Source organism: Staurois parvus, unplaced genomic scaffold (genome assembly GCF_062004578.1).
Source record: "Staurois parvus isolate SC_StPar_1 unplaced genomic scaffold, SC_StPar_1.0 ptg000046l, whole genome shotgun sequence".
Lineage (NCBI taxonomy): Eukaryota > Metazoa > Chordata > Amphibia > Anura > Ranidae > Staurois > Staurois parvus.
The window spans coordinates 1,204,095-1,276,183 of NW_028317842.1; the positions used below are offsets into that span (position 1 = coordinate 1,204,095).

The 72,089-nt window shown below is 42.5% G+C and overlaps 2 pseudogenes; both read right to left on the reverse strand.

The window, feature by feature from the left end:
* Positions 1-31,095: 31,095 nt before the first annotated feature.
* On the reverse strand, positions 31,096-32,055 carry LOC149470425 (legumain pseudogene; annotated as a pseudogene).
* A 12,219-nt stretch (positions 32,056-44,274) lies between these two features.
* Positions 44,275-56,983, reverse strand: LOC149470426 (legumain pseudogene; annotated as a pseudogene).
* Between the last annotated feature and the right edge of the window lie 15,106 nt (positions 56,984-72,089).

The window sequence follows — 72,089 nt, forward strand, 5'->3', positions numbered from 1 at the left end:
TGATCTCGGTACAATCAAAATATTGGTTCACCTTTTTTTAAACTGTTCCAGGGCCAAGGGATTGACAGATGTTGGTGGTGCACTAGAACACTGACAAATGTTTATGGTCCACGAAGGACACCAGAATGTTTTTGGGCAGTGGTACACTGGTACAGATGGTGCTTGGTTCAATGGAGTGGGATAGCTGCACTGTGTGAGATTTTCTGTGTAGGTGCACAGTAAAGGCATCAGCTACACCTAGCTGATAGGCTGCAGCAACCCCCCCCTCACTGAGCTTAGGAAGAGAGCAGATAGGCACATGCTTCTGTTTACTTTGATGGCTGTCATTGGATTCAGCCATCACGTGCTAGGGAGGGCCAATCAGTGAGCCCGTGATCTGTGATATCAGAGAAAGCCATCACAGGATTGCATCGCCAGCCCTAGGTTCGGTCAATGTACGGGTACATCCAGTCACAATGCTGCTTGCCCTAATCCACTATTTATGTACAGTGGCCAGGTGGGAAACTGTTACATAATAAATGGCGCTGGAAAAGGTTTAGTGGACAAGCAGTCTTGGGGAGCACAAGCACAGGGAGGTATCGGTATTATACATTTTTAAACAGTAGAAAGACAATATACACTTAACTTTTGGAACTGAAGAAAGCTGCATAGTAGCTCAGCCCCTGGGTTCTCCAAAGGAAGGACCAGAGCCGCCTCCACTTTGAGGAGGCTGAGGTCTTATAAAACCTCTTCAGCATCATCCTGCAGATATTAAAGGTTTGTGGTGGGCAGTGCTGTCCTGTATGAGGTGGCACACCGGTGAAGCAGGCTTAGGGTGGCTGACGCCAACAGATTCAACAATCTCAAACCTAGAATATAAATTGTGTGCTGCCACTAATTTTGCAAATAAGCAAATTGAAGCTGCTGCAAACCACCAATTTGTGTTCACAAACTGTAAACAAAAGTAAAGTCTTGTGCTACTGTAAAAAACATACTAAATTGCCAAAATTAGAATCTCTATAGTGCTGAACAAAATCACAGAAAATCTCCTTCCATTTTAAAGCTTAAGTTCATAAATGAACCCACTTTCCTGGGGCTGTAAGCATTTATAAATGTGCATCACCACACTGGTGATATTAAAGATGGACCCTCACCTCTATTGGTTGACCCATGAATTATAATAAGCCAAACTGCATGTTTTCCCTCCTAGATGGTGAGTCCTCTCTCAGGTCTCGCTCCTCCTTGTAGCAATCACTCATAAGGGGTATCTTTCACGTTACCACCGTAGTGATTCTCTTGGTTTGACTCACACCACATAAGGCCACCATAGTGTAGTATGTTCAAATGAGAGATTTCATTTTATTAAAATAGCACTCACATTTTTACATGAAGTAGTATCGCATTGGTAAAAATTTTGGCTTGTTCTGGTGTGCACACAGCGTCCAGCTCCTCCCCACGCTTATTGCCACAAATCACGTGACTGAATCCATGCACTTCCTCTCCCCAACATTTTTGCTGCATTAAGACTTCTAAGGCTGGATTTGCACATGTGCAGATTGAAGTTTGGGTTTCACAGCTAGTTGAACTAATATTTCATTGGTTCAAATCGGGTTTACATGAGGTTCAGGACACCCCCAATGGCTGGTGGCTTTTAGTTAAAAAAAAAAAAAAAAAAAAATAGCAAGGGCACTGAGAGCTCTCCTAGTTAATTCTGAAGCCCTGCAGCTTTCAAACAGCCCACATGGAGGTACACGCACAAAGCTGCAGGGCTTGTCTGTAGGAGCCTGACATTGTGCCAATGTTCCACTGATCATGGGTGCAGTGCTTTCCAGGCTTTGTTGAAAAATGTTAAATGCGTTTTTATTTTTTATGAAACTGCACATGGACAGTTCTGAAGGGCTACCACTTAACAGAATAACTGAATATCCCACAGGAAATTATATATTCTTAAAAGGTCCATTGTAAGGTTGCAGACACTGACTATATAGGAGTTTAAGACCCAGATACAAAGTGATAGAGACCCACACTAACCAAAAAGTAACCAACTTTCACTGGTTTTGAGTGAAGCAGAGTAATAGATATCAAACTCAAGTTCCTAGAGGTTGCTGCACAAAACATTACAATTTGCTCTTGGCAATGCCATAACAACAAATACATTTTTCGACCATTTTTTTTAAATTTTTAATAGTAAAACGCTAAAAGCTTAATAGGAGTCTTACTGTTAACATTGTTAGCTAGAAGGCCTTTTGTATTACATTTCTGATTTGTAGTTTCACGTTATACTCAAGTATAAGGCCTGGCTCCACCATAGTGAGAGGAGCTAACGAGAGTTCTATCATTGGCTTACCTCCTGACTTAGATGAAATGTAAAGGGAAGGACATACAGCATACAGTATGCAAGCATAGAAAACACCCTCGCCATGCTTGCAATAGTTTAGAGATTGGATGAAAGGTTTTGTCACAATAGTTCTTCATAGTGAAATGGTATATATATATATATATATATATATTTTTTTTTTGAGATTAACGTCACAAGAGTAATAACTGAAATCGGTGGGACAGAGGGATTTAGTTCCCAAAATGAGGAAAACATGAGCTTTGTACTGGACAATGATGACATGCATTTAGTAGCATAATTAAAATCTGTAGCGGAAATGGTGCAAAGGGTAATGACTATACACTTACTGTTGGTGACATGACCCTAAAAAAAAAAAGTTGACTACAAAATACATCTGTAATCTTTTATTCCTTCAAGAAAATTTTACATTGAGAGTTGACAATGTTTTGCTCAGATGGATCATTACTAATTTTTGTTAATCCAATGTCTACTTCTGCATCAATAGGTAAAGAGGATTCATCATCAAACTTTGATTTGTCTGTTGTCCTGCTGTGGCTCTAGAGTCGGCTCAAACTGATACCTGGATGTGTCTGTTTAATATATGGGACTCAGAACTGAAATTACAGGATGGAAACCCGGCTCTGAGGTGTTCAGGTGGGAAGCCTCACATAAGGATTCATCAGACTGTACAGAACTGCTTTCTATTGATCCTCATTCTCGTGGCTGGATCTGGGAATCCTTTGCTGTTTTCACTCGTATTTAAGGACTTCTTTAGTTTGACTTTTTTTAGTATAGTCAATGATCAAGATTGCCAGTCAAAAATTATTTTTTTTTATATTCTTCCTCATCAGGAATGGTGTCCTGCCATGGAAACTGCCCTGTGAGTAGAATGTAGATGACTACACCAAACGCCCACACATCAAGGATGCTTTCTACAACCAGCCCATCAGACATTGTAATTTCACATGTTTCTGGAGCCATGTAGGAGTTAATGCCACACTTAAATCTAATCACTGTCCCTTTGCCCTCAGCAAGACCAATGGCACGCCTGGTCAAACACAATATTTTCTGGCTTTACATCCATATGTACTAGTCCTTTCTTCATGAATTTGAGGGAATTGTAGATCAAAGGATAAAAATTTTCCTGGAGCCATGGAGAAGATGGTGCCACACTTGGCTCTAATCACACTTTTTTTTTTTTTTTTTACCTTTTTTTAGCAAGACCAATGGCACGCCTGGTCAAACTCTATTGTTTGGCTTTACATCCATATGTACTAGTCCTTTCTCTGCTATGAATTTGAGGGCATTGGAGATTTAAGGATAAAAGCCTTATTTCTTTCATATTTACACACCATCTTATGTCACTCCAATTCTACCACACAGGTATGTCTGGCTGAAAACCCTTATTTAACTGATCAGCACACAGTGGTGGTTTTTATTGGTATACTTAAAAAAAACTCCTGATATGCATGCATTTATTTCCTGATCCTTCTCAGAATCCTGAGGTTACTACTATATTTTGTCCTGTAAATTTGAGCTATATTTTATAGCTTCTCATCTATCCCAGCCACTTCATGCACAGAATAGAAACTCTAGGGACTATGAACAGAACAGAATTTGATCCAAGCTTAAAGCAGAGCTCCAGTCTAACTGCTGACTTTCAAAAAACAGCCAGTCACCTGTCCCACCTTCCCGTGGCACATAGTGGGAGACATTGAGGAGCTTGCGGCTTCAGACCTGGGTGCCCATGCACAAGGAGTGCTCTGCCTTGCGAATGGTCCCATAGTCTTCTGGGATCTGTCGTGTGTCCCAGAACATTATGGTGGAGGGAAGGTGGGGTGGGGATGATAGCGAAACCCCCCCCCCCCCCGACACTTGAAATCTCCAACATTACCATGTTATAACACAATGCACAAGGACGGAGTTACGAATATTGACGCCTCCTGAATACTGAACATCCACATCCAATAGCGTAAACATAGGACAGCATGGCTAAGTGTTCCATTCAATGCCCCATTTTTGTCAATTTCTTAAAATTGTTAAAACTATATTACACATTATAAACATCTGCAGGATTATCAGAATGGTCATTAAATAATCAAGATCCATTCATTGGTTAGATGAAAGTGACCTTTGTATCTTAATGTGGTGGAGGATTCAGCTGTGATGAAGTTGGATTCATTTCTGAGTATTCAGTTCCTCTGCAGATCAACAATGTCCCCAAATCTCCAGCTGTGCTGTAGTAGATGAATATACTGGAATCTCTGGAAGTAGTCACTGATCAGAGGAGGGAGAGAGGACTTCTTTATACAAGGGAGATGGGTGGAGAAGGCTGAGAATGGAAGCTTTCCCTTGGCTGACATCTAATGAATATGCTGTGTAAGTAAACCTGGCTTCTTGCCGATTTGCTTTTTTTAAAGGTTTTCTAGTGAATAGGTGATAAATGATGGCATCCAAATACTTCAGAGGGTTTTAAAATTAAACCTTCCACCATAATTATCACGTACCTGGTGTTAGAGGCCAATAGAGAGGGCTTCCCTTGCGGCCAAGTTCCAGACTCCCTGAGAGTGACAGCAGGAGTCCGGCCCAAAATGGCACAGGTCGCCTGTAGGAGTGCTCATTGATGGTCCACCCAGGAGCACAGCTGATGCACTGAGATGGGATCTGCAGACAGGTGGTGCTTGAGTGAGGTATGCAAGCCTTTCGGGAAACAGAGGATCACAGTATAGCCAGTTCAAGCCAAGGTCAGGTACCAGGTGGAAATCAGAGCAGATGTAGTCAGATGGGATAGCCAAGGTCATACACAGAGGAGCAAGAGGGAATATCTGTTAGCCAAGCCGAGGACAGATCAGGGGTTAAGCAGAGAAGACAGGTCAAAGAGCAAGCCGAGTCGGCATCAGGAAATCACAGATCACAATAGAAAAGGGTACTGGGAAGCCAGAGATCAACTAGCACCTGAGTAGTGCAGGGCTTCCTTTTTTTTAAAAAAGGCTGTTTTTTTTTTGTTCCAAATTTTAGCCGATGTGAACTTCTGCAGCCATGCAAGGTACTGGCAGGTCTCCTAACACCTCTGCCAAGAACAGAGCCCTGACAATTAGAACATACAAAATTTTGTATATTTTTACTTTATTCCAAATTTGCTAAAAAGTACAACAGGGAATATGGGTCTGTATTGGTTGTGTGTATACACAGGAGTGGTCTGAAGGTTATTCCTGTCCTGAATGCAGAGAAGAGTTGAGGAGCGGCCTGCACTGCGGAGGAACACTGCGTAACATAGTGGAGAATTTCCTGTCTGCTCAGCCAGATCAGGAGTCCAGGGTCCTCGGTACTTACTGTATTCATACTCCTGTACTGGCTGTGAAATCCTGTCTGAATTGTGAAGCGTCTGTGTGAACATCACCTGAGTCCACAGCAAGTCGACAGAACATGTCTTATTTGACCCCACCACTTCCAAGGAAAACAAGAAATGCTCCCTCCATAAGGAACTACTGAAGTTTTGCTGCACTGAGGACGACTCCTTTATCTGTTGGTCCTGCAGGTTGGATGGAGAACATCAGGGACACCAGGTGAGGCATCTGAGATGAAGAAACTGAAGAATGTTCTGCAGAAACTAACAGAGGAGATGGAGAAGAGTCCAGAATGTGCAAGAACACAGGAGTAAAGTGCAAGGAAAAGCAGATGGTGAAACAGAGGGGAGTCACTGCCCTCTTCAGAGACCTCCAGGAGACGTCTGGAAGACCTGGGGAAAAGTCCTGAGGTAGATCTTGGGCAGGCAGAGCATGTCTCTATCACTTTCTGATATGATCCGGGATATGGAAATAGAGGAGCTGTCGAAGATGGGAGACATTGAGCTGTGTACCATGATGGATCCACTGACTCCTACAGGAATCACAAAGGTGACTTGTGTGATACTGATGGATATGACAGGGAGACACATGAGATCCTTCCAGATGGAGGGGATCTGGATGTGGTGGGGATCTCACACATTACACACAGGTTTATCTGATATCTTGTCTGGGGGAAATGTACAGGCACACATGTCAATCCACATTCCACTAAAAAAAGACAGTTCACATCAATGCAGAACTATCCAGGCGATGTCTCCCAACCCCCCCCCCCCCCAAAAAAAAAGCTTCTCGAATGGGGGACCAAATATTGGGGCTGTACAACAAACATCAAGGGTGTCAGACGTTAGACATATTGCTGGATGTGAGCACAGCTGGTAATGGTCTACATATATCAGATGACAGCAGAACTGTTTCCTCATCACATTGGAATTGCCTAAATACACCAGAGACATTTTGGTGTCAAATGTTAAGCAGTCCATTTGTCCTCAAGGAGACATTACTGGGAAGTGGGTGTTCTGGGGGGTCAGAATGCTGGATAGTCAATGTTACCCCAGTATAAGAGGTTAGTCCAGTGATTGCATATAAGTCCTGGAGTTTGGAGAGGTGGTTGTGGGATAGTCAGTACTTGGTGAGACGTGACAGGAAGAGGATCCTATTACCTGGCAATATATCCAGTAACAGTCAGGATTATGAGGCCGGGAGGATCTCCTCCTCATGAATTGTGACCCAATAGGACACTTTCACTGAGCCCCTCCCATGCTGGGTTAGGTGTGGGGATAGGTTGTGTAATATCTGGGGCAGGGGCGACTGATAACTCATGGGGCCCCCGGGCAATAGGGGATCATGGGGCCCTGTGTCCTTGCCCAAACTCAAATGCCTATGAAAAGGGTACAAGGGGCATCTCATGGGGCCCCCTACTGACCCCGGGCAGTGCCTGAGTTTCCAAATGGTCAGTCCGCCCCTGATCTGGGGGGAATCTGTGCAGAGACTGACCTCACAGTACGGAATGTTACAATACTCGGACAATAAGGAAGCCGACAACATTGCAAACTTTATTTATAAAGCTGTAGGCTCTGGGGCTGTCATCTTCATCCTAAACCTCACCTTCTTAACTTCGTGTGTCACTGACCACAAGCATGCAGGTGGTCAGATTATTTAGACTTCACTGACTTCATGCTTGTTCCAAGTCAGTGAAATATGAGGTTGTGTAGCAAGGTTTGGGATGATGGCTCTGGAGCCTGCACCATTACAGAGCATCTATAGAATTTTTAGTTTTTCTATTTAGTGGAGAAGAATTGAAGCTTGTTTTTTTGTTTTATAGCTAAAAAGGTCTCTAATTGGAGGGATTTCCAGTCCCATTCTGTCCTGACAAGGATTTCCAGACAGAATGTGAGTGGAGCTCTCCAACATTGACAAAATAAAATTTTATTTTCTTGAGTAATGCAGGCCATAGACTGCTCAAACTGGGCGTTTTTCCATCCGATAAACAAAACATTGGTCGTTCGTTAAACCAACGTAACCACCAATGATTACAAAAATCGGCTGACCGAGTCATAAAAATCATGACCTAACAGGAAATGTCGTGGTTTTTTTTTTTTTTTTTTACCTTTTTTCATACCCTCCCACACTATACAGAGCCTGACAGAACGAACATCACTATCGTTTTTTGTACGCACAAAAAAAATCTATCTTGTACGAAAATGCCCGACAACATCTCAAAGAAAAATTGCCATAATGGTGCTTGGCTTGCTAGCACTGGAGGAGCAAAAAAGGAAGAGCAGAGTATGGTCCAAAGACTGGCTTCTTCGGGCCATGTTTTCCCACATGAACCTGCTTTCAAATTTTTTTAAGAGAACCAATCCTGACTATTGCAAAAACTGAATGTCACAGCAGTCGTTTGAGCTCCTCCTAAACATGGTTGGACCACACATCAAGACACTCTTGCATGTACAAATCCATCAGCTCTGAGGAAAGACTCATAGCAACCTTCCGTTACCTAGCAACGGGAAGATCCTATGAAGACCAAGTTTTCAACGGGTATATCAGCTCAGTCCTTGGGTCGGATAATCCCAGAAACAGGAGCAGCAATATCCAATGTGCTGAAAGATGACCATTTGAAGGTATTTATTATGTATAGACTAAAATAGAACTTTTTTTTTTTCTTTTGGTACTTTTTTTTTTTTAACCAAACAGTTATCTCCCCTTTCAGCTCTGCACATTTATTTTGGCTCTGGTTATCTGAGTCATACAAACCAGTGTGCTTACAGTGAAAAACAAAGCATATAATGTGAAACAGTACACAGTTAACCGGTTGATCACCCCCTTTCCTGTCCATTTGCCATTAGTACATCAAAAATCTAAGTATTTATAGAACCAATCCCCACCTTCATAACCCCCCACAAAAAAAGTGATCACAAATTATCCAAAGTCACTCACATTTTAACTATTTACAAGTTTATTCAAAAAACATGAACAAAAGTAATTTCAAATCTTTTAAAGATCAGATATGTATAAACTGAACAATGTGTTCACAGATTAGTATAGCTTATATCCCATGAACTGTGTAGTTCTGGCATTTGCCAGTTTGGATTGCCTTGTGTGGCAGACATATGGGGTTGTGGGGCCCTAGCTAGAGTATGGGTGGGCCCTGTTCTGTGATACCTGGGGGCATATAGTTATATTGCTGTTCAGTACTCTGTGATGGATGGGGTTTATAGCCTACAATGTTTGTATCCTATGTATCCTGTTCCCTTTGGCCGATTTTTTTTGGTTAGTAAATGATAAATCAGGGGGTCAATGATTTTCCTTTGTTTGCTCATCCTGTGCAGTTTGTGGGTAATATGTTTTGCGAATACATCGCTCTCGTCCTCAGCCAGGGCAGCAGATGCTTGTCGCAAAACATTTTGCCTTGTCATATTCAGAAGCTCTTCTTCTTCTTTTCTTCCCTCCTGTTAAACTGTAATGCTGGGCTCCTCCGGTCTTTCTGGTGTAGCTTCAGTTTCCTACAACAAAGTAGTGAAAATATGTTCAGTGTTACAGAAACACACGTTAAGTAAAGGATTAGAACCCCTATATGATTTTTATTTGTCTGTTTTTTAGATTTTCCTTCATTTCCTGTCTGATAAAATTTCAAAAGTGAGGGGAATCCCTCTAAGGGAGCCCTGAATTGCAGTACAGGTTCTAATCCTTTCCAATAATAAAAGATATGGGAACATCCATCATAAAACAAACCAATTTACAGTTGACCGGAATTATCAAATTATTAATGTTAAGGGGAGGATTAAAAACCCCTAAATCACAGCTTACATGAAAAGATAAAAATGATAAAAATCCACAGCAAAAAAAAACACGTAGAACCAACAAAGTTAATATAAGTAACTAAAACACCATAATTTTCAAATAAAATGTAGAACCAGATAAAATAAAATAAATCAACGTACACATAAATAAAAGTGTGTATGTATAAGACGAATGCCCTTAAAACGGATAATCAGAACTGAATATAAAATATGCTATAAATCAACAAATATATAAATTAAAGAATGTAGCTGCATGCTATAATCTAATGCCTTTAAAATGTAATATATATTGATTGTAAGATAGGCGGGATAAAATATATAATAGGACAAAATGGTTTGTGTATAAAAGGGGGGTAAAACGAATTGAGAAGATGTATATGAAGACAGAAATTATAGCATAATAACTTGGTAAAAACTCAGTCTAGCTATTTAATAAAACAAAACCATTACGATCAATATCTATATTGTGTCCAACAGGGTGTACAGTACATATTTCAAAAATCCACTTAGTTTCAAGTTGTGAAACCACTCTCCTTTTTTATGCGTACCCCTCCAATGTGGTTGTACAATGTCAATTCTCACAAATTTAAGAGGAGAGGGGTTCTTACTGTGGAAATATTTGTAATGTTAAGATGAATGCTCCTTTAAAACCCATATGTTTTTGTACACGTCTTGAAGTCTCTTAGCCTTCTAGTTGTGCATCCTATATATTGCTTGTGGCAAGGACACTCAAGCATATATACTACATGGCAACTAGTACAGGAAGTAAATGTCAATATATGATCTCCCAGTGCTATGGGATGTGAAAGATTCTATTTTCTTTTTCCTGACATTGTTACATTGACAGAACACATTACATGTAGAGATGAGCGAATTATTCAAAAATTTGGTTCGGCTAATTCGCCGAATAAACTTGCTTCGAGCCGAATATATTTGCTGCGAATTTAACTTTTAAAAAGGGTGTTTCTAGGCTTCAGAGAGCCTTTATATTAGTGCAGAACACTGTACCTTTAATTTAAATGCCCTTGGAGTCTGCTGGGGAAGAGAACTAATACTGTCAGTCAGTATGACATGCAGATGAGTGCCGTCGATCTTAGAATCACCGCACACTTCACTCATTTGGGCAGTCACGGGGCCAAAACCAGAGTGTGGAGCCACAGTGTGGCGGTGGAGGCAGCAGCAATGGGAGGCCATACAGCACCCTATGACAAAATGGAACCCACCAGCAGTGTGAGGAGACCTGAAAGTGGCACATGGCAGAGTGTGGCGATGGAGACAGCAGCAATGGGAGGCCGTACAGGGACCCATGACACTCTCGACCTGGCAGCAGCATGAGGAGGCGGTACGGGGGCCCATGGCAGATTACGGGCCTGGCAGCAGCATGAGGAGGCGGTACAGGGGCCCATGGCAGAGTGGCGGAGCGTAAGCAGCTAAAATTGAAGGCCATACAGAGGCCTATGTTAAAAAGTCCCCCCAGCAGCAGCGTGGGGAGACGACTATCAAGAGTCCAATGGCAGAGTGGCGGAGCGGAAGCAGCTTCAATTGAAGGCCATACACAGGCCTAGGTTTAAAAGTCCCTCACAGTTAATTCCAATAACGAACTCTACTCCTCCGTGCAATCTACTTACGAGACCCTGGGCAGGTCTGGGTCCAATTTGTGGTAGAGACTGGTTTTGTTCAGCCATGCTTGAGCGAGTAATAACAGGTCTGTGCTGCCCTTTGGTGTCTGGCTTAATGCGCACAACACTGAATGTCCCAGCATTTGTCAACGATTTGCCGTTAAGTGATGCAAACCCACTGAACCACGTTCATGAGGAGCTGGTACAGGGGGCCATGAATCAGTATGGACCTGGCAGCAGCGTGAGCAGACGACAGAGGCACATGGCGCAGGGTGGCGGTGTAGGCAGCATTATTCTGAAGCCATACACAGGCCTAGGTTAAAAAGCGGAAGCCGTCAGCAGCGTGAGCAGACGACAGAGGCACATGGCGCAGGGTGGAGGCAGCAGCAATGGAAGGCCATACAGCACCCTATCACAAAATGGAACCCACCAACAGTGTAAGGAGACCTGAAAGCGGCACATGGCAGAGTGTGGCGATGGAGACAGCAGCAATGGGAGGCCGTACAGGGACCCATGACACACTCTCTGGACCTGGCAGCAGCAAGAGGAGGCGGTACAGGGGCCCATGGCAGAGTGGCGAAGCATAAGCAGCTTAAATTGAAGGCCATACAGAGGCCTAGGTTAAAAAGTCCCCCCAGCAGCAGTGTGGGGAGACGAATATCAAGAGTCCAATGGCTGAGTGGCGATCCGGGAAGTCAGCGTTGTGATTGCAGATGCAATGCAGAGATTCTATGAGGTGATGCCGTGGGTGCGAAGATCATATACCGTCGTACTTCCATCCATAAGACGGAACAACCTGCGAACCGGGAGCTTTATTGCCCTGACCCGCTGAGCAGCTTCTGGGATACCCAAGAGTTTGGCTTCTGTGGGGAATATGGTTGAAAACTGAAACTTAAAGGCATGTTGACGGAAGGGCACCAGTGTCAGTGCTCCGGAGGGAATATAGCTTCAAAGCTGACACTTAAAGGTATATCGACGGTCAGAGACCACAGGAAGTGGAGCTTGCGTCTTAAATCGACTGAATGTGGCAGACGTGAAACGTCTACGGGCCGTATATGAAACGGGTTGTTCCTCTTTCTGGAATAAGTGTTGGAAATGGCTACTCTTTTTGGTGTGGCGTTTTGTCTATTTAATTCCGATAACGGACTCTACTCCTCCGTGCAATCTAGTTACGAGACCCTGGGCAGGTCTGGGTTCAATTTGTGGTAGAGACTGGTTTTGTTCAGCCATGCTTGAGCGAGTAATAACAGGTCTGTGCTGCCCTTTGGTGTCTGGCTTAATGCGCACAACACTGAACGTCCCAGCATTTGTCAACGATTTGCCGTTAAGTGATGCAAACCCGCTGAACCACGTTCATGAGGAGCCGGTACAGGGGGCCATGAATCAGTATGGACCTGGCAGCAGTGTGAGGAGACCCGAAAGTGGCGCAGGGTGGCGGTGGAGGCAGCAGTATTCGGAAGCCATACACAGGCCTAGGTTAAAAAACGGAAGCCGTCAGCAGCGTGAGCAGACGACAAAGATGCACATGGCAGAGGATGGATCTGGCAGCAGTATGAGAAGGCGGTACAGGAGCCCGTGGCACAGTGTGGTGATGGGGGCTACAGCAACTGGATGCCAGAAAGTGGCCGATAGGGCTATATACTGCATGGAATTATAAAGTTGTAAAGACAGCGGCCTATAAGGCTATACACACTATAACAATCATGACTTGATTGACCATTGGCCTATAAGGCTATACACAGCATGAATATCATGACTTATTCTGAGAGTGGTTTGGAAGGCTATATACAAAAAGTAATTCATGAGCTGTCCGGACAGCGGACAATAAGTACATATATACAAATTCATCAGCTGTCCAGCCAGCGGCCTCAAAGGCGACACATATACAAAGCAATTCCCGAGGTGTTCAGTGAGTGGCCTGAACGGCTAGGTTATTACTAAATATATTTTTGTGGCCAAACATCGGCCTATAAATAGATGTCTACACAGTGACAAAAAAGTAGGTCGCCTTACAGCGGCGTATCCTACAAATTGACATTATAAGAAATGGTTTAGACCAAAAAAAAAAAAAAAAAACTTTGATGCGATGCTATACATTAGTAGATTGTGGAAAGTCGACAAGTCAAGCGTAACTGTGTACATTACAGAAAATCTTAACAAGACAACCAAACATGTGGCCAAACCGTGACCGATACAACAAGTTAACAATGTAAGAAACAGGAGGGGGCCAAACCGTGGCCAATAAACAGTCCACCTCATTGATGAGATGGACAACACGTGTCAAATATTTAAAAAAATTGCTATTCCATCAGTCTGGAACTGGTCGACTATAAATAATTAAAGTTTAAATTCATGTGACAGTCGTCCAGCGACGTATAAATAATTTAAAAACCCCAATTCATGAGGGGCCCGACCAGCAGAGTATAAGTCATTAATGTGCAAAACGTGAGTCGGCCGACCAGCAGCCTCTCAATAAAATATATATACAAATGTACAGATCAGGTGGAGGTCTTCCATTTGTCCCTAATAACATGTTTGGGGCATGATTCATGGCGGATTTAGTCGTGTCAGGAACTGGTGGTTTGAAATCCAGACTAATCCACGCCTGATTCATTTTCACAAACGTGAGTCTCTCCACACTTTGGGTGGACAGTCGTGTCCTCAGGAGTTACAATACCTCCTGCCGCACTAAACACGCGCTCCGATGCCACGCTACTGGCCGGGCATGACAGCCTTTCAAGGGCAAATTCAGATAGTTGGGGCCAAAGGTCAAGTTTCGTTGCCCAGTAGTCAAGGGGATTGTCTACCTCGGTTGGCAGGGTGCTGTCCAAGTAGGCCCAAGCCTGTTGTTTGAGGTCCTGCTCCAGGTCCACCTGATGCTGCTGCTGCGGCTGGTTAGTAGTTTCCTCACTGCGCTGGTGAAGAAAGCTACTCATCATCGACTGCAGACTGAGGCAGCCGCTGCTGGTGGAGCTGCCACTGCTCCTACCACCCCACCCCTCCCCTGCTGCCATGGCAGCGGAACGCGAGCGCACAGGGCCCACAGTGTCTGAGGATGGACGTTGGCGCAGAAAGGCAGAGACCAACTGACTACATTGGTGGTTTTTATAGTACTTTATTTTGGCCTCCCTCTCAGCAGGTGTGAAAGGCCACCATTTTTGAACGGTAGCGAGGGTCCAACAAGGTGGACAGCCAAAAGTCATCCCTCTGTCTGATGGTTATTATTCGGCTGTCGCTACGCAAGCAACCGAGCATGCTATGGGCCATTTGTGCCAAGGAATGCGAGGGACTCCCTGCCTCCATCTCCACAGCATACTGCCACGGTGCGTCTGGGTCCTCTGTCTCCTCCTCCTCCTCCTCTACCAGATGCTCCTGCTCCTCCACTCCTGTCCGCTGAGTGGAAAAACCACCCATTTCACTCAATTCCTGAGCACCAATGTCCTCCTCTACCTCCTCCTCTTCTTCCTGTCCTGCCCCCACAGGGGTCATGTGGCGTTGAGATCTGTGCGCCACGTCTACCGCACCCTGACCAGCCATTGTTAACAGCATTTGTTCCAGGACGTGCAACAGAGGAATGACGTCGTTCATCCCATAGTCCTGCCGACTCACGAATAGCGTGGCCTCCTCAAAGGGCCTGAGCAAGCGGCAGGTGTCACGCATGAGCTGCCAATGGCTGACATCTAAGTTACACAGGGGAGTACCTTTATCCGCTTGTAACATCAGGAAATCGGTGATGGCCTTTCGCTGTTCGTAAAGGCGGTCTAACATATGTAGGGTTGAATTTCACCTTGTTGCAACGTCGCAGATCAGGCGATGCTGTGGAATTCCGTTCTGCCGCTGCAGCTCAAGGAGGGTGTGCTTTGCGGTGTAGGAATGGCTGAAATGCATGCAAAGTTTATGTGACATTTTGAGGATGTCTTGCAGTGGGATGGTGGATTTTAGGAACCGCTTGACAACCAGATTGAACACGTGAGCCATGCATGGCACAACCTTCCTTGACGCAGAGCAGACACCATGTTCTTTCCGTTGTCGGCCAACATGGTTCCGATTTTCAGTTTGCGCAGAGACAGCCATCTGTCGATTTCTCTGTTCATTACACTCAGAAGTTCCTCCCCTGTGTGACTACGTTCGCCAAGGCATACCAGGTGCAGCACAGCGTAACACCGTTGTGCCCTGCACATGTGATATGCCGGTCGGGTAATGGGACTTGGCACGGGGGTGGCGGCTGAGGACACGAAGGAAGAAGAGGTGGTAGAGGCGGACATCTTTTGTGGACCAAGGACGTGCAAACGTGGAGGCAAAAGCGGCGTGACCTGTCCAAGTTGCTGGTGCGGCTGTGCCGGCACCACGTTCACCCAGTGGGCCGTAAATGACATGTACTGTCCCTGACCGTAGTTACAGCTCCACACGTCGGCACTGCCGTGCACTTTGGCAGAGACCGACATGCTCAAAGACTGGCCCACCATCTCTTCTACATGTGAATGCAGGGCTGGCACTGCCTTTTTGGCGAAGAAATGACGGCTTGGCACTCTCCGCCCCGGCGCGGCACAAGCCATCATTTCTCGGAAAGGTGCTGAGTCCACCACTTGGAAAGGGAGGGACTGCAGCACCAGCAACTTGGACAGGAGGACGTTCAGCTTTTACACCGTCGGGTGCGTGTTCGCAAACTGTTGTCTCTTGGAAACGGATTCCAAGAAAGACTGCTGACGGAATCCGTGAAGAGGAGTAGCAGGAGAAGGAGCATCTGAACGAGCGGAAGATGCCAACGAGCGACAACTCCCCTCAGCAGAGGTGTTGGAGCCTTGACTGGCTGATAGAGGGCGATTGACGTCGGGAGACGGAGCGGGTGATGGAGCGGGGGCTGGGGCAGGCAGAACCGCCGTATCTTTATCACGGCTTTCCCAGGCCACCAAATGGCGACTCTGCATATGCTGCCGCAACGCTGTAGTCCCAACATGGGCCCCCTGGCCACGCTTGACTTTCTGGCCACATAGTCGACATACTGCTACGTTTACTTCCTCGGGCGGCTTGACGAAAAATTGCCACACCGCCGAGTAGGAAACTTTGCCCCCGATACTCCTCACTGGCTGACTGCTACTTCCTCCGTGCACACCGGCACCACTACTGGCCGTGGTGGTAGGCTGCAGTGGAGCTGGTGCTCTACTCCGTGGCCGTTTGCCTCCACTGACACTGCTGCGACCCTGCTGCCTTCTGGGCAACCCACCGACTGTTTTGCTCGCTGCCAAGCTGCCACCCTCTTCTCCTGATGATGCGGAAGCAATAGCCTGATGATGACGAGGCTGCCAAGTGCGATCAGCCTCATCATCATCAATTAGGGTCTCCGCCTCACTACTAGCCCCCTCGGCTGCGTGTGGGTCAGGAGACAGACCTGTCTCTAGACCGGCTACCGAGCCACTCTCCTCGCCACTACTTCTTTGCCTGGCTGCTAAAGAGGCGGATGTCTCCCCCCGTTCCTGACCGCCCTCTGTTAGCTCTTCCTCACTGTACAGTGGGGCTGAGCCCACAGCAAGCGATACTTCGCTTGGTGAGGGAACACCAAAGGACAGGGGCAGGTCGAGGACATGTGATTTCAGTGGGCTTGCTCCCGGGCCATGCCAACTAACGGTTGTGTCTGACGTACCCACCGACCGTTGGCTGTAGGTGTCAGAGGTGACCTGGGAAGAGGAAGACGACCGAGCCAACCAATCGCTGACGGCAGGGTTGTCGGAGACACGACCGCTGGATGACACCGAGAGCAATGGCCTCTGGCTGCGACTAGTGCTGCCTCGACCCCTTCCTCTGCTGCCACATCTGCTCACTCCTAAAACATTGCCTCCTCTGCCACTCCTCTGCATGTTGTCTGACATACTCTTTAATTCAACGATTCTGTGTCCCTGAGTGACACTTCTGTGTCCCTGAGTGACACTTCTGTGTCCCTGAGTGACACTTCTGTGTCCCTGAGTGACACTTCTGTGTCCCTGAGTGACACTTCTGTGTCCCTGAGTGACACTTCTGTGTCTTTGAGTGACACTTCTGTGTCTTTGAGTGACACTTCTGTGTCTTTGAGTGACACTTCTGTGTCTTTGAGTGACACTTCTGTGTCTTTGAGTGACACTTCTGTGTCTTTGAGTGACACTTCTGTGTCTTTGAGTGACACTTCTGTGTCTTTGAGTGACACTTCTGTGTCTTTGAGTGACACTTCTGTGTCTTTGAGTGACACTTCTGTGTCTTTGAGTGACACTTCTGTGTCTTTGAGTGACACTTCTGTGTCTTTGAGTGACACTTCTGTGTCTTTGAGTGACACTTCTGTGTCTTTGAGTGACACTTCTGTGTCTTTGAGTGACACTTCTGTGTCTTTGAGTGACACTTCTGTGTCTTTGAGTGACACTTCTGTGTCTTTGAGTGACACTTCTGTGTCTTTGAGTGACACTTCTGTGTCTTTGAGTGACACTTCTGTGTCTTTGAGTGACACTTCTGTGTCTTTGAGTGACACTTCTGTGTCTTTGAGTGACACTTCTGTGTCTTTGAGTGACACTTCTGTGTCTTTGAGTGACACTTCTGTGTCTTTGAGTGACACTTCTGTGTCCCTGAGTGACACTTCTGTGTCCCTGAGTGACGTTTCTTTGGCCCTAACTCTCTCCCTCAATACAGACAGCTCTGCCTCTCTTGAATGACTGGAGGCAAATGGAGAATTCTAAAATGGCCGCCATTTATAGCTCGACCATTACACAGTGCTGGCTAGCTGCTGATTGGCTAATGCGATCACATGTCATGAATGAATGCATTATGGGTCAGCGCGCCTTGTCTGCGCGCCTTCCCAGACATCCCCGCTCCGTCGCCGCACATGTCGCCGCCATTTTAGGAAAAATTTTGATTCTAATATTTCGATTCTAATATTTTCCTAATATTCGAAACGAATTCCACTTCGCCAAGTTCGATTCGCTCATCTCTAGTTGGATCATTCGTTTTTCTCATTAGTGTGTCGGCAACGACATGCAATTTCCGGACCATAGCTGAAAGTGCCTTATCCTGCATGTTGGGAATGAGGACCGAATTTCGAACAGTTGATGGGGGATTCATATGAAAAAAACAGAATGAAAATGAACTGTGCATGAGCTAGGAGGGGAGGGGGCAAAAAACCACAAGAAGTTAATGTATAATAAGAAATCCTATATACTCACCAGCGGGGATCCTGGCTCCACACCTGATGGCGTTGGTCCTCCCCCAAATGTCCTAAAGCAGCCTCCGGGACACCTGTATGACTAGAAATGTAAGAACAAAGCAAGTGAGCCTTGACATGGGTGAAGAAGTGAGGGCTGGAGCTCACATTGGTGTAATGCATTTCACGAGCATGTGCACTGTAGGTCTCGTCACAGGCACGCTCTTTTCTCAAGCTGACGGAGGAGGAATATTTTCGGCTATTTACACAAGATGTGAAGTCAGTTGAAGGCTGCCATTCTTAAAGGGACAGGGACTATATGCAATATACTTCATAATAAAGGATTACAAGAGAGCAGTGCAAATAAACCATGATAAATTGTATAAATTGTGCAAATTACATAAATAAAAATGGGCTAAGCCATGGCAACCATCATAGAAGGTGTAAATTGTACAACCCAAAAATTAATGCAAATGCTGTGAGATAAGTTACGAGACTCTGAGCATATATAAAATCAGGACACTTCCTAAGCCTTAATAGAGGTGAGACAACTAATATAATATAAAAACATAAGATATATAATAAAACTGTATCCTGCTAATCCTAATATACTCACTGGTATGTCGAGGAAAAAGTCACTCCGATTGGACCAGCCACCCCCATATTTTCCAAGAAATTTCTAAAAATTCAATTTTCATGTAAACGAAAAAAAAGTGTATAGTAGGTTGAAATATATCAAACTACATGGTGGAAATTTCCAGTTCTTCATTCATATCCCTTGGGTGGAGAGTATTTAGGGAGTAAATGTTAAAAGGTTTCTCAGACACACAACCTATGGAATTGCTCAGCCTCTGGCAATGTTTTGGGGATGTGATCTAACACCCAGACTTTAAGTCCAATGGTTGATTTGTGGTGATATTCTGCAAAGTGTACGGGAACACTGTTTGTTTGTCTTGTTTTTCTCCTCTATTAGCCGTCGATGGTGTATAGTTCGGCCAACATAAAATTTAGCGCATGGGCAAGATAGGCAGTATACTAGATAAAATCAGAGGAGCAATTATAGAAATTGTCAAATTTGGCGGTCTTACCTTTTTTTTTTTTTTTTTTTTTTTTTTTTTTTTAATAGTAAATTCTTCTGTCCATGGGTGACAAAGGAACAGGTCTTGCACAGAGCCTTATGGTATTGATGCATGCCTGTAAGAGGGATAAGCAAGTAGACTGAGTTGGACACAGTGGGAGGAAGATTAGCGGGCTATGTTTTTGTTTTTAATGTTTGGATCCCTCCGGTAGGTGACTTTATTAGGGAGTGGGTCTTAAGGTGTAGATCTTCTAGTAGGATATTCCAATGTTTAGATAGTACCCTTTCCATTTGAACATGCTGATTGTGAAATGTGGTAATGGAAAACAAGTAGAATGGTCGCTGTTCTTGGTATTTTTCTTTTCAGGTTTACTGTTTAAATATCGGTTGTAGATTTTCTATTGGTTCAGTTGGCTAACCTTCAGCTGAACACTTGGTTTGTTTTTTAGGACTGCTGTGTTCAATGTAATCAATGTATAACCAACAAAATTGTCCATTTTTTTTTTTTCTTTTTTTTTTTAAAAGATGTTAACCCATTTGGGGAAATGGCAGCTGTCATAGTGTATATAGGAATTGCCCACTGTGGGCTTTGTAAAGTTTCTGGCCTGTATTACCCCACTATTGTTCCTAACTTCAAGATCTAGGAAGGCCAAACTTTTTTGGGGTCAGAAACATATGTGACGCAAAGATCATGAGGGTTGCTGTTGCAATGCTCCACAAATAGGTATATTAATGTAGCTGCACCATCCCAAATGACAAGAATGTCATCTATATATCTCCCCAAAAAAATTTGCAGCCAAGCTGTTTTTTCCATATATAGTTTTTCTTTCCAGAGGCCCATCGCCCAGTTTGCATACAAAGGAGCAAAATTTGTTCCCATAGCTGTGCCTTGGATTTGTATATAGAATTCACCATTATAACTAAAATAATTATGGATTAAGCAGACTTGTGCAACTTCTATGATGATGGTAGCTTGTTTGGGGTCTAATAATGGGAAATATTGTAATGCCTTTAAGGCCAAATTGGTGAGGGATAGACCAAGTGAATTCATGTCAAGTGAGACCCACTCTCACTGGTAAGTAAATCTGCATTTTACAATCCCTGAGTAGATAATTTTTGCAAATAACCTTTTTTAATTGGATAGCTGCCTTTTTTTAGCTCGCATTTTGGTTGTGTTAAACATAGTTGATCTGCATGAGAGAGAGAGAGAATATATATTGTGACATTATGAAAGGTGAGGTGATTGGATGCTGAGGCCCTGATTTATTAATGCATCTAGACAGCGCCTAGGTAGATTCCGTGGGCTAATGTCTACTTTTCATCAGAGTCAGTCTACTTTTAGACGGCAATGACATTTTACTAAAGAAAGCGTCTAACAAGTAGACGCAAAAGCGAATTTACGAACTAGGCACAATACAGGAATCCATCTAAGAGAGCAGACATCCTAGAAGCACGTCGAACAAACGAAAAATCACTGCAGAAGCATGTTCACATTGAAATTTGCTTTCACAAATATTTGGACTTTACTTTAAACAATATATTACATTTAAAAAAAAATTAAATGGGTAAAAAATATTTTTTAAATGAATACATGAGTCAAGAACTAGACGCTTCTCCAGCATGTATGCACGGATATAAATGTGCATGTGCAGGACACAAGTTAGCTGTCTGCCGTGGACGCTTCTTTTCAGACGCTGTTTTTTAATAGTAAATCTCTGTGTGGAGTCCTCTGCAAGTCGGCAATCGATCGCGTCTACTGTGTGTGACAACCAGCACTAAGTGTAGCTAGGCATATCTTTTATGTAAAACAATTACAGAAATAATCATAAGGGATAAACAAAAATAGAATCACTAGAATTAAAATCAAATTAATTGTTGGCCAGGAATTTCTTCTTTTAGGATGGCCATGGGCTCTGCTGGGCCAGGTATCAGGTCCATATTGTTTACCGGCTCCAGGGTTTTGCAAGAAGCCACTGATTTAGCGCTACCCTGGAACTGGCTCGCCTTCCTCCTTGAAATGGTCCAGTTCCAATACTGCATCACATGACTGGTATTAGTGTGTGCCTTGACCAGTAAAACTGTGTAGTCTTCCATCCAGGTGACACTGTAAAGATCACTGAGGTATCGGTCTTGCTTCTCATTGTAAGAGGACTCATGAGGGTTGGCGGCTATGGTAGCATAAACGTCAATGTTGGGTAGATGATTTTCATGGAGCCAGATTCACAGGTCTCAATGTATTGAACAATCTATTTTTGTACATCTTGTTATCGTACATATATTTAACTGGCTTGTTCTGTTCTTCGATGTGAAGGTCATCACTTGGAAAGGATAGCAGACCCGGAGCTCCATGATCAATGAGGCTGATCAAGAGAGTGGACCTAACGACCATATCTTTATCACTTTCCCAGATCCTTTTTTTTTTTTTTTCCCTTCACCGCCTCTGCATCGCCTCTCTTGTGTAGTCCTTAACCTCTTGCCGTCCGCCTGCTGTTTATAAATGGCAGGGCGGTGGCAGTCCAGGGGCGGGTTGCCGTCCCTAAATGACCCCCTCCTTTTCTAGTTCTACACGCTCCCTGGGAGCCGGTGCCCGCTGTGTCCTCCAGTGAAACACCGATTGTCGGACGGGACCTCGGTACGAGGTCACGATCATGTGATCACTGATTGGCCAATCAGTGATCACATGCAAAGAAGTAAGCAAGATGTCACTTGTGGCATCATTGCTTACTACGTGTGAAATCTGTGAATGATCAGAGGTCACATGGTACAAGGCTATTCACAACAGCCTTGTATCATGTGACAAGCTGTGACCAATCACAGTTCACTCAGTACTTCTCAATGACTGCAAGAATGCAGACAGAGAGAGAAATGATTGCTTTTACATCTTATATGGGTGTAAAAGCAATCAGTGTTTAAAAAAAAAAAAAAAAAAAAATTACCCCCCCACAAGTAGTACAGTGTCACCATGGTGACACTGTACTGCAAGGGTGACAGTATGTAAAAAAAAATATAAAAAAATTAAATTTTTAAATTATAATTTTTGGTTCTAAACTAATTTGGATTTTTTTTTTTTTACTAAAAAAATAACGGAATAAATTTTGGCCAAGATTTATGATGAAATATTTATTTGCAAAATTTTATTAAAAAAAACAGTTTTGCAAAATCTTTGGACTTTTTTTCATTTACATAGTAAAAAAAATAAAAATCCCAGCGGTGAATAAATGCCACCAAAATAAAACTTTCTGTCTCAAAAAAAAAGGTAAAAAATTCATATGGGTACAGTATTGCATGACCGCGCAATTGTCATTCAAAGTGTGATAGCGCTGAAAATTGCCTTGGACAGGAAGGGGGTAAAAGTGTCCGGACAGGAAGTGGTTAAGCACTCTCAAATACACATGTATACTGTTGGGCTCATTTTTAATGATTCCTTTGGTTGGATTCTCTTATCTGCAATATCATCATACATCATCACCATGATCTACTTGATGATTTGATAAGCTCGGCACTGATGTCTGTGTAGTTGTATCAGCCATTGGAGCAAGCCACCAGGACCACCCACTGCTTCTATCCAACCTCTGGGTCATCCATGGGCATAGATATGGCTAGGACAGTAAGGCTGAGGATTATTGTTACAGGAAGCATCTTACATTTAGTAACAGGACCCTGCTCCCCTGCAGCGGTCTGCACTCTGGGTGTTATCACAGCAATGACATCAGATTGTGACATCTCAACAAAATAAAATAAAAATGGAGGCCTGGATAGATATTGAGTATTAAAAATGAATTGGGTTGTGTTTTAATTGTGGTGCTTTGATGCAGGGAAGATGCACTTTAAGCAGGCCACAGATGAGGTGAAAAGCAAATTAACATTCATGTTGATAGTTGGATCATTCGTTTTTCGCATCATTAGTGTGTCGGCAACGACATGCATTTTTCGGACCATAGCTGAAAGTGTCTTATCCTGAATGTTGGGTATCGGCACGAAATTTCGAACAGTTGAGGATTCATATGAAAAAAACAGACTGAAAATGAACTGTGCATGAGCTAGGAGGGGAGGGGGTGAAAAACCACAAGTTAATGTATAATTAATCATATATACTCACCACCGGGGATCCTGGCTCCACACCTGATGGTGTTGGTCCTCCCCCAAATGTCCTAAACCAGCCACCGGGACACCAGTATGACTAGAAATGTAAGAACAAAGCAAGTGAGCCTTGACATGGGTGAAGGAGGATTGGTTGTTGGCCATAGCCGCCATATCTATGAAAAACACGTTATATTGGTTCTTTAACTGACCCCCTTCAGTGTAAGGACATTGAGTTCTCTAAAGTGATCAATATTATACTTGGAAATCATGCAGCTTCAACTACAATAAACCAAAGAGAGAGCGCATCTAAGTGTAGATGAAACAAACATTTATTGTACACAATTAAAAACCACTTGCAGGAAAGCAGGTGAAATATGGCATCTAGTCCATTGGGGATAAACCGCCTCAGTGTGGTGGTCCTGTCATCACAATGTGTAGTAACCAGATCCTCCCTATCACTATTCCAGGCTGATCCGGCAAGATGGTGGTGCCCGGAAGTGAGGGCTGGAGCTCACATTGGTGTAATGACATCAGAGCGTCATGCGTTTCACGAGCATGCGTACTGTAGGTCTCGTCACAGGCACGCTCTTTTCTCAAGCTGATGGAGGAGGAATATTTTCGGCTATTTACACAAGATGTGAAGTCAGTTGAAGGCTGCCATTCTTAAAGGGACAGGGACTATATGCAATATACTTCATAATAAAGGATTACAAGAGAGCAGTGCAATTGAACCATGATAAATTGTATAAATTGTGCAAATTACATAATACAAATGTGCTAAGCCATGGAAACCATCATAGAAGGTGTAAATTGTACAACCCAAAAATAAATGCATATGCTGTTAGATAAGTTACGAGACTCTGAGCATATATAAAATCAGGACACTTCCTAAGCCTTAATAGAGGGGAGACAACTAATATAATATAAAAACATAAGATAATAAAACTGTATCCTGCTAATCCTAATATACTCACTGGTATGCCGAGGAAAAAAAGTAGCCCCAGTTGGACCAGCCACCCCCATATTTTCCCAGAAATTTCTAAAAAATTCGATTTTCATGTAAATGGAAATATAAATTTGTGTATAATAGGTTGAAATATGTATCAAACTACATGATGGTGGAAATTTCCAATACTTCATTCAAACATCTTGGTGAGAGAGTATGCAGGGAGTAAATCCAAAAGGTTTCTCTGACACAACCTATGGAATTGCTCAGCTTCTGGCAGTGTTTTGGGGATGTGATCTAACACCCAGACTTGAAGTCCAATGGTTGATTTGTGATGATATTCTGCAAAGGGTACGGGAACACTGTTTGTCTTGTCTTTCCCCTCCTCTATTAGCCGTCCATGACGTATGCTTCGGCCCAGATAAAATTGAGTGCATGGGCAAGATAGGCAGTATACTAGATAAAATCAGAGGAGCAATTATAGAATTTGTCAAATTTGGCGGTCTTACCATTTTTATATAGTAAATTCTTCTGTCCATGGGTGACAAAGGAACAGGTCTTGCACAGAGCCTTACGGTATTGATACATGCCTGTAAGGGGGATAAGGCAAATGGACAGAGTTGGACACAGTGGGAGGAAGATTAGGGGGCTATTTTATTTAAGGTTTGGAGCCCTCCGGTAGGTGACTTTAGGTTTATTAGGGAGTAGTGTTGTAATTTGTGCAACTTCTAATATGATATTCCAATGTTTGGATAGTACCCTTTCCATCTGAACATGCTGATTGTGAAATGTGGTAATGAAACAAGTAGAATGGTCGCTGTTCTTGGAATTTTTTTCCTTTTCAGGTTTATGGTTTAAATATCGGTTGTAGACTTTTTCTATTGGTTCAGTTGGCTAACCCTCAGCTGAACACTTGGTTTTGTTTTTTAGGACTATGCTGTGTTCAATGTAATCAATGTGTAACCAACAAAATTGTCCTTTTTTTTTTTTTTTTTTTTTTTTTTTTTTTTTTTCTTTTTTTAAAGATGTTAATCCATTTGGGGAAATGGCAGCTGTCGTCATGTATATAGGAATGCCCACTGTGGGCTTTGTGAAGTTTCTGGCCTGTATTACCCCACTATTGTGACTAACTTCAAGATCTAGGAAGGCCAAATGTTTTTGGGGTCAGAAACATATGTGAAGCAAAGGTCATGAGGGTTGCTGTTGCAATGTTCCACAAATAGGTTTATTAATGTAGCTGCACCATCCCAGATGACAAGAATGTCATCTATATATCTCCCAAAAGAAATTTGTAGCCAATTTTTTTTCCATATAGTTTTTCTTTCCAGAGGCCCATCGCCCAGTTCGCATACAAGGGAGCAAAATTGGCTCCCATAGCTGTGCCTGGATTTGCATATAGAATTCACCATTATAACTAAAATAATTATGGATTAAGCAGACTTGTGTAACTTCTATGATGACGGTAGCTTGTTTGGGGTCTAATAATGGGAAATATTGTAATGCCTTAAGGCCAAATTTGGTGAGGGAAAGACAGTGAATTCATGTCAAGTGAGACCCACAAATAGTTGGGCTCTCACTGGTAAGTAAATCTGCATTTTACAATCCCTGAGTAGGTAATTTTTGCAAATAACCTTTTTTAATTGGAAAGCTGCCTTTTTTAGCTCGCATTTTGGTTGTGTTAAACATAGTTGATCTGCATGAGAGAGAGAGAGAATATATATTGTGACATTATGAAAGGTGAGGTGGTTGATGGATGCTGAGGCCCTGATTTACTAATGTATCTAGACAGTACCTAGGTACATTTCCGTGGGCTAATGTCTACTTTTCATTAATCTGTCTACTTTTAGACGGCAAAGACTTTTTACTAAAGAAAGCGTCTAACAAGTAGACGCAAAAGCGAATTTACGAACTAGGCACAATACAGGAATCCATCTAAGAGAGCAGACATCCTAGAAGCACATCTAACACAACGAAAAATCACTGCAGAAGCATGTTCACATTGAAATTTACTTTCACAAATATTGGGACTTCGCTTTAAACAATATTACATTTAAAAAAAAAATTAAATGGGTAAAAAATATTTTTTAAAGGAATACATGACAGTCAAGAACTAGACGCTTCTCCAGCATGTATGCACGGATATAAATGAGCATGTGCAGGACACAAGTTAGCTGTCTGCCGTGGGCGCATTCTTTTCAGACGCTGTTTTAATAGTAAATCTGTGTGGAGTCCTCTGCAAGTCGGCAATCGATCGCGTCTACTGTGTGTGACAACCAGCACTAAGTGTAGCTAGGCATATCTTTTATGTAAAACAATTACAGAAATAATTATAAGGGATAAGAAACAAAAATAGAATCGCTAGAATTAAAATCAAATTGTTGGCCAGGAACTTCTTCTTTATGGTGGCCATGGGCTCTGCTGGGCCAGGGATCAGGTCCATATTGTGTACCGACTCCAGGGTTTTGTAAGAAGCCACGGATTTAGCGCTACCCTGGAACTGGCTCGCCTTCCTCCTTGAAATGGTCCAGTTCCAATACTGCATCACATGACTGGTATTAGTGTGTGCCTTGACCAGTAAAACTGTGTAGTCTTCCATCCAGCTGACACTGTAAAGATCACCGAGGTATCGGTCTTGCTTCTCATTGTAAGAGGACTCATGAGGGTTGGCGGCTATGGTAGCATAAACTTCAATGTTGGGTAGATGATTTTCATGGAGCCAGATTCACAGGTCTCTATGTATAGAACAATCTTTTTGTACATCTTGTTATCGTACATATATTTGACTGGCTTGTTCAGTTCTTCGATGTGGAGGTCATCACTTGGAAAGGATAGCAGACCCGGAGCTCCATGATCAATGAGGCTGATTAAGAGTGGACCTAACGACCATATCTTTATCACCTTTCCAGATCCTTTTTTTTTTTTTTCCTTCACCGCCTCTGCATCGCCTCTTTTGTGTAGACCTTAAGAACTCTAACATACACATGTATACTGTTGGGCCCATTTTTAATGATTCCCTTGGTTGGATTCTCTTCATTTATCTGCAATATCATCATACATCATCACCATGATCTACTTGATTTGATAAGCTTAGCACTGATGTCTGTAGTTGTAGGAGCCATTGGAGCAAGCCACCAGGACCAACCACTTCTTCTATCCAACCTCTGGGTCATCCATGGGCATGGATGTGGCTAGGACAGTAAGGCTGAGGATTATTGTTACAGGAAGCATCTTACATTTAGTAACAGGACCCTGCTCCCCTGCAGCGGTCTGCACTCTGGGTGTTATCACAGCAATGAGATCAGATTGTGACATCTCAACATTATAAAATAAAAATGGAGGCCTGGATAGATATTGAGTATTAAAAATGAATTGGGTTGTGTTTTAATTGTGGTGCTTTGATGCAGGGAAGATGCGCTTTAAGCAGGCCACAGATGAGCTGAAATGCAAATTAACATTCATGTTGATAGTTGGATCATTCGTTTTTCGCATTATTAGTGTGTCGGCAACGACATGCATTTCCGACCATAGCTGAAAGTGTCTTATCCTGCATGTTGGGTATCGGGACAGAATTTCGAACAGTTGATGGGGATTCATATGAAAAAAAGACTGAAAAATGAACTGTGCATGAGCTAGGAGGGGAGGGGGTGAAAAACCACAAGAAGTTAATGTATAATCAGAAATCCTATATACTCACCAGCGGGGATCCTGGCTCCACACCTGATGGTGTTGGTCCTCCCCCAAATGTCCTAAACCAGCCACCGGGACACCTGTATGACTAGAAATGTAAGAACAAAGAAAGTGAGCCTTGAGATGGGTGAAGGAGGCTTGGTTGTTGGCCATAGCCGCCATATCTATGAAAAACACGTTATATTGGTTCTTTAACTGACCCCTTTCAGTGTAAGGACATTGAGTTGTCTAAAGTGATCTATATTATACTTGGAAATCATGCAGCATCAACTACAATAAACCAAAGAGCGCATCTAAGTGTAGATGAAACAAACATTTATTGTACACAATTAACCACTTGCAGGAAAGCAGGTGAAATATGGCATCTAGTCCATTAAGGATAAACCGCCTCAGTGTGAAGGTCCTGTCATCTCAATGTGTAGTAACCAGATCCTCCCTATCACTATTCCAGGCTGATCTGGCAAGATGGTGGTGCCCGGAAGTGAGGGCTGGAGCTCACATGTGAAGTCAGTTGAAGGCTGCCATTCTTAAAGGGGCAAGGACTATATGCAACATACGTCATAATAAAGGATTACAAGAGAGCAGTGCAAATAAACCATGATAAATTGTATAAATTGTGCAAATTACATAAAATTGGGCTAAGCCATGGCAACAACCATCATAGAAGGTGTAAATTGTACAACCCAAAAATAAATGCATATGCTGTTGGATAAGTTACGAGACTCTGAGCATATATAAAATCAGGACACTTCCTAAGCCTTAATAGAGGTGAGACAACTAATATAATATAAAAACATAAGATATAATAAAACTGTATCATGCTAATCCTAATATACTCACTGGTATGTCGAGGAAAGAAAGTCACTCCAATTGAACCATCCACCCCATATTTTCCCAGAAATTTCTAAATTCAATTTTCATGTAAATGGAAAAAAAAAATTTATGTATAGTAGGTAAAAATATATTAAACTACATGATGGTGGAAATTTCCAATTCTTCATTCAATCCTCTTGGTGAGAGAGTATGCAGGGAGTAAATCCAAAAGGTTTATCTGACACAACCTATGGAATCGCTCAGCCTCTGGCAATGTTTTGGGGATGTGATCTAACACCCAGACTTGAAGTCCAATGGTTGATTTGTGGTGATGTTCTGCAAAGTGTACGGGAACACTGGTTGTCTTGTCTTTCCCCTCCTCTATTAGCCGTCCATAGCGTATGGTTCGGCCAACATAAAATTTAGCGCATGGGCAAGATAGGCAGTATACTAGATAAAATCAGAGGAGCAATTATAGAAATTGTCAAATTTGGAGGTCTTACCTTTTTTTTTTTTTTTTTTTTTTTTTTTTTTTTTTATAGTAAATTCTTCTGTCCATGGGTGACAAAGGAACAGGTCTTGCACAGAGCCTTACGGTATTGATACATGCTGGTAAGGGGGATAAGGCAAGTGGACTGAGTTGGACACAGTGGGAGGAAGTTTACTGTGGACTATTTTTTTTTTGTTAAGGTTTGGAGCCCTCCGGTAGGTGACTTTGTTTTATTAGGGAGTGGGGTCTTAAGGTGTAGATCTTCTAGTAGGATATTCCAATGCTTAGTACCCTTTCCATCTTAACATGCTGATTGTGAAATGTGGTAATGAAACAAGTAGAATGGTCGCTGTTCTTGGTATTTTTTTTCTTTTCAGATTTACGGTTTAAATATCAATTGTAGGCTTTTCTATTGATTCAGTTGGCTAACCCTCATCTGAAAACATGTGTTTTTTTTTTTTTTTTTTTGTTAGGGTTATGCTTTGTTCAATGTAATCAATGACAACCAACAGAACTGTCCCTTTTTAGGGATGTTAATCCATTTGAGGAAATGGAAGCTGTCATAGTGTATATAGGAATTGCCCACTGTGGGCTTTGAAGTTTCTGGCCTGTATTACCCCACTATTGTGACTAACTTCAAGATCGATCTAGAAAGGCCAAACTATTGGGGGCAGAAACATATGTGAAGTAAAGGTCATGAGAGTTGCTGTTGCAATGCTCCACAAATAGGTTTATTAATGTAGCTGCACCATCCCAGATGACAAGAATGTCATCTATATATCTCCCAAAAACAATTTGCAGCCAACCTGTTTTTCCATATATAGTTTCTTTCCAGAGGCCCATCGCCCAGTTTGCATACAAGGGAGCAAAATTGGCTCCCATAGCTGTGCCTTGGATTTGTATATAGAATTCCCCATTATAACTAAAATAATTATCAATTAAGCAGACTTGTGTAACTTCTATGATGACGGTAGCTTGTTTGGGGTCTAATAATGGGAAATATTGTAATGCTTTAAGGCCAAATTGGTGAGGGATAGACCAAGTGAATTCATGTCAAGTGAGACCCACGAATAGGGATTGTAAAATGCAGGATTTATGTATTTACCAGTGGGAGCCCAACTGAGTGGTTAATTTTGCAAATAACCTCCTTTTTAATTAGATAGCAGCCTTTTTAGCTCACCTTTTTGGTTGTGTTAAACATAGTTGATCTGCATGATAGAGAGAATATATATTGTGACATAATGAAAGGTGAGGTGATTGGATGCTGAGGCCCTGATTTACTAATGTATCTAGACGGCGCCTAGGTACATTTCCGTGGGCTAATGTCTACTTTTCATTAGAGTCCGTCTACTTTTAGACGGCAAAGACATTTTACTAAAGAAAGCGTCTAACAAGTAGACGTGAAAGCGATTTTACGAACTAAGCACCATGCAGGAATCCATCTAAGCAAGCAGATGTGCTAGAAGCACGTCTAACACAACGAAAAATCACTGCAGAAACATGTTCACATTGAAATTTGCTTTCACAAGTATTGGGACTTAATTTTAAACAAATATATTACATTTCAAAAAAAATTAAATGGGTAAATAGCTTTTTAAAGGATTACATGACAGTCAAGAACTAGACTCTTCTCCAGCATGTATGCACGGATATGAATGAGCATGTGCAGGACACAATTTAGTCTGCCGTGGGCGCTTTCTTTTCAGATGCTGTTTTAATAGTAACGCTGTGTGGAGTCGTCTGCAATCGATCGTGTCTACGGTGTGTGACAACCAGCACTAAGTGTAGCTAGGCATATCTTTTTATGTAAAACATTACAGAAATAATTATAAGGGATAAGAAACAAAAATAAAATCACTAGAATTAAAATCAAATTGTTAATGGCCAGGAACTTCTTCTTTAGGGTGGCCATGGGCTCTGCTGGGCCAGGGATAAGGTCCATATTGTGTACCGGCTCCAGGGTTTTGTAAGAAGCCACGGATTTAGCGCTACCCTGGAACTGGTTTGCCTTCATCTTGAAATGGTCCAGTTCCAATACTGCATCACATGACAGGTATTAGTGTGTGCCTTGACCAGTAAAACTGTGTAGTCTTCCATCCAGCTGACACTCTAAAGATCACTGAGGTATCGGTCTTGCTTCTCAGTGTAAGAGGACTCATGAGGGTTGGCGGCTATGGTAGCATAAACTTCAATGTTGGGTAGATGATTTTCATGGAGCCAGATTCACAGAACTTGATGTATAGAACAATCTTTTTGTACATCTTGTTATCGTACATATATTTGACTGGCTTGTTCAGTTCTTCGATGTGGAGGTCATCACTTGGAAAGGATAGCAGACCCGGAGCTCCATGATCAATGAGGCTGATTAAGAGTGGACCTAACGACCATATCTTTATCACCTTCCCAGATCCTTTTTTCCCTTCACCGCCTCTGTATCGCCTTTTGTGTAGTCCTTAAGCACTTTCACATACACATGTATACTGTTGGGCTCATTTTTAATGATTCCTTTGGTTGGATTCTCTTCATTATCTGCAATATCATACATCATCACCATGATTTACTTGATTTGATAAGCTTGGCACTGATGTCTGTAGCTGTAGCAGCCATTGGAGCAAGCCACCAGGACCACGCACTGCTTCTATCCAACCTCTGGGTCATCCATGGGCATGGATGTGGCTAGGACAGTAAGGCTGAGGATTACTGTTACTGAAAGCATCTTACATTTAGTAACAGGACCCTGCTCCCCTGCAGCGGTCTGCACTCTGGGTGTTATCACAGCAATGAGATCAGATTGTGACATTTCAACAAAATAAAATAAAAATGGAGGCCTGGATAGATATTGGGTTGTGTTTTTTTTAATTGTGGTGCTTTGATGCAGGGAAGATGGGCTTTAAGCAGACCACAGATGAGCTGAAAAGCAAATTATCATTCATGTTGATAGTTGGATCATTCGTTTTTCACATCAGTGTGTCGGCAACGACATGCAATTTTTGGACCATAGCTGAAAGTGCCTTATCTTGCATGGTGGAAATCGGGACAGAATTTCGAACAGTTGATGGGGATTCATATGAAAAAAACACACTGAAAACAAACTGTGCATGAGCTAGGAGGGGAGGGGGTGAAAAACCACAAGAAGTTAATGTATAATAAGAAATCCTACAGACTCACCAGTGGGGATCCTGGATCCACCCCTGATGGTGTTGGTCCTCCCCCAAATGTCCTAAACCAGCCTCCAGGACACCTGTATGACTAGAAATGTAAGAACAAAGCAAGTGAGCCTTGACATGGGTGAAGGAGGCTTGGTTGTTGGCCATAGCCGCCATATCTATGAAAAACAAGTTATATTGGTTCTTTAACTGACCCCCTTCAGTGTAAGGACATTGAGTTATCTAAAGTGATCTATATTATACTTGGAAATCATGCAGCTTCAACTACAACAAACCAAAGAAGAGAGCGCATCTAAGTGTAGATGAAACAAACATTTATTGTACACAATTAAAAACCACTTACAGGAAAGCAGGTGAAATATGGCATCTAGTCCATCGGGGATAAACCGCCTTAGAGTGAAGGTCCTGTCATCACAATGTGTAGTAACCAGATCCTCCCTATCACTATTCCAGGCTGATCCGGCAAGATGGTGGTGCCCGGAAGTGAGGGCTGGAGCTCACATTGGTGTAATGACATCAGAGCTTAGTTATGCGTTTCACGAGCATGTGCACTGTAGGTCTCGTCACAGGCACGCTTTGTCAAGCTGACGGAGGAGGAATATTTTTGGCTATTTACACAAGATGTGAAGTCAGTTGAAGGCTGCCATTCTTAAAGGGACAGGGACTATATGCAATATACTTCATAATAAAGGATTACAAGAGAGCAGTGCAAATAAACCATGATAAATTGTATAAATTGTGCAAATTGCATAATAAAAATGGGCTAAGCCATGGCAACAACCATCATAGAAGGTGTAAATTGTACAATCCAAAAATAAATGCATATGCTGTTAGATAAGTTACGAGACTCTGAGCATATATAAAATCAGGACACTTCCTAAGCCTTATAAAAGAAAAATAAGAAAGTGAGCGCTCTCACAACAGCAGCCAATGCACCCAAGGCAATCACAGCAAAACCTTCAAAAATACACAGAAAATATAAAAAAGGTGTGGCGCTGATAGATATGACATACGATCTCTAAACCCATATATGTCTCAGATGATCTGAAAACACACTGTGATGTATAACAGAAATAAGGACCAATACTTAAGATAAATAAGATAAATAGGTAATAATGTCTAGGCCTCCCCTCTGATGTGCTGGAGCACGAAAGGCCTTAGGAGGAGCCAGCAGAGCGTGACATCTTAGCCGCCCGGAGCCACGAGGAGGCCCAGCGGCCATATTACTTTTGGTCAGTCACACAACTTTTATCATTCACTAGTTCAGTGTTTTCTGCCCTGTTTTATACTATTTTGGAATAAATGTTCTTGATTTTACTCACTTACTACACTATGAGGTTTTTTTGGCTCCTACCTGGAGCTAACTAATTTTTAGGACATCTGACCTATTTTGGCCACCGGAGGGAGTTCCTCGCTCATTACTCACCTAGTCTAAAGAGGATCTCTGGATCTGGATGCTGTCCATTTTACCAAGATCGCCTGCTCCCGGATACCCACTGTACCCGCTTGATGAGTGATTTCCAGGGGTCATACTACATATGCGCTTTTATATAGCGCGTCCGGTGAGTGCGCAATTTTACCGTTTTGATCCTGGGCTTACTAGTTTCTATGCAAGATCCTGCGTTTATTCGCCTGGACATTATTACCTATTTATCTTATTTATCTTAAGTATTGGTCCTTATTTCTGTTATACATCACAGTGTGTTTTCAGATCATCTGAGACATATATGGGTTTATAGATCTTATGTCATATCTATCAGCACCGCACCTTTTTTATATTTTCTGTGTTATTCTTCCTAAGCCTTAATAGAGGTGAGAACTAATATAATATAAAAACATAAGATATAATAAAACTGTATCCTGCTAATCCTAATATACTCACTGGTATGTGTATAGTAATTCAGTGAGCGCTCTATAAGCAGCAGCTAGTACACTAAAGGAAATATCACGAACCTTAGAGTACTAATGGGAAGGTAAAGTGCAGTGCTAAGAGGATAAAATAAGGTATCTATGCACATAAAAAGTTTGGTCAATATATAAAATCGTCCAATAGACTGTGTGTGGTATAAGGCACCAAAATAATTCCCACACAAGCGGGTAATTCCAAAGCCTGTGACAAGGAATAATATGACAAATGCGCACTCACCGACTGCACATAGAATATGCGCATGTAAATATACGACTCTCCATCTGGTGGGGTATAAGCAATAGGCAGGTGGTGGGCTTCCCTCAAGAACAGGAGGTCATCAGACTTGGGTGTAGTGCTCCGCTGTGTCCAGAGGTTTCCTTATGCTGTCTGGATGTAAATTATGGACAAAGGGCTCACTCTTCTGGATTTAAGATGGCACCAGAAATAGCTCTATGGATGCTAAAAGCTCCTCCAAAGGGAGCCAAAAGAAAAGAGGGAGTGCCAATAGTGTAGTATTCCTTGAAATTTATTGGATAAAATAACCAAGTGGAGAAATAAAGTGGAGGTACAGTATATGAAAAATGCAGAGTACTGCAGCACTGACCCTTACATATGATTGCCGTCGGACCTCCTCATGGTCCTGGCAGCAATGGCGTCACACGCTGTCAGCTCCTCCTGAGGCCTTTCGTGCTAAGGCACATCATCAGAGGGGAAAGCTAACAGCCGTGTGACTGATGTCCAAAACTTAAATAGCGAAGATAGCGCATTACCGCACCGCCATTTTCGCAGAGAACTGCGCATGCGCGCTTCCAGAGACGCCATTTTTGCCGTGGATTAGTGCGATCGTAAGACAGTAAAGAGAATGGTGTCAAGATGCCAGTAGCCAGAAGCTGTCAGTGGCGCAGTTCCCAGGGGGATGATATGTAGCAATTACTAGTGTACAGAACCAGAAGGCATGTGTAAAACAAGGGGAAAGAGGCACTTAGACAAACTTCCCTGATTAAAAATATATAAAAATAAAGAACCCCTAAGGTGAAACCCATATGATTCATGTAAAGAGAAAAAAAAACTTATTAAACTTAAAAAAAAAAAGGGATGAACATACACATCCACGGCATAGAAGACGCTTAGGATGGCTATTTGCATTACCGCTCCGCCATCATATCAAAGAACTCAAATATGCGCAGACGTGCATTAAGACAGTTATCAGAGTAATATTATAGATGCCATCAGCTTAGAGCAAAGGATGGCTAAGTGTCCCAGGGGAAATATAACTGATACTACATATAGAACAATGCCAGAGAGGAGAACATACATGTGAAGTTCCCCTAACTGTATATAACCCCAGGGATGAAGATCATATTATGATCTAAAATTAGTAATAGTCAAAATTAGCATCCACGGCATATAAAAGGCGCCCAATCTTAATATTATCAATCACATTATCTGATATAAATATGTAAATCTGCACAATAATTAGTCAGATGCATACAAAATGTTATATAAAATTCCATTGTATAAACCTAGAAAACAAAGGTATAATACGTAAAATTCATAAAAATCAATATTCTATAGCCAAATAAAATAAATTAAAACAAACTGTCATAAAACGATATACAAAAATATTAAAATATATCCTCTGAATCAAGCAAAAATGGGTATGTATGAGCAAATATGTAATGTTTAATATAAGACAGGGTAAAGTTAGTTGTCAATAAAACAACCTCGATCTCAATGTTATGTCCTCGTGGGTGTAAAGTATCCAACTCATACACCCATCTAGTCTCGGCCTGTGATACAGCCCTCATTTTATTCATGCCCCTCCAGTGGGTAGAGATGCAGTCAATACCCACAAACTTGAGGGATTTAGGGTCCATGTTGTGAAACAACCGATAGTGGTTAAAGAGGGAATGTTCTCTATATCCCTTCTTTAATATTTTGTGTTCTCGTAAGCGGTCACGTAATTTCCTTATCGTGCGGCCTATGTACTGTTTCTGACAAGGGCATTGTAACAGGTACACAACATATCTGCTTTCACATGAGATGAACCGTTTGTATGATTTACCTGTGACAAATGATTCAAAGGTATCTAACCGATGTTTTCTAATGCCATTGCATTTGCAAATGACAAATCTATTGCAAGGGTGAATTCCCTTAAGGTCATTGAACAGGGAAATGCTTCTTGGGGGATCTACCACATTTGGTGCAATCTGATGTCTAAGTGCTGTTGCTTTTCGAAAAATGATTTCCGGTCTATTGGGTAAGGCCTTTCCCAAAATAGGATCCATTTTTAAAAATATCCCTATTATGAATAATCTTACTGATGTGTCTAAATTGGGTTGAGAATGTAGTCACAAAGGGACAGATTTTTTTTTTCTTTTGTCTGTTTGGATTTGTTTTTTTAGCATATTCCTATCCAATTGGGCAACCTCTTGAATGGTATTATGAAGAGTGGATTCCTCCTAACCTTTTTTTAAGAATTTATTTCAAGATTTCTGCTTGGGAGTAATAGGTATCAACATCTGTGCAATTCCATCTTATGCGCATGAATTGACCCTTTGGGATGTTGCCTAGCCAGTTGGGATGATGGCAACTTCTGGTTGGAATATAACTGTTTCTGTCAGTTGTCTTAAATGATTTGGTCACAATTTTGCCATTTATAGTTAAGAGTGAGATCCAAGAAGTTTTTTTTCTTGTTGGCTGTATACATAGGTGAGGTTGATGTTAAGGTGGTGGTTGTTCAAGGTGGAAAAGAAATTGACCATAGATTCCTCCTCCCCATTCCAAAGGAGGAGGATATCGTCAATATACCTTTTTTGTACATCACCAGTTCTGGCCAGTCCCTTGCATATATTAAATCCTCCTCCCATCGGGACATGAATAAGTTGGCCAGACTGGGAGCAAATTTAGCCCCCATTGCAACGCCCCTAACTTGTAGATAGTATGACTTATTGAACCAGAAGTAGTTGTGGTTCATTGCAAAATCTAACAAATCTAAGATAAAATGTCTCTGTATGGTAGGTAAAGTGCTGTAATGTGTAAGTAGAAGTCTGCTGCTTGCATTCCATCTGCATGTTTAATATTTGTGTAAAGGGAAGCCACGTCCACTGTTACTAAAAGTCTTGGGACGCAGTTTCATATTGCTGACTTTATTAAGCACTTGCTTTGTGTCCCGTAAGATGGTGTTTGCGTGACTAGAGGTTAGAGAAAAAAATCCAATATTCTCCTCCAATTTTTGAACTGAGGGATCCGATTCCACTTATCGGTCGTCCAGGTGGTTGGACAGGATCCTTGTGTATCTTTAGGAAGAATATATAGAACAGGAAGTTTAGGAACTATGGGGCATAAAAAGGCTTTTTCTCGTTTTATTTAAAATTTGGTTGTTTATAACCCCTGTTAATTATGGCCTTGAGTGACTTCCTATAGCCTGACATAGGGTCCTTAGGTAAAGGGGTATATGTAGTGGTGTCACTAAGGATCTTATGGACCTCCATTATGTAGTCATTTTTGTTTAAGATCACCACCCCTCTTCCCTTGTCAGCCAGCCTAATCACCAAGTCTTTAATTTCAAGCAACAATTTGGTGGCCTTTACATCCCCAGAACCATCATAAATGCGTTTTTAGCAGGTACAGTCAGGTCCATAAATATTGGGACATCGACACAATTCTAACATTTTTGGCTCTATACACCACCACAATGGATTGGAAATGAAACGAACAAGATGTGCTTTAACTGCAGACTGTCAGCTTTAATTTGAGGGTATTTACATCCAAATCAGGTGAACAGTGTAGGAATTACAACAGTTTGCATATGTGCCTCCCACTTGTTAAGGGACCAAAAGTAATGGGACAGAATAATATTCATAAATCTTTCACTTTTTAATACTTGGTTGCAAATCCTTTGCAGTCAATTACAGCCTGAAGTGTGGAACGCATAGACATCACCAGACGCTGGGTTTCATCCCTGGTGATGCTCTGCCAGGCCTCTACTGCAACTGTCTTCAGTTCCTGCTTGTTCTTGGGGCATTTTCCCTTCAGTTTTGTCTTCAGCAAGTGAAATGCATGCTCAATCGGATTCAGGTCAGGTGATTGACTTGGCCATTGCATAACATTCCACTTCTTTCCCTTAAACTCTTTGGTTGCTTTTGCAGTCTGCTTTGGGTCATTGTCCATCTGCACTGTGAAGCGTCCAATGAGTTCTGAAGCATTTGGCTGAATATGAGCAGATAATATTGCCCGAAACACTTCAGAATTCATCCTGCTGCTTTTGTCAGCAGTCACATCATCAATAAATACAAGAGAACCAGTTCCATTGGCAGCCATACATGCCCACGCCATGACACTACCACCACCATGCTTCACTGATGAGGTGGTATGCTTAGGATCATGAGCAGTTCCTTTCCTTCTCCATACTCTTCTCTTCCCATCACTCTGGTACAAGTTGATCTCGGTCTCATCTGTCCATAGGATGTTGTTCCAGAACTGTGAAGGCTTTTTTAGATGTCGTTTGGCAAACTATAATCTGGCCTTCCTGTTTTTGAGGCTCACCAATGGTTTCCATCTTGTGGTGAACCCTCTGTATTCACTCTGGTGAAGTCTTCTCTTGATTGTTGACTTTGACACACAAGCACCTACGTCCTGGAGAGTGTAATTGATCTGGCCAACTGTTGTGAAGGGTGTTTTCTTCACCAGGGAAAGAGTTCTTCGGTCATCCACCACAGTTGTTTTCCATGGTCTTCCGGGTCTTTTGGTGTTGCTGAGCTCACCGGTGCGTTCCTTCTTTTTAAGAATGTTCCAAACAGTTGTTTTGGCCACGCCTAATGTTTTTGCTATCTCTCTGATGGGTTTGTTTTGTTTTTTCAGCCTAATGATGGCTTGCTTCACTGATAGTGACAGCTCTTTGGATCTCATCTTGAGAGTTGACAGCAACAGATTCCAAATGCAAATAGCACACTTGAGATGAACTCTGGACCTTTTATCTGCTCATTGTAATTGGGATAATGAGTGACTAACACACACCTGGCCATGGAGCAGCTGAGAAGCCAATTGTCCCATTACTTTTGGTCCCTTAACAAGTGCGAGGCACATATGCAAACTGTTGTAATTCCTACACTGTTCACCTGATTTGGATGTAAATACCCTCAAATTAAAGCTGACAGTCTGCAGTTAAAGCACATCTTGTTTGTTTCATTTCAAATCCATTGTGGTGGTGTATAGAGCCAAAAATGTTAGAATTGTGTCGATGTCCCAATATTTATGGACCTGACTGTATATTCCTTAGGTCTTTCAAAACCTTTTCTTTGAAGAGGTTAACATAGGACTGTGATTGCGGAGGTGGGTTATACGTAGTTGCATTGCGCAAATTAGAATGTGTAAACCCATCGGGGATGGTGCTATTAGTAATGGGATTATTAATGAAATACCTTTTTTGAGGGATAGTCGTCTGGCAAATTTATGTATATCTATATAAGTGTTGAACTTATTAATTTTATTAGCAGGTGCGTATTTAAGGCCCTTATCAAGTTAAGTGTAATTCATCATTGGTTAACTCGATATTGCTAAGGTTAAAAATGCCATGGCCAACTACACCCTTCTTTTTTTGGGGGTGTCCATTTGCCCTCCTTCCTCCTCTTTCCCCTACCCGTATCTCTTTTTGCGTGTCTGGCCTACTCCTAAAAAAGGCTGTCTATGATGGTTGGACTGATATGTATTATTCTGTGCAGGATTATGGGAGTTTTTATTCCCGTTTTTTGATAATTGCGATTGTTAGTGTCTCTCTGCCATTGGGAGTTAGAACTATTAAATGAATAATGGGTTCTTCCGTTTTTTCAATTTGTTATTATTGGTCTTGTGTTGTCGTGGGGATTGGTAATACATGTTATAGGATTGGTTTGGATATTTAGAACTAGAAACCTGGGTGTTAAGTCGAGAGTCAGAAAACCCCCTGGGGGGAGTGTTCTAATTAGTAAACGGCCCATTTCCCGTATTACCTGGGGTGTAATTATTAGGGTGCCAACGGTAATTCCTGGAACCAATGTTATTATCCTGGAGAGGTTCAAATCTATTAGAGGTAGGGACATTATAATGTTGGTAATCATAGGCATTAGTATTAGTTACCTCCTATGGGGCCTACCCTTAAAGTTCACCTTATGATCCTTCCCCTTAGATTTGGATTTAAAGCCTGACTTTGGGGGTTTGAAGTCAGGAATAGTGGAGGTAGGTTCCTTTATCTTCTGCCAATCAAAAACTACGTGATCTGAGTAGTCTTTGAAATCCCTGTGGTATTTTTTCTCTACGATGGCATTTTATATAACATTTTGTATGTATCTGACTCTGTAATTATTGTGCGGATTTACATATTTATATCAGATAATGTGATTGATAATAAGATTGGGCGCCTTTATATGCCATGGACGCTAATTTTGACTATTACTAATTTTAGATCATAATATGATCTTCATCCCTGGGGTTATTTACAGTTAGGGGAACTTCACATGTATGTTCTCCTCTCTGGCATTGCTCTATATGTAGTATCAGTTATATATTTCCCCTGGGACACTTCGCCATCCTTTGCTCTAAGCTGATGGCATCTATAATATTACTCTGATAACTATGTCTTAATGCACGTCTGCGCATATTTGAGTTCTTTGATATGATGGCGGAGCGGTAATGCAAATAGCCATCCTGAGCGTCTTCTATGCCGTGGAAGTGTTTTTATCTGTTTATCCCTTTAAGTTTAATAAGTTTTTTTTCTTTTTACATAAATCATGATTTTCACCTTAGGGGTTCTTTATTTTTATATATTTTTAATCAGGGAAGTTTGTCTAAGTGCCTCTTCCCCCTTGTTTTACACATGCCTTCTGGTTCTGTACACAAGTAACTGCTACATATCATCCCCTTGGGAACTGCGCCACTGACAGCTTCTGGCTACTGGCATCTTGACACCATTCTCTTTACTGTGTCTTACGATCGCACTAATCCACGGCAAAATGGTGTCTCTGGAAGCGCGCATGAGCAGTTCTCCGAAAATGGCGGTGCGGTAATGCGCATGCGCCATCTCCGCTATTTAAGTTTTGGACGTCGGTCACACGGCTGTTAGCTTTCCCCTCTGATGTGCCTTTTAGCACAAGGCCTCAGGAGGAGCTGACAGCGTGTGACGTCATCACTGCTAGAACCACGAGGAGGTCCGGCGGCCATCATATGTAAGGGTCAGTGCTGCAGTACTCTGCATTTTTCATGTACTGTACCCCCACTTTATTTCTCCACTTGATGTTTTATCCAATGAATTTCAAGGAATACTACACTATTGGCAACACTCCATTTTCTTTTGGCTCCCTTTTTTGGAGGAGCTTTTAGCATCCATAGAGCTATTTCTGGTGCCATCTTACATCCAGAAGAGGGAGCCCTTTGTCCATAATTTACATCCAGACAGCATAAGGAAACCTCTGGACACAGCGGAGCACTACACCCAAGTCTGACCTCCTGCTCTTGAGGGAAGCCCACCACCTGCCTATTGCTTATACCCCACTTGATGGAGAGTCGTATATTTACATGTGCATATTCTATGTGCAGTCGGTGAGTGCGCATATTTGCCATATTCCTTGTCACAGGCTTTGGAATTACCCGCTGGTGTGGGAATTATTTTTGGTGCCTTATACCACATACAGTCTATTGGACGATTTTATATATTGATCGAACTTTTTACGTGCATATATACCTTATTTTATACTCACTGGTATGTCAAGGAAAAAAATCACTGATTGGACCAGCCACCCCCATATTTCCCCAGAAGTTTCTAAATTCAATTTTCATGTAAACGGAATATAAATTTTTGTATAGTAGGTTGAAATATGTATCAAACTACATGATGGTGGAAATTTCCAATTCTTCATTCATACCCCTTGGGGGGGAGAGTATGCAGGGAGTAAATTTTAAAAGGTTTCTCTGACAAAACCTATGGAATCGCTCAGCCTCCTGGCAATGTTTTGGGGATGTGATCTAACACCCAGACTTTATGTCCAATGATTGATTTTGTAGTGATATTCTGCAAAGTGTATGGGAGCACTGGTTGTCTTGTCTTTCCCCTCCTCTATTAGCCGTCCATGGCTTATAGTTCGGGCCATGGGCAAGATAGGCAGTATACTAGATAAAATCAGAGGAGTAATTCTAGAAATTGTCACATTTGGCAGTCTTATTTTTTTATTTTTTTATAGTAAATTCTTCTGTCCATGGGTGACAAAGGAACAGGTCTTGCACAGAGCCTTGCGGTATTGATACATGCCAGTAAGGGGAATAAGGCAAGTGGACTGAGTTGGACACAGTGGGAGAAAGTTTACTGGGGGCTATTTTTTGTTTTTAAGATCTGGAGCTCTCCGGTAGGTGACTTTGTTTATTAGGTAGTGGGGTCTTAAGGTGTAGATCTTCTAGTAGGATATTCCAATGCTTAGTACCCTTTCCATCTGAACATGCTGATTGTGAAATGTGGTAATGAAAACAAGTAGAATGGTCGCTGTTCTTGGTATTTTTTCTTTTCAGGTTTACTGTTTAAATATCGGTTGTAGGCTCTTTCTGTTGGTTCAGTTGACTAACCCTCATCTGAAAAATTTTTTTTTTTTTTTAGGGCTATGCTTTGTTCAATGTAATCAATGTACAACCAACAGAACTGCCCCTTTTTAGTATGTTAATCCATTTGGGGAAATGGCAGCTGTCATAGTGTATATAGGAATTGCCCACTGTGGGCTTTGTGAAGTTTCTGGCCTGTATTACCCCACTATTGTGACTAACTTCAAGATCGATCTAGGAAGGCCAAACTATTGGGCAGTTTTCATACAAGGGAGCGAAATTGGTTCCCATAGCTGTGCCTTGGATTTGTATATAGAATTCCCCATTATAACTAAAATAATTATGGATTAAGCAGACTTGTGTAACTTCTATGATGACGGTAGCTTGTTTGGGGTCTAATGGGAAATATTGTAATGCCTTAAGGCCAAATTGGTGAGGGGTAGACATATAAAGTGAATTCATGTCAAGTGAGACCCACAAATAGGGATTGTAAAATGCAGGATTTATGTATTTACCAGTGGGAGCCCAACTGAGTGGGTAATTTTGCAAATAACCTCCTTTTTAATTGGATAGCAGCCTTTAGCTCACCTTTTTGGTTGTTTTAAACATAGTTGATCTGCATGAGAGAGAGAGAATATATATTGTGACATTATGAAAGGTGAGGTGATTGGATACTGAGGCCCTGATTTACCAATGTATCTAGACGGCGCCTAGGTACATTTCCGTGGGCTAATGTCTACTTTTCATTAGAGTCCATCTACTGTTAGATGGCAAAGACATTTACTAAAGAAAGCATCTAACAAGTAGACGCAAAAGCGAATTTACTAACTGGGCACCATACAGGAATCCATCTAAGAAAGCAGATGTGCTAGAAGCACGTCTAACACAACAAAAAATCACTGCAGAAACATGTTCACATTGAAATTTGCTTTTACAAGTATTGGGACTTAATTTTAAACAAATATATTAATTTCAAAAAAAATTAAATGGGTAAAATATTTTTTTAAAGGAATACATGACAGTCAAGAACTAGACGCTTCTCCAGCATGTATGCATGGATATAAATGAGCATGTGCAGGACACAAGTTAGCTGTCTGCCGTGGGCGCATTCTTTTCAGACGCTGTTTTTAATAGTAAATCTCTGTGTGGAGTCCTCTGCAAGTCGGCAATCGATCGCGTCTACTGTGTGTGACAACCAGCACTAAGTGTAGCTAGGCATATCTTTTATGTAAAACAATTACAGAAATAATTATAAGGGATAAGAAACAAAAATAGAATCACTAGAATTAAAATCAAATTAATTGTTGATGGCCAGGATTTTCTTCTTTAGGATGGCCATGGGCTCCACTGGGCTAGGGATCAGGTCCATATTGTGTACCGGCTCCAGGGTTTTGTGAGAGGCCACTGATTCAGCGCTACCCTGGAACTGGTTCGCCTTCATCTTGAAATGGTCCAGTTCCAATACTGCATCACATGACCGGTATTAGTGTGTGCCTTGACCAGTAAAACTGTGTAGTCTTCCATCCAGCTGACACTATAAAGATCACCGAGGTATTGGTCTTGCTTCTCAGTGTAAGAGGACTCATGAGGGTTGGCGGCTATGGTAGCATAAACTTCAATGTTGGGTAGATGATTTTCATGGAGCCAGATTCACAGGTCTCTATGTATAGAACAATCTTTTTGTACATCTTGTTATCGTACATATATTTAACTGGCTTGTTCAGTTCTTCGATGTGGAGGTCATCACTTGGAAAGGATAGCAGACCCGGAGCTCCATGATCAATGAGGCTGATTAAGAGAGTGGACCTAACGACCATATCTTTATCACCTTCCCAGATCCTTTTTTTTTTTTTTTTTTTCCCTTCACCGCCTCTGCATCGCCTTTTGTGTAGTCCTTAAGCACTCTCACATACACATGTATACTGTTGGGCCCATTTTTAATGATTCATTTGGTTGGATTCTCTTCATTATCTGCTTCTATCCAACCTCTGGGTCATCCATGGGCATGGATGTGGCTAGGACAGTAAGGCTGAGGATTGTTACTGGAAGCATCTTACATTTAGTAACAGGACCCTGCTCCCCTGCAGCGGTCTGCACTCTGGGTGTTATCACAGCAATGAGATCAGATTGTGACATCTCAACAAAATAAAATAAAAATGGAGGCCTGGATAGATATTGAGTATTAAAAATGAATTGGGTTGTGTTTTTAATTGTGGTGCTTTGATGCAGGGAAGATGCGCTTCAAGCAAGCCTTAGATGAGGCGAAAAACAAATTTAACATTCATGTTGATAGTTGGATCATTCGTTTTTCGCATCATTAGTGTGTCGGCAACGACATGCAATTTTCGGACCATAGCTGAAAGTGCCTTATCCTGCATGTTGGGAATCGGGGCCGAATTTTGAACAGTTGATTCATATGAAAAAAACACTGAAAATGAACTGTGCATGAGCTGGGAGGGGAGGGGGTGAAAAACACAAGAAGTTAATGTATAAGAAGAAATCATACTGACCAGCCGGGATCCTGGCTCCACCCCTGATGGTGTTTTGGTCCCCCTCCCCCAAATGTCCTAAACCAGCCTCTGGGACACTTGTATGATTAGAAATGTAAGAACAAAGCAAGTGAGCCTTGGAGGCTTGGTTGTTGGTCATAGCTGCCATATCTAGGAAAAACAAGTTATATTGGTTCTTTAACTGACCCCCTTCAGTGTAAGGACATTGAGTTCTCTAAAGTGATCAATATTATACTTGGAAATCATGCAGCTTCAGCTACAATAAACCAAAGAGAGCGCATCTAAGTGTAGATGAAACAAACATTTATTGTACACAATTAAAAACCACTTGAAGGAAAGCAGGTGAAATATGGCATCTAGTCCATCGGGGATAAACCGCCTCAGTGTGAAGGTCCTGTCATCGCAATGTGTAGTAACCAGATCCTCCCTATCACTATTCCAGGCTGATCTGGCAAGATGGTGGTGCCCGGAAGTGAGGGCTGGAGCTCACATTGGTGTAATGACAGAGCGTTGTTATGCGTTCCACGAGCATGCGTACTGTAGGTCTCGTCACAGGCACGCTCCTTTGTCAAGCTGACGGAGGAGGAGTATTTTCGGCTATTTATACAAGATGTGAAGTCAGTTGAAGGCTGCCATTCTTAAAGGGACAGGGACTATATGCAATATACTTCATAATAAAGGATTAAAAGAGAGCAGTGCAAATAAACCATGATAAATTGTATAAATTGTGCAAATTACATAAATAAAATTGGGCTAAGCCATGGCAACAACCATCATAGAAGGTGTAAATTGTACAACCCAAAAATAAATGCATATGCTGTTGGATAAGTTACGAGACTCTGAGCATATATAAAATCAGGACACTTCCTAAGCCTTAATAGAGGTGAGACAACTAATATAATATAAAAACATAAGATATAATAAAACTGTATCATGCTAATCCTAATATACTCACTGGTATGCCGAGGAAAAAAAACGCCTTGATTAAACCAGCCACTCCCATATTTTCCCAGAAATTTCTAAATTCAATTTTCATGTAAATGGGGAAAAATAAATAAATGTATAGTAGGTTAAAATATATTTCAAACTACATGATGGGGAAAATTTCCAATTCTTCATTCAAACCCCTTGGGGAGAGAGTATGCAGGGAGTAAATCCAAAAGGTTTCTCTGACACACAACCTATGGAATTGCTCAGCCTCTGGCAATGTTTTGGGGATGTGATCTAACACCCAGACTTGAAGTCCAATGGTTGATTGGTGATATTCTGCAAAGTGTACGGGAACACTGTTGTCTTTCTCCTTCTCTATTAGCCGTCCATGGCGTATGGTTCGGTTCACATAGAATTTAGCGCATGGGCAAGATAGGCAGTATACTAGATAAAATCAGAGGAGCAATTTATATAGAAATTGTCAAATTTGGAGGTCTTACCATTTTTATAGTAAATTCTTCTGTCCATGGGTGACAAAGGAACAGGTCTTGCACAGAGCCTTACGGTATTGATACATGCCGGTAAGGGGGATAAGGCAAGTGGACTGAGAGTTGGACACAGTGGGAGGAAGATTAGGGGGCTATTTTATTAAGGTCTGGAGCCCTCCGGTAGGTGACTTTAGGTTTATTAGGAAGTAGGGTCATAATTTTGTGGAACTTCTAGTAGGATATTCCAATGTTTGGATAGTACCCTTTCCATCTTAACATGCTGATTGTGAAATGTGGTAATGAAAACAAGTAGAATGGTCGCTGTTCTTGGTATTTTTTTTTCTTTTCAGGTTTACTGTTTAAATATCGGTTGTGGACTTTTTCTATTGGTTCAGTTAGCTAACCCTCATCTGAAAACTTGTTTTTTTAGAGTTATGCTGTGTTCAATGTAATCAATGTGTAACCAACAAAATTGTCCATTTTTTTAACCAATTCAATACTGGGCAATTTTACACCTTCCTGCCCAGACCAGTTTTCAGGTTTCAACGCTCTCACACTTTGAATGACAATTGCGCGGTCATATAACATTGTACCCAAACTAAAATTTTATCATTTTCTTTACACAACTAGAGCTTTCTTTTGGTGGTATTTAATCACGGCCGGTGTTTTTTATTTTTGCTAAATTAACAAAATAATTTTTGAAATCAAACTTTTCTTTGTTTCTGTTATAAAAGTTTACAAATAAATTCTTCTTCATAAATTTAGGCCGAGATGTATTCTACTACATGTCTTTGGTAAAAATAACCCAAATTAGGATGTATTTAGTTTGTAGGAAAGTTATAGAGTTCACAAACTATGGTATAGATCTGAAAATTGATCAATCCTGAAGTACTGACAGGCAATCTTATTTCTTGAGGTCCAAGAATGTCAGAATAGTACAGATCCGCCAAATGACCCCTTTTTATAAAGTACAGTCCAACGTACTTCATAAGAGGAATGATGAGGTTTTTTTTTTGTCATTTTCTCGGAAAATGAAACAATTTTCACTCTTTTTTTTTACATATCACCAGTGTAGTACAGCATCATATAACTGGCATGGCGGTGAACAGGGACACTGACTGGTGACAGTGAAAAATATATATTTTCAATTTTTTTATTAAGATTTTTTCATGTTTTACTATGACCAAAGTAGGACAATGTTACCATAGTAACATTGTACTACTTTGGGGAAGTGATCAGTATTTTTTTTTTTTTTTTTTTACACAATTTGCTTATAGCAAAGAATTACTTTGCTACAAACAAGCATTTACCTGAATGACATCGATTTTTCATTCAGGTTTTTTTTTTTTTGTGCTTAGCTGTGATTTTGGCCACAGCTAATCACATGCCATGTGCATGTGACCTGCTGTGACCATTCACAGCTAGACACTAGTATACAATGGATGGCATGAATGAAGCCATCCATTATATAAAACTGTCATGTGACCTGTGATTGGTCACAGCAGGTCACATGGTATCGGCCACAGGGGCCAGTACTCAGATCTGTCATCGGCCGGTGACAGATTGCGCCGCTAAAACCGCGCAAACTGCGAATGTGAGGGAGGACGCCAAATGGCGTAAACCTCGGAAAGTTAATGCAATTTTGCGGCCGCCAAACGGCTATAGGCCGAGCGGCAAATGGTTAAAGATGTTAATCTATTTGGGGAAATGGCAGCTCTCATAGTGTATTTAGGAATTGCCCACTGTGGGCTTTGTGAAGTTTCTGGCCTGTATTACCCCACTATTGTGACTAACTTCAAGATCGATCTAGGAAGGCCAAACTATTGGGGTCAGAAACATATGTGAAGCAAAGGTCATGAGGGTCGCTGTTGCAATGTTCCACAAATAGGTTTATTAATGTAGCTGTGCCATCCCAGATGACAAGAATGTCATCGATATATCTCCAAAAAAACAAATTTCATCAAAGCTGTTTTTCCATTATATGGTTTTTCTTTCCAGAGGCCCATCGCCCAGTTTTCATACAAGGGAGCAAAACTGGTTCCCAAAGCTGTGCCTTAGATTTGTCTATAGAATTCACCATTAGAACTACAATAATTATGGGTTAAGCAGAAGCAAACTTGTGTAACTTCTATGATGACGGTAGCTTGTTTGGGGTCTACATCTGCATTTTACAATCCCTGAGTAGATAATTTTGTAAACCTTTTTAATTGGATAGCTGCATTTAGCTTGCCTTTTGGTTGCGTTTTTTAAACATAGTTGATCTGCGTGAGAGAGAGAGTGAATATATATTGTGACATTATGAAAGGTGATTGATGGATGCTGAGGCCCTTATTTACTAATGTATCTAGACGGCGCCTAGGTACATTTCCGTGGGCTAATGTCTACTTCATTAGTCCGTCCTACTTTTAGACGGCAAAGACACTAAAGAAAGCGTCACACAAGTAGACGTGAAAGCAAATTTACTAACTAGGCACAATACAGGAATCCATCTAAGAGAGCAGATGTGCTAGAAGCATGTCTAACAGTCAAGAACTAGACCCTTCTCTAGCATGTATGCACGGATATAAATGCGCATGTGCAGGACACAAGTTAGCTGTCTGCTGTGGGCGCATTCTTTTCAGACGCTGTTTTAATAGTAAGTCTCTGTGTGGAATCCTCTGCAAGTCGGCAATCGATCACGTCTACTGTGTGTGACAATCAGCACTAAGTGTAGCTAGGCATATCTTTTATGTAAAACAATTACAGAAATAATTATAAGGGATAAGAAACAAAAATAGAATCACTAGAATTAAAAACAAATTATTTGATGGCCAGGAATTTCTTCTTTTAGGATGGCCATGGGCTCTGTTGGGCTAGGGATCAGGCCCATATTGCGTACCGACTCCAGGGTTTTGCAAGAAGTCACTGATTTAGCGCTACCCTGGAACTGGCTCGCCTTCCTCTTGAAATGGTCCAGTTCCAATACTGCATCACATGACTGGTATTAGTGTGTGCCTTGACCAGTAAAACTGTATAGTCTTCCATCCTGCTGACACTGTAAAGATCAGAGGTATCGGTCTTGCTTCTCAGTGTAAGAGGACTCATGAGGGTTGGCGGCTATGGTAGCATAAACTTCAATGTTGGGTAGATGATTTTCATGGAGCCAGATTCACAGGTCTCTATGTATAGAACAATCTTTTTGTACATCTTGTTATCATACATATATTTGACTGGCTTGTTCAGTTCTTCGATGTGGAGGTCATCACTTGGAAAGGATAGCAGACCCGGAGCTCCATGATCAATGAGGATGATTAAGAGTGGACCTAACGACCATCTTTATCACCTTTCCAGATCCTTCTTTTTTTTTTTTTTTCCTTCACCGCCTCTTTTGTGTAGACCTTAAGCACTCTCACATACACATGTATACTGTTGGGCCCATTTTTAATGATTCCCTTGGTTGGATTCTCTTCATTATCTGCAATATCATCATACATAATCGCCATGATCTCCTTGATTTGATAAGCTTGGCACTGATGTCTGTAGTTGTAGGAGCCATTGGAGCAAGCCACCAGGACCACCCACTGCTTCTATCCAACCTCTGGGTCATCCATGGGCATGGATGTGGCTAGGACAGTAAGGCTGAGGATTGTTATTGGAAGCATCTTACAGTTTAGTAACAGGACCTTGCTCCCCTGCAGCGGTCTGCACTCTGGGTGTTATTACAGCAATGACATCAGATTGTGACATCTCAACAAAATAAAATAAAAATGGAGGCCTGGATAGATATTGGGTTGTGTTTTAATTGTGGTGCTTTGATGCAGGGAAGATGCGCTTCAAGCAGGCCACAGATGAGCTGAAAAGCAAATTAACATTCATGTTGATAGTTGGATCATTCGTTTTTCGCATCATTAGCGTGTCGGCAATGACATGCATCTCGGACCATAGCTGAAAGTGCCTTATCCTCCATGTTGGGTATCTGGACCGAATTTCGAACAGTTGATGGGGATTCATATGAAAAAAAGACTGAAAATGAACTGTGTATGAGCTAGGAGGGGAGGGGGTGAAAAACCACAAGAAGTTAATGTATAATAAGAAATCCTATATACTCACCAGCGGGGATCCTGGCTCCACACCTGATGGTGTTGGTCCTCCCCCCAAATGTCCTAAACCAGCCACCGGGACACCTGTATGACTAGAAATGTAAGAACAAAAAGTGAGCCTTGACATGGGTGAAGGAGGCTTGGTTGTTGGCCATAGCCGCCATATCTATGAAAAACAAGTTTATATTGGTTCTTTAACTGACCCCCTTCAGTGTAAGGACATTGAGTTCTCTAAAGTGATCAATATTATACTTGGAAATCATGCAGCTTCAACTACAATAAACCAAAGAGCGCATCTAAGTGTAGATGAAACAAACATTTATTGTACACAATTAACCACTTGCAGGAAAGCAGGTGAAATATGGCATCTAGTCCATCGGGGATAAACCGCCTCAGTGTGAAGGTCCTGTCATTACAATGTGTAGTAACCAGATCCTCCCTATCACTATTCCAGGCTGATCTGGCAAGATGGTAGTGCCCGGAAGTGAGGGCTGGAGCTCACATTGGTGTAATGACATTAGAGTGTCGTTATGCGTTTCACGAGCATGTGCACTGTAGGTCTCGTCATAGGCACGCTCTTTTGTCAAGCTGACGGAGGAGGAATATTTTTGGTTATTTACACAAGATGTGAAGTCAGTTGAAGGCTGCCATTCTTAAAGGGACAGGGACTATATGCAATATACTTCATAATAAAGGATTACAAGAGAGCAGTGCAAATAAACCATGATAAATTGTGCAAATTACATAAACAATAAAAATGGGCTAAGCCATGGCAACCATCATAGAAGGTGTAAATTGTACAACCCAAAAATAAATGCATATTCTGTTGGATAAGTTACGAGACTCTGAGCATATATAAAATCAGGACACTTCCTAAGCCTTAATAGAGGTGAGACAACTAATATAATATAACATAAGATATAATAAAACTGTATCATGCTAATCCTAATATACTCACTGGTATGGCGAGGAAAAAAGTCACCCCAATTGGACCAGCCACCCCCATATTTTTCCAGAAATTTCTAAATTCAATTTTCATGTAAATGGAAAAAATAAATTTATTTATAGTAAGTTGAAATATGTATCAAACTACATGATGGTGGAAATTTCCAATTCTTCATTCAAACCTCTTGGTGAGAGAGTATGCAGGGAGTAAATCCAAAAAGTTTCTCTGACACACAACCTATGGAATCGCTCAGCCTCTGGCAATGTTTTGGGGATGTGATCTAACACCCAGACTTGACATCCGATGGTTGATTTGTGGTGATATTCTGCAAAGTGTACGGGAGCACTGGTTGTCTTGTCTTTCCCCTCTATTAGCCGTCCATGACGTATGGTTCGGCCCACATAAAATTTAGCGCATGGGCAAGATAGGCAGTATACTAGATTAATTCAGAAGCAATTATAGAAATTGTCAAATTTGGCGGTCTTACCATTTTTACAGTAAATTCTTCTGTCCATGAGTGACAAAGGAACAGGTCTTTCACAGAGCCTTACGGTATTGATACATGCCGGTAAGGGGGATAAGGCAAGTGGACTGAGTTGGACACAGTGGGAGGAAGTTTACTGGGGGCTATGTTTTTTTTGTTTTTAAGGTTTGGAGCCCTCCGGTAGATGACTTTGTTTATTAGGGAGTAGGGTCTAAAGGTGTAGATCTTCTAGAAGCAAAGGTCATGAGGGTTGCTGTTGCAATGCTCCACAAATAGGTTTATTAATGTAGCTGTGCCATCCCAGATGACAATGTCATCTATATATCTCCCAAAAAAATTTTGCAGAAAACCATATATATTTTTTCTTTCCATCGCCCAGTTTTCATACAAGGGAGCAAAATTGGTTCCCATAGCTGTGCCTTGGATTTTTATATAGAATTCACCATTATAACTAAAATTATGGATTAAGCAGACTTGTGTAACTTCTATGATGAATGTAGCTTGTTTGGCATCTAATATAATATAATCTAAAATATTGTAATGCCTTAAGGCCAAATTGGTGAGGGATAGACATATAAAGTGAATTCATGTCACGTGAGACCCACAAATAATTGGGCTCCCACTGGTAAATCTGCATTTTACTATCCCTGAGTAGGTAATTTTGCAAATAACCTTTAATTGGATAGCAGCCTTTAGCTCGCCTTTTGGTTGTGTTAAACATAGTTGATCTGCATGAGAGAGAGAGAGAGAGAGAGAGTATATATTGTGACATTATGAAAGGTGAGGTGATTTGGATGCTGAGGCCCTGATTTACCAATGTATTTAGATGGCGCTAGGTACATTTCCGTGGGCTAATGTCTACTTTTCATTAGTCTGCCTGTCTACTTTTTGTCAGGGCTGGAGCGGTGGTAAGGTCACGCACTGACTGGCGACAGCTTCTGGTGACCCACAGACCGGAGTCCCTCAGGGCGCGGAGTATAAGCCCCAGGCTGCCCTTCACCAGGGCCCCAGATGGTGGGGATGGACTTGACGTAGCCTGAGACCAGGTCGCGAGCCCTGAGTAACCCCAGCTGCGGTACGGCTGCCGCCAATGGCGTATAGCGGGTAGTTGCTAGATGGAGAGACGTATAGCGTGGTCGGACAGGCTGGGTCGATAACAGCGGAACAGACAGTACAAGACGGTAGGCAAGAATACTCAGGTCATGGGCCGGGTTCAGCAACGGGAGGTCAGGTAATGGAATAAAGCAGAGAATGGTCAGAACGGGCCAAGGGTCAGAGCAAGAGGAGTCTTTGTCAAAGCTGAGTCGGTTTCCAGGAGAACGAGAGCTGAACAAGAGCTTGCTTCAATGCAACATACAGGACACAAATGCAAAGAACGGCTGCAACCGACAGACTTAAATGTGATTAAGCCGCACCCTCCTGGGAGGAGCTGCAGAGGACTGAGAGCATAAAGGATCCCACAATGCTTAGCAGACACCCAAGATGGATGCCAGCACATGGAGCTGCACAAACCCTGAGGAAAGGTAGGACCTTGACAGTACCTCCTCCTCAAGGGCCCCTCCCCCTCAGCTGCTCAACATAAGGCTTCTGGGGAAAGCGGGCGTGAAAAGCGCGGAGGAGGGCAGGAGCATGAACATCCGCGGAAGGAACCCAGGAACGCTCCTCTGGACCATAACCACGCCAATGGACCAGGAAGTGCACCCGACCGCGGACCAATCGAGAGTCCAGGATGTGGCTCACCTCATACTCATGCCCGTCAATCCAGGTAGGACAGGGCCGAGGCAGAGAGGCAATAAAGCGATTACAAACTAGAGAATTCAACAGGGATACATGGAAGACTTTATAGATACACATCCCTGGAGGAAGAGCAAGGGCATAGGCAACTGGGTTTACCCTACGGAGGATGCAGAAAGGACCAACAAAACAGGGGGCCAGTTTGGGTGCGGGCACCCGAAGATTGAGGTTGCGAGTGGACAACCACACCCTATCTCCGACCTGGTATGAAGGAGCAGGCAACCGTCTACGGTCAGCCTGGAACTTCTGACGCTGTGCTGAGTCCTTCAAGGACCTCTGGATCTGCCCCCACGAAGAATGCAGGGCAGCAAGATGGTTATCCACAGCCGGAATGCCCTGTGGTGAGAACTCTGGCAATACCGCAGGTTGGAACCCATAGTTGGCCATGAAGGGAGACATCCCGGAGGAGGAGTTGACAGCTGAGTTTCTGGCAAACTCCGCCCATGGCAGAAGATCGGCCCAATTGTCCTGATGGTCTGAGATATAGCCGCGAAGGAATTGTTCCAGGGCCTGGTTGGAATGCTCCGCAGCCCCATTGGACTGCGGGTGGTAGGCCGAAGAGAAGGAGAGCTTGATACCCAACTGGGAGCAGAAGGCGCAACAGAACCTGGACACAAACTGACTTCCACGGTCCGAGACAATCACCTTAAGCAACCCATGCAAGCGAAAGATCTCCCTGGCAAAAACCGTGGCCAGTTCTTGCGCAGTTGGCAATTTCCTGTGTGAAACACAATGGCACATCTTGGGAAAAAAACGATTGATAACCATGAGAATGACCATATGGCCTTGAGACGCAGGGAGGTCTACAATAAAATCCATGCCCAGGTGTGACCAGAGACGCTCCCCATTGGGAATGGGTTGCAGAAGGCCCAGTGGAAGATGCCGAGGAGATTTGTTCTCCACAGACAGAACATGCCGCAATATATGAGGCGATGTCGGAACGGAGAGATGGCCACCAGAATGACCGAGAGATGACCCAGGACAACTGGTTCCTACCTGGATGGCTGGCAGCCTTGGAATTATGGTAGGCACGTAGCAAGCAGGTGCGCAATCCCTCAGGTGCGAAACATCTACCATCCGGTCTCTCAGGAGGAGCATCAGTTTGAGCCGCCAAAATCTGCTCCCCAAGGGGAGAAGTCGGGCTGGTACGAATGGCAAAATAAAAATGTAATTGGCGCAAGAGAAATTTTGGTGGATATAAAGTTCACTCAGAAAATCTTAAGCATCATAAATAGTCCAGTTTTAGAACGAACAAAAAACGGAAATTGAGGTATATAATTATATATGGTAGTAATGGGAGTACAACAAGTAAATAATGCAGCTTCAGTGGTAAGGAAGCGGGGGGGGTGGAGGAGAAAGACTTGTAGTGCAAACAGTACTGGATTGGGATAGATGGTGTGATGTATGTATGTATGTATGTATGTCTGCAATGTAGACACCGTCGTGAGGCTTGCACTCTCTAGAGTAAACCAGATTCTGTAGTAAAAAAAGAAAAGAGAAGTGCGCCAGACTAAGTGCAGTAGGATTATAACAATTTATTGCACAAGATTTTAAAAACTCACAAAACGTGGGTAGATATCAGGCATCAAATATGAGGACGTCATCTGTGCTGCACCTCACAGGTGGATGGCTGCAGTGCCAAGGTATTACATGGCTGGCACTCTAGGCGGGTCCCACAGGAGGAAGCGAGGATGGCAGGCGCAGTAACCGGGAGTCGCGGCGCAGAGAGGAACCGAGATTCAGGGTGGGCGCTGCTGATCTCACATCAGCGTGGGTAATGGAGCCAGCTTGAGGTGCATCCAAGATTGCCACCGAGCGGAAGTGATGTCAAGACGTTGCTGGGAATCGTCCAAGGGGGCGGTGACACGTTTCAAAGCAACCTGCCTTTTCTGGTACGAATGGCAGCCAGGATCTGATCCGGAGGTATGACCGAGGTCGGCTCAGAGTATTGCTGCGAAAATGCATCAGCCCTGACATTCTTGCAGCCAGGCAAAAAGGAGACCGCATAGTTAAAACGCGACAAGAACAGGGCCCATCTGGCCTGAAGGGGCGTCAGTCTTTTTAGCCTCTGAGAGATACGTCACGTTCTTATGGTCGGTGAGGATGAGGACCGGAACCGCAGAACCCTCGAGCAGGTGCCTCCATTCCTTGAGAGCCTGAATAATGGCCAACAACTCCCTGTCTCCAATCTGGTAGTTGCATTCTGCAGAGGAAAGCTTCCTGGAGTAGAACCCACAGGGAAGTAGGGGTCCATCAGGAGACCGACGCTGAGACAGGTAAGCGCCTATTCCCGTCTCAGATGCATCAACCTCGAGGACAAAGGGCAACCCAGGATTGGGATGAGACATTATTGGAGCCGAAGCGAAGGTAGATTTCAGAGCCTCGAAAGCTAAGATGGCTTCAGTTGACCACTTGTGGGGATTACTGCCCTTCTTGGTCAGATCTGAGAGGCTTGGCCAGCGTGGAGAAGTTCCTGATAAACTTCTGATAATAGTTGGCGAAACCCAAAAAGCGCTGATTGGGCTGAAGACCATTGGGATGAGGCCACTGCAGAACCGCCAAAACCTGAGGGTCAATGGAAAATCCCACCGCGGAAATGATGTAGCCCAGAAAGGCAACCTGGGATCGGTGGAATTCACACTTCTTGAGCTTACAGAAAAGTTTGTTCTTACGTAACCGTTGCAGCACCCGCTTAACATCCTGGATATGAGATTCCATGGAAACAGAGTAAATCAGGATGTCATCCAAGTAAACCACCACGCACTGCTGCAACATGTCACAAAAGACATCATTGATTAACTCCTGAAAGACCACGGGTGCGTTACACAACCCGAAGGGCATCACCAGGTATTCATAGTGCCCGGTTCTGGTGTTAAACGCGGTCTTCCACTCGTCCCCCCTGCTTGATCCGTACAAGGTTGTACGCCGCCCTAAGGTAGAGTTTGGTAAAGGTCGTTGCAGAGGTAATTGTAAAATGGTTTGTACCTTCTCAGTTGCTAACACACAACCATTTTGGGGCTACTGTAATCCCCAGAAAAGACAATCTTTCAACAATTGTGCCTTAAGGGGATTACACTTCATTTGCACCTTCTCTAGGATCAGCAAGAGCTCCTCCCAATAGCTGCAAATGTTCCTCTTAGCCACTTGTGGCTAGCAAATCGTCAGCGTACTGAAAGATTCTTTGGAGAAGAAAAATCCATTAAAACATCTCTCATGGTTGCATGAAATAAAACAGGCTTATGAAATCCCTGAGGAAGACATGTGAATGTGTATTGCTTCCCCAAAAATGTAAATGCAAACTTGTATTGACATTCTTCTGAATATATGAAATATTTGATTTGGATTCAACATGCTTAAGACATCCGGGACAGATGCGACTGTGAGGGCACAATTGTTAGTAACACTGTTTAATTTAATTGGCAATTGATTGGTAATCATCATGAATTGTCAGAATGTTTGCAAATCTGCCATATTGGCACATTTGTTGTGGATACACATGGTTTGAAGACCCTTTTGGTCTTGCATTGAATCTATCGTTTCCAGAATGTAACTGATAGCTTCCTGTGGAAAGGGATATTGCTTTTGCGGAGCTGAATCTGGCCCATTGATGTGAATTATTGTCTACCTTTCCACAGTCATGCTTATGCATTGCAAAAGCTTCCTGCTGTCTTTCTATCATGATCTGCATGATCTTTTATGGTTTGTAAGATGCAATATGTGGAATCATTACACTTGATAGCTGCAATTGTGTGTGAATCGGGTATCACTATGGTGCTAGCATAATTGTTTGGAACCCCTTGCCATAGTAACTGATTGGTCAAGTCCAAAATACATCCATTGGGCATTAAGAAGTCTGACCCCAGGAGGCTGGTTTCATTTGGCAACGACATTAATGCAAGTGGATGTTTTTACTGATTAAATATCCAATTTGGATTGTCAGTGGTTTAAACAAAGCTGACTCAACAGTGTGCCCAGTGAAGCTCTGGAGATTTAATGGCTTTTCTGAAGATAATGTTGATTTTAATGGGTCTTTTGTCATGCAGAATGGAAATGGCAGCCCCTATATCTAAAAGCATAGTACATTGACAGCCCCTAATCAATGCTGACACTTGGAGGCACCCGCACCTATCCAGAGAAATAGGTGCCAAAATTATGGGGCTGTAATTGTCAACATTGAAGGCCTTCAGCCTATTTCTGGGGCTTTACTTTTCCTTTTCAGGGCATGCTTGCAATGCCTGTAACTGTTGCTGTAATTCTGCATTAGTAGAGGCTTTTTGTGTCTCACTGATCTGCTTGCCTTCTGATAAATGGCTATGAAGGTTTCCTCTTCTCATTCCTCTATAGGCAGACTTTTTGTCAGGGATCCGGGTATGACCAGAAATGTGTGGGAACACAGGTGTAGTCAGGGCTGGAGAGATGGAATGGTCAGGCAGGCCGTTTGGTACTGTTAAGCACCGCCTGGCGGCGTCTCTAGCAGCCCACAGCACGGGGTCCCTCCAGGGCGTGGGGTCCAAGTCCCAATCTGATTATTCACCAGGGCCCCTGATGGTGGGGATAAATTTGGAGCAGACTGAGACCAGGTCGCGACCCCTGAGTACATCCAGCAATGGTAGAGAGCGTCATCAGAGGTGTGCGGGGAAAGGAGCCTGACGTGAAAAGGCTGGCAGACCTGGCAACAGGGACAGATCCGCATGGGATGAATGGATGGATCGTCTGGGTAGCGTAAGGCGTAGTCAGGCAGGCCAGGTAAGCAACGTGCGGGCAGCGAGGTAGCGGAGGAGCAGGCAGAGAATGGTCAGGGTCACAAGCCGGGTTCAGTAACTCACGGGCAGCGCGGTACAGAGGAGCAGGCAGAAGGATGGTCAGGCAAGCCAGGGGTTAAACAGACGGTCAGTAGGGTCAGGAACAATGCAGAGGTCGGCAACAGAAGATTCACAGGATACCAAGTACAGGGGCTCATGGAAAACAAACACCAAGGCACTGATTGCAGGCTGGTCCTGCTTAAATAGACCTCCTGCAATCAGCTTCAGGTGATGGCTTGATTGCAGGAGTGAGACCCTGGCTGCTGAAAACACCCTCTGGTAGGAGCTGGTACTGCAGCCCACAGAGCAAGTGAGCCACCGCACCACCAGTGGCGAGTCCATTCCTGACACTTTTTTCTCTAATCCCCTCCCTTGTAAACTTTTTTGTTCTAATTAGGGTTGTATGAAGGATTGGATTCCCCTGGGGTTTGGGGGCCTTCTATGGTGGTAGTTTAACATTGTAATGCCGCCACCTTCTTCAGCAACTGTTTATTTTTTCCTGTAAGCCTGTGTTGTTTTATATGATTGGATTGCTTGAAATGATCTATGTATTAATCCGATCACTTTCTCATAGATGTGTTTTTTCTGGGATCTATCACATTTTAATCAAATAGCCGGATGGGCATTGGGAGGATATACAATATAAAAACGTATGGATTCACGAGTGGCTTTCCCATTACTAGTGTTATATGCTGCCCACAATCTATTGGCATAAAGTAGAGGGTTTTCCTCGGTATCCTGTTTAATTTGATAGGCAACCATCAAACCTATGGCTGAGGGGTTTATAACCTTCTGCAATTCTGCCTCTGTTTCTTTGTAACTCTCTTAGCCTTCCTTAATTAAATCTGGAAGTGCATTCCAGGTGTGGGCATCAAGGGTTAATTGTAACACCTTAACCTGGTCACTAGGACTTCTCACATCTAGAAGCTCACATCTCTGTTGTACATTTGTTGCATGTGAAGTAATGTGTTCATTAGATATAATTTTGCCAATCAAATCAGCCACACTCCTGAGGGTTTTCACAGGCGGAGTAGGGTATAGGTTAGATATTAGCTAATTTCCTTCACTGTCAAATCCTAGAAATTTTTGGATCCCTTCAGGAGAGAAGATCTGGGTTCTAGGCATGATGGGTACTTTGCCCTGATCCCCATATGAGGATCTTTGATCCCCATTGTCCTCGGTGTCTAACAATGGTGAACTCTCTATTTTGACTTCTACAATTGCCTTTTCAGAAGTGACCTCCTATCTTCCTTCCTGATGACCCCTGTTCTTTGCCCTGTGGACTCCTGTACACTGATCTACAAGTTAATGGCCTCTGTTCCCTGTTTTTCAAAGTGCTGTCCCTAGCCTCTGTCCTCGTAACCCCCTGTACACTGCCCTGCTGACCTCCCATCCACTGCCCCCTTGACATTTTTTTACTGAACCCCCACATTGGATGGCTAGATCTGGCCCTGCCACAAATTCAGTTTACAAAATGATTTAGTGTGGTTCAGCTTTAAAATAAAGCATTGGTAACAGCAAATTATTTTGCACTGCAATCTCAATTATTTGCTTCAACAACCAGACTTCCACAGTTTTGTACTTCTTCTTCTTCTTTTTTTTTTTTTTTTTTTTTTTTTTTTTTTTTTTCCTTGTTCTAACCATGCACAAAAGAACAACTCTCATCTATCTGCAATACATTTTTCACTCTGACAACCATGAGAATCTCTCAAAACAAAACTGCATAAACACACTATTCTGCTGTAGCTTAAACTTATTGCAAAAAATAAAATATGCCTTTTTAGTGGATACCCAATCTGAATACCACTAAAATTGTTAGGTGGTTTTTTCCAAAGATAAATCATTTTTTTGTGTAAATAAAAAGGAAAAAAAATAGATTGGAAGATTTTTCACCACACAAGACAACTTTCAGTGCCTTTCCAATAAATACTTACTGTATATGAACCCACAATAAAGCAAAATGCAACAACAATTCAAGAGAAATGAAGCTTGGTAAGCCCAAAAGAAACAAATGAAAACACAATTTTCCTGCTCCATATATCCTCCCCATTAAATTGACTGGTTTTTAATGGTTCTTCTAATATACAACTTCAGTATAATTATGGGACATTTATAAAACAAATTCTATGAAGTATCCTCTTTTAGAATTCTTCTAATACCCACTAAAATGCAAAAGGTACCTGTTTACCTAGATCGGGTTCCTGCGACTTGCAAACTGACTCAGTTTAAAACCACCCCAATAACCATAACCTGCTTTACACAAATCTCGGAGTTGTATTACATACTCTCTCTCGGGTCCCTTCATGGTCGCCAATTTGTTACCCGCACTTTCTATTTTTGAGATTTTAATATCTCTGGACTATGATTTGGATAACATTAATGGGAGTTCTTTGACCAAGAGGGAAAGGTTTAACACAACAACCAAAATGTATTGGTGAATAGTACAGAGGTATAAACTAACACATTGCAATCTATTTTACAATAAGAAAAGGGAAAAAAAACTTACAAGATGTAACAAAGGAATTACAGAATATAATACTCATACCCTTAACCTATAAACAGCAAGACACACAACACATAAGACAAGCATGCATACATGTACGTGCCAGAGAGATGTCCTGATATTTACCAATGGTGTAGCATGGGCTACACCAGGATTGTTGGATCTTCTCTCCTGTCTTCCCCCCCCCAAACCTACCCTGATATAGACCTATCTCTCAGACTTGCATGGGGCCATCCTGATTGGTAGAACTATCTAATCCATCTCCTATATCTCACGCATCTCATGCAGGATTGGACAATGTTCCCATCCCATATATTTAGAATAACTCAGCCCCTTACCAGAACCTCCCATTTGTGGTGCTAAAATTATGTACGCCAGGTCATGACCTTTGTTTGGAGGGAACATTAGTTATGTGAGGTCATAGTTTAAATGACTTTCAGCATCTGTCCTATATCACCACTAGTGTAGACCAAAACATATGATCTTCTTACTCAGTGTTCTGCCTGCACATGTGATCTTTCATATTCACTTGTCACACTCAGAAAAAAAGGAAAACGTAACCACACACAGTGCATTATCCACAAAATGCTGATATAATAAAAAACGCACTTGCAAAATTAGTGCAAACTAGTGCAAAAACCACTCCTTGTGTCCATTTCAAAACGTCTGTAATCCTCACTCTTCCCCTCTCTTGGCTTGGGCATAGCCTTAAACGCATTCCTTCTCCAACTTCCTCCAAAATTCAACTCCTAATCCGCCGTCCTCTTCATAGGAGATAGACCTCTGAAGAAAAAAGATATAGTGTGATATCCTTTATAATAAATTGTATTCTCGTACTCCCCTCACCCCTAAAAGAAAATTTCACCAATGTCCATGAATACACTCTCCTCCACCTCACAACCCATGCACCTTACCGGACAGTGTAAATCCAACAGCATAGATTAACATTGGCTCCTCTCATTCAACAATGTATCCGACTCCCAAATGGCATCATAACATGGATCAGAATAATTATAGTGTAGAAGGTAATATCAAATGAACCATTTTATTAGTAAAATTGTGCTTACAGAAAAAGTGTCTGTCTGAGCATGTAAAGAATCTCTTAAGCAACAGCATAGGACAAAAACCTCCTTCAAGAAGGCTGCTCCGTAACTTCCGGTTCATATGTGACTTCACCGTCTACCGCGTTTCGTCACTTCTGACTTCAAAGGCTGTGCTTGTTGGACTTGCGGCCAGTAAATACCTTCATTCCTCCCCGACATGGGTGGGCATGCGCCATCTTAGAGAAGGGCAGTACACTGTATGGAGATGCCTACTCTCTAAAGAACACTAAAAAACTATTAAAACCACAATTCCCCTATCGATGTTATTATTTAGATATTATGCTCATCACTGGGGTCGGCATATATACACCCCAATATAAATACACAATGTATATCAGTCATACTGCCATCTAGTGGTACGTTATAACTGAACGCCACTTTGCATGTACATGTAAGGGATAGCTCACTCCTAATGGAGTACAACAATAAAAATTACACGGAATAAACTCTACAAAATTAAAATAAATATCATTATACCACAATTAAAAAAACAGGTGAATAAAATGTATAGAATTGAGGGAATATGAGTACTCTGCCTCACTCTATACCTGAACCATACTAACTTTATCCAATAAATAAAATATATTAAAGATACCTATTCTATAAAAAAAAGTTAAACTACCCCATCCCAATACAATCCATAATAAGTGTCTATTATTAAGACTAGTAAATTGTCAATGATATAAGACCACTTCATAAAATATCAGACTAGTGGAGACAATATCCACATAAAGGCAAATGGATGTTCCTATCTTTGTCTAGGATACAAATATGAATAGGTATGTACTAATAGGATATACATAAGAAAATACGATAAGATTAACCCCCATATATATCTAGCATAAAATTCCCTATAAGCAACATAAGCATACATCACCCTCCAGCAAGGTTAGTTATCACACTAACCGGGAAAATTTAAACAATCTAATATCCGGCTCTCTCATATCGTGAAAAGCACTACATATGGCACCCTCTTCAAGACAAGAATACCCCAATTATCTAGGAGGATCTCTACATCATACGGTATGCTATACGACTAGAACACCTCCTACGTGGGAACTTAAGTGAGGCTGATCAGTAAGTCCTATGTATGGTGGGAATAAGGGATACCTATACCTCAACCTCAAACCTTTCAAACTAAAATGTCATTATGCATCTGAGATAAAACAGTTGAGATCTAGTTCCATGTTAAGGCCCTTTTGGTTTCATAGTATCTAGTTTAAAAAATCCAAAATGTTTCCCTCTGACACCTCCCTCGTTCTGTTGCTACTCCTCCAGTGTTCATCCACCCTATCAATCCCACTAAATATCAGTGATGATGGATCACATTTGTGGGAATCCCTAAAGTGCCTGGACAGACTATGATCTTTCTTTCCTTAATATTCACATCATGTTCCCTTTAGTCTCTTGAACAATGGTCTAGTTGTTCACCCCACATATTGGAATTTACATGAACACTCCAATAGGTAGGTTACATAAGAGGTAGTGCATGTAATAATAAATTGATCAATTTTATATTCCTTACTAGTCACTTGTGACTTAAAATTTTTCTATTTTTCTTGTTCTTATCCCTGTAGTTTTACAAATTGCATTTCTGACATGGGAAGAAACCTTTTCAGATTGAACATTCTGTTTTTAAGAAGGGAGATGATACTTAACTAATTTATTATGTAAATTCTGTGCCTTTCTATAAATTATGGTTTGATCTGAAGTATTGGGCCTAAAATCCTATCTCTTTTTACTACAGGACAATATTTAATCATCTCCATAGCTTTATATTGGCAGCTGAAATTGAAAGAAGGGAGATTTTGAGTTTGCTTTTGTCTCCAATCTACTTTTATTAACCATTTTCTTCTTCCCATTCCCTATATAATCCTTACTAATATCAAACCTCAGCTTTTCCAATCTATCCGGGTCATAGCCCTTGTGAATAAATCTGTTTGATCACCTCTGATTGCTCAATATAATCAGGTTTGAACAATTCCTCTTAATCCTACAACATTGTCCTTTTTAGGCACTCCCTGAATCCACTGTGGGTGATGACCACTCGATTGTAGGGATGAATCCATTCCGATTGGTGGCCTTAAAATGTTTTAGTATACAGTTTACCCTTTACGTAGAAAATGCATAGATAAAGTTTACCAAATTTTTTTTTTTTTCTTTTTCATCCATAGTTTGCGAGAATTCTAGTCCATATGGATTATTTTAAATGTGTCTCAAAATAATTTCAGTGATTCCATGTCACCCTCCAAAATGAATAGGATATCATTGATAATTCTTTGTTTTTAACCCTTTCCATTCCTGTCCAAAAATCTCAGCATGTTCCCACCTAGCCATGAAAATATTTGCTAAACTTGGAGCAAACTTTGCACCCATAGCCACACCTTTTATTCTTTGGCTGTAGAAATCTCCTCCATATCGGAAATAGTTGTACATACCAAACACCAATAATTGGATAATAAATTTTCCTTTTTCCTATGAATCTTAGTATATTCTATGAGGGCCCATTTCACTGCACTGATCCCATCTTCATGTTTAATACTCGTGTACAATGACTTTACATCTATGGTGACTAGTATAATGTGTAATCTCCATATTTTCTACCAATTCAATTACTACTTGTCCATCTTTCAAGTAGGCTGGCATTTTCGTCACTACAGGTTGCAAAAATGTCTATGTATCCTCCAATTCTGGAGTGCACAGAACCTATACCGCTAACAATCGGTCCGCCGGGGGGGGGGGGGGGGGGGAATTTAAGACTTTTATGAATCTTCGGCAAATAATAAAATACTGGAACCCTACAGCTAGAACGGATCAACTATTTAGCTTCCTTCTCATTGATGATTTTTAAATCTTTGGCCTCCATAACTATATTGGTAAGTTTTTTAAATCTTTTTAGTGTGGTTGCCTTTAAATTTGACATATGTATCTTCACTTAAAATTCTGTTCATCTCCAGCTGTCTCTCCTATTGAAAAGGACCACCCCTCCCCCTTTAGGTTTGGAAAAATTGGCTGATAAGAATATTATTCGCCCAGCAAATAAAGTTCCCAAAGATCACTACCGACCATCTGATTAAAAACTTCTACATTCTGATTCGGATTAAAAGCGGATCTGTTTTTCAAACCACTCTGAATTCACAAGGAGTCCCATTTTTATTATCAGAATTAGTAGGCCCTGGCAAGGACAAAAAATACTTCATTAAATCTCAAATATAATCAGAAAACTGAATTTAAAGAACATCTGAAACTTATTCAAATTTTGACTTGGGTGCAAATTTCAAACCCTGATCTAATACTCTAATTTCTTTATCTGATGAGGCAGAGCTAAGGTTATATATTCCCTCACCTAAGTTTCCTTTTTGTCATCTCTTGTTTTCTCTCCCTTTTTTCCTTCCTCCCTCCCTCCCCTCTACATTCCTCTTCCTGGACTTGATCTGTAGGTCATTTCTTCCTCCCTTTTGATCTTGAAATTGCTCTCTGGGTCCCTCCATCCTGTATTGATATTGTTAATCCCTGGGCCCTCCCCTTCCCCATCCCTGATATTGATTTGGGGTCCTGAGCAGAGGTCCCGGTGGTCTTCCTCTGTAAAAAAAACTTTATGGTTCCCTCCACTCATTCTAGGGCTTCTTCCATAATTCTAGTTATCCTTCCTCCAGCCCTCTAATGGTTGAAATCTATTGTGCACAGACATTATATTGTTGTCTGGGTTCCTCTTGCCCTCTAAATCCCTAGCGGCTATGGTAATATCCAGTATCTCCTCTCCCCATATTTTTATAGGGTACACCTTTGTTCCTTTGTCCCTGACAGTGGATTTGGGGATCTCTCCTTTCCTCCCGCTTAGTTGGATTTCTGGATCCATTATTTTTATGGTGTTCTATATCCTTAACCTGCACAGAGGAACCTCACAGGTGATGAATCGGTTGATGGACAATTGCCCACTACAAGCTCTTGCCATTTGTAGATTGTATTGGCTTGGTAGTCATTTCTGACATCCATTGCTTACTACATGTAAAGTCTGTGAATGATCACCGAGGTCACATGGTAAAAGGCTATTCACAACAGCCTTGTACCATGTGACAAGCTGTGACCAATCACAGCTCACACAGTATTTCTCAATGGCTGCAAGAATGCAACCAGAAGGAGAAATGAGTGCTTTTACAGCCTTTATGGGTGTAAAAAAAAATTAAAAAAACTTCATCACCCCTCACAAGTAGTAGTGTCACTATGGTCACACTGTACTGCTAGGGTGACCGTATGCTTAAAAGGGGAAAAAAAACAAAAACAAAAATTTTAAAATTTTTTGTTTTTTAGTTTTTTTTTGTTTGTTTTTTGTTTTTTACTAAAAAGATAACTGAATAAATAGTGACCAAGATTTATGAAGGTTTTTTATTTGCTACATTTTATAAGAAAAACCCTTAAAAAATTTCTGGACTTTTTCATTTTCTGGACTTTTTCATTTGTATAGCAAAAAAATAAAAATCTCTGAATAAATACCACCAAAATAAAGTTTTATCTGTCTAAAAAAAAAAATAAAAAAAAAAATGCTAAATTAATATGGGTACAGTGTTGCATGACCACTCAATTGTCATTCAAGGTGTGATAGCACTGAAAGCTAAAAAATTGGTCTGAACAGGAAGGGGGTAAGTGTCCGGACGTGAAGTGGTTAAGGCTATGTTCAAGCCAATTTGAGGGTAATAGTAAAGATTATAGATGTTTTTGAAGTGGACACATGGTGGAGTGGTTTTTGCACTAGTTTGCAATATTTTTTTTTTTTCAGTTTTTATATCCGCATATTGTGGGTAATGCGCTGTGTGGTTACATTTTATTTTCTGAGTGTGACAAGTGAATATGAAAGATTTCACATATGCAGGAAGAACACTGAATAAGAAGATCATATGTTTTGGTGTACACTAGTGGTGATGTAGGACATTGAGACACCAAAAGTTATTTTAAACTGTGAACCTTTGGGGGTGAAGGTATAGTTTTGACGTTTGGGATAGAATTAACACTTGTGTGTATATATGATTTGGTGACACCGGTCTATCTATACATATGTAAGGTCATAGCCTGGGAAAACTGCATTCCTGGACAGATGGCCATCCCCATTGCACATGTAAAGAGCGTACTTTGAAGTGGACATAGTAAAAACAAAAGATTTAAATGTCCTGGTCCAGATAATTACGTTGGCCCCATAAAGTCATAAGGTAGTTAATTAGTGGTTGTCCCTTCTCACATACAGTATAATAGATCATTCTCTGTGGCACACACATGTTCAGCACATCAAAACATTCCTCCACTACAAAGCTATGTAGTAGATCAATTCCTAAAACCTGAACCCGTGTTCCCATGTATATGTACAGTACACCTATAGTAAACCAATCTCTGATATTTCTAGCCCCTCAGAAGGCAACAAACTACTCTTTCTGGAACAAATGTGAGCAGGGGATTTATCCCGGACCTTGTTATGGGATGAACACATGAGAAATGTATCTCCACATTTGTCTCCAGCTATTAATTTTGTGAAGTCTTCAGTCCTTTGTTCTCCCATGCCTGCATTTATTCACCCATTTGAATTAGGGTCGTGTCTTTTGTAAAAAGAAAACAAAAAAAATGATGTTGGGGAAAGTGTTTTTTTTGCCCTGTGCCATGATTACAAGCAGGTATAATGTATTGTCATATCTATAAAGAAAATAAAGTTCTAATTTAAAGGATAAACGCAAACTGCATTCTAACTTAAATGATATGTTCACATTTGGGAACATGTTACATGTTCCACCCATTTTTAGGATGTAACATGTTCCCACTCCCTCAACAGCTCTCCGATCCGCTGAATCTAGTGACACCCTGCTGGGGAGATTCTCCCCCTGCTCAATGTCACAATTTAAAAAAAAAAAACAAAACATGGCTGTTCAGTGCTCCACCCACCAGGCTGCATCATTCGTTCAGAGTTCTGTGAATTGTCAACTAAAAATACTGACTTGTAGTCCTCAATGAACTACCAGGGTGCTGTTGAGCGCTCTGGTAGTTTGTTCTCTTCCTGTCCATATGAGTTAAGAGCAGATACACTGACAAGTCTGCAGGCGGACTGCATGGCACCTGCAATCTGCTGACCGTGGGTGCAATGCTTTCCAGGTTCCTAGTAAAATGAAATAAAAATACGTGGGGGGCGCATGCATGGCCAGGGAGGATGATGGCCGCTTCTTGCTGAGCTCCGCTCCTCTCCCGGCAATCACGACTCACACGCAGCGCTCTTCCGTCTTGTAGGCATTTCCGGGTGAGTCAGTTAAGCTTGGCACCCAGCCCACATTACATAATTACTGCCTCTGCCTATATCTGTTGAAGTGGGGAAATTGGCCTTGGAGCTCCGTGGGGAAATAGCGCAGGTAGGAGATCTGGAGAATAAACTTGATGAATTGATGCAATACGTCCATGTCTTAGAAGAAGACAATGCGTATTTGAAGCACACCATGTCCCAAATTCAACTCCAACAAGAAGATTTAGAAAATCAGGAACACCGGCAGAATATCCAAATTCGCGGGATATCCGAATCTATTGTCGATTCCCAACTCCGCCGACATCTCCTTTCTTTCTTCACTGCAACTGCCCCCATGGTCCCAGAAGCGGATTGGCGCCTGGACAGGGCCCATCGTTCACTGGGCCCCAGACCAGCAGATGGCATTAGTCCTCGTGATGTCATCGCTCGCTTCCATTTTGAGACCAAGGAAGCTTTGTTGGCTGTCGTACGCAACAGCCCCTCCCTGGAGTTTAAAGGGGTCAGACTTCAGCTTTTTTGTGATCTCTCCCCGATTACCCTGGCCAAACGGCGGGCGCTGAAGCCAATTACCACGTATCTGCAACATCATCGTATCCCTTACCGCTGGGGTTTCCCCTTCAAGCTGGTCGTCTCCAAGGATAACTCCCAAGTTTCGCTTCGGGATCTTTTGGAAGCGGACTCTTTCTGAAGCAATTGGGACTACCCCCTCTGCCGGAAGATGCCTCTTCCCTGCCACCTACTCCTTCTCGTCCTTCTGCTACCCCCAACAAGATTTGGACACCAGTTTGTAGGGGTCGGAAGCAGCTTTCACATATGCCTCAACGCTCTCACCCTCCTCGTCTCAGGAATGAGCCTGCATGATGTGTCGCTGAGGTCTTCATCTGTGGACTTCCAGAATGGTATCCTCCTCCCCCCCCCCCCTCTCCCTTATCCTCCCCCCCCCCCCTCTCCCTTATCCTCCCCCCCCCCCTCTCCCTTATCCTCCCCCCCCCCCCCTCTCCCTTATCCTCCCCCCCCCCCCCCCCTCTCCCTTATCCTCCCCCCCCCCTTATCCTCCCCCCCCCTCTCCCTTATCCTCTCCCCCCCCCCCCTCTCCCTTATCCTCCTCCCCCCCCCCCCCCTCTCCCTTATCCTCCTCCCCCCCCCCCCCCCTCCTCCCTTATCCCCCCCCCTCTCTCCCTTATCCTCCTCCCCCCCCCTCTCTCCCTTATCCTCCTCCCCCCCCCCCCTCTCTCCCTTATCCTCCTCCCCCCCCCCCTCTCTCCCTTATCCTCCTCCCCCCCCCCCCCTCTCCCTTATCCCCCCCCCCTTATCCTCCTCCCCCCCCCCCCCCCTTATCCTCCTCCCCCCCCCCCCCTTATCCTCCTCCCCCCCCCCCCTTATCCTCCTCCCCCCCCCCCTTATCCTCCTCCCCCCCCCCCTTATCCTCCTCCCCCCCCCCCTTATCCTCCTCCTCCCCCCCCCCTTATCCTCCTCCTCCCCCCCCCCTCTCCCTTATCCTCCTCCCCCCCCCTCTCTCCCTTATCCTCCTCCCCCCCCCCCCCCTCTCCCTTATCCTCCTCCCCCCCCCCTCTCCCTTATCCTCCTCCCCCCCCCCCCCTCTCCCTTATCCTCCTCCCCCCCCTCTCCCTTATCCTCCTCCCCCCCCCCCCCCTCTCCCTTATCCTCCTTCCCCCCCCCCCCTCTCCCTTATCCTCCTCCTCCTCCCCCCCCCCTTATCCTCCTCCCCCCCCCCCTTATCCTCCTCCCCCCCCCCCTTATCCTCCTCCCCCCCCCCTTATCCTCCTCCCCCCCCCCTTATCCTCCTCCCCCCCCCCTTATCCTCCTCCCCCCCCCCTTATCCTCCTCCCCCCCCCCTTATCCTCCTCCCCCCCCCCTTATCCTCCTCCCCCCCCCCTTATCCTCCTCCTAGGAGGGTTCTATTCAAGTCTACGCCGTCGAAGCGGCAATGCTCCTCCTCAAAATCCTTCCGTAAACTGATCAGGGAGCATCGTCTCTTTGTTTGTGGGTAGGATGACGAATCCGCCAGGCGTCAGTTTACTTTTTACTCTACACCTCACCGCAGTTACTCCCGCCTTGATCACTTTTTCATTACAGCTCCCCTCCTCCCTCTCCTAGTCTCTTCGGACATCAATCCCCATCACCTGGTCTGATCACGCTTCTTTGATCTTCAACATATTCCCTAATGTTCTTCCAAAAACAGGCCATTGGCGCCTTAATGAGACCTTTTTATCCACGGAACATCTCCGTACTGAGCTTTCTCAGGCACTTGATTTATACTTCCAGCTTAATGTAGGCTCTGTAGCGTCTACTTCAACAGTATGGGAGGCCCATAAGGTAGTATTTCATGGCCTTTGTATCTCTATGGGCTCGCGCCTGAAGAAATCCTCGGAGTGTGCCAGGATTGCCCTAGTCTGCCAGTTAACCCTGGCTGAACGTAAACTTCTCGCAAAACCGTCTATTCCTGGGCTGTTTAGAGTGATGTCTCTATGTGACCAAATCAAGGCCCTTGACTCCTGTAAATCCACAATCTCTTCTCTGGGTCAGGCAGAAATTTTATGAATTCTCTAACAAGCCTCATCGAATGCTCGTTAACAGACTTAAAGCCCAATCCCCCTCCACGGTGCCAGACCATCTTATCCAGCCAAACGGGAGCCCTACTTATGACCCTCATGTAATGGTCTCCCTTTTTGGCTCACATTATGAATCCCTTTACAACTGTTTGACCCCGGATCTCCATCCCTCTCTCACGGAGACTTCTTTTAATAGGTTTTTTTGACCCTCTATTGTTGCCTAAACTTTCATCTTCTGATATTGCGGCCCTCAACGCTGACATCTCGCCCAAATAATTATTCAATACAGTCAAACCTCTCCACTCATGTAAAACACTGGGCCCGGATGGTCTTCCCTACTCTTACTATAAGACTTTCATTGGTACCCTGGCTCCCCATCTTCTTTCTTTCTACCATGACCTTTTTAGAGGTATTATTCCACAAGCGGTCTTCTCCCGTGCATATATCTCTGTAATTCCCAAACCTGAAAAGGATCACTCAGCCTTGGATAACTACCGTCCTATCGCTCTCTGATTACAAGATTTTTTACTAAGATCTTAGCCAATAGGCTTTCCGGACTCATCTCCAAACTCATACACAGAGACCAAGTAGGTTTTATCCCTGTTGGACATGCAGCGGACAACACC